The following is a 60,094-nucleotide window of genomic DNA, read 5'->3' as shown; positions in this document are numbered from 1 at the left end:
TTATACTATCTTCTTGCGCTGCCTCCTGCAATGATTTAATGGCAACCATTTGGAAAATTAGCACCACCAACTTTTTATGCAAATATTTGCATACCAGTCAGTAGTGGATGAAACACACACATTATTTTACATTTTGCTGATTTCTTGGACATCTGGTTAAGATTTGAGCAAAAATTGGATAGACAGTAGTTCCATTTTAAAACATGCGGATACAATTGAAATGTGGACCTTATACATGTTGGGTGGAAATGTTCTTTTGCTTTATATATTGGTGCTCACCTTATATATCCTATTTATTTAAGTGTTTTTTAGTTAACAGATATATTCATAAAAGTCAGAGACAATTAGCTATTTGCTTAATGGGTGCAGTTGTCATTTAATACTGTTGTGTTGGAAGTTGCTGTAAAGGCTACTGTTGATGATGTAAATCATCATCGATGTTATGATCTTGATGATCATATTACAGAAAAGTAAATTAAGTAGCAGACTTTAGTTGTGACATTGAATGCTTCGGTCTTAAACATTTCTTGGTACCAAATAAAACTACATGTAAACAGGTAATTGTGGCGTGGGGATTTTGCATATCACATACAAATAAATGTTAAACGGCTACTAAGGTCAATAAAATCAATAGTTGTTAAATTAGCTACTACTGCCAAGAAAAGCAGAGAATAATTTGAAAAACAAACACTGAAATGATATCATTTTCCGACATTTTGAAACTTGAAAAAGGGGTGTACAAACCATTTCACTTTACACTGTAGGTAAAGTCACACTTATGCACTTCCATTGATTCCTTAAGCCAAACGAATACATGTAAACTTGATGTTAAGCAATGAATGTTAGATGATTAAATTCCAACTGATTTCTGAGATCAAAAGAAAGCGTATAGTGTTCTGTTTCTGCCTGAGGGGAGATTGCATCCTTGAATAAAAACCTCTGAGTGGTTTTAGCTATGAGGTGATGATTGCTCAACATTGCTGTGCAGTATGTAAAATGTTTCTGTTTCCATTATTACGATGAGGAGAATGAAGGTAGACATTAAAAAAAAGTTTTCAAGTTCATATTTATAAACTACAAAGCCACTTCAGATGAAGCCATCTAAAATTTCTGCTCCCTCTGTGCTGGAGCCCCAGCAGGTCTGTGACAGGTGCCTGGCTGAGCCGTGGCTGGAAAAAAATCCCCCCGGATGACGTGGTGAGCTCGGGGCCGACTGGTATCGCCTGTAAGCGCTGTGTGAAAAACCAGTTGCCATAGTTTATCTATCCACCAGGGGAAGCACTGATATGGATGCTGATGTTTTTTTTTTTATTATTGTTCATTTATACAGAACATAGAAATATAAACAAACAAGGCATAATCACAAATACATCTCAATAATAGAGCTATTGCCTCGGGTTGAGCATATAAAACAAAACTTAGGAGCTTATACCTTACAAAACAACATAAAGAATGATATAAAAGACAATAAATAAAAAATAAATAAATAAAGAGAAGGGGCTATCTCAAATTAAAGTAAATTAAGAGTTTCAAGTAAATAAATCAAATCAAGGACTTTTTTTTATCTTTAACCCGTTTCAATGACTTGCACAAAAGGGAGGGTTTGGTCTTAAAATATCTACATTTATGTATAAAATGTTTTCCTAAAAGCACCAAGTTGTTGAGAACAAAATCTACTTTCTTATCTTCAACAAAAACACCAAACTTTATATTCTTCACTGTCAGAGGTGATATCTCAATTTCCCTGGACTGTAACCAGCTCTGCAGATCTCTCCAGAAAGATTGCACTGACTCACACAGAAAAAAAACATGTTCTTAATTCTCAATTTCTTTTTCACAAAAAACACAGTTATTAGTATCAAAATTGAATCTCAGTCTTAAAAATTCGTTTGTTGGGTAGATTTCATTTAAAATTTTAAAGTTGACCTCTTTTACCTTCGGCAGAAGAGGAAATGAAGTATAACTTTTCCTTATTTTCTTAACCTCTCCATCCCCAAATTTTTTCATCATATATTGTCTTTTAACTGGATTGGGATAATATTCCTTCAATAGAAAATTTCTAATAACTTTGTTGGTACATTTATAGTCACAGAAATCAATTCCTTGGATGCAGAGCTGCCTCAGACCAGGAGAAACTTTGGAGTACCTGATGTCTTCTCTCACCATGGATTTCAGAGACATTGGTATAACTTTCAACCATCTGTCATAACGCTTGACATTGCATTGAAGTTGATATTTCTCACAAAACTCCTCGTGCTGTAACAAAAGTCCATTACTGTCCATAAAATGAGCAATTGCCCAGATTCCCTTGGATTTCCATTCCTCCATGTACACAGATTTTCTGCTTATCAATATGTATCTATTATTCCAAACTGGAGTATGCCTACCTCATATGCCTACCAAATTTCATGTCTCTACGCGAAAGTTAAAGGAGGTAGCTTTAACTTTGAAAACTGATAGGGGGCGTTATCGAGCCAATTTGCCATGCCCAAGCCCCAGACCCATATCAGATAGCACTTTTCACCAAGTCTGACAGGCATACCAATTTTCGTAAATTTTCAAGTAGCCCAAGCACCTCAAAACTGTCCTCAAACACAGAATAAAAATAAGAAGAAAGAAAGAAAGAAGAAAAAACATTAGAAGAGCAATAGGCCCTTTGCCCCCAATGATGTCAGTGCTCAGGCCCTAATAATAGAAAGAAGAAGAAGAAGAAACATTTGAATTTCATGCGATGCCTATGTAAGTCAATGACAGGCATGGTCTACGCACAGATTCCCTGATCACAGCACATTTCTTTCTGCTAGTTGGGCTGCGGCAGAGAAGCTGTATAGCTTTGCTATTATTGGTATGTTTAGCCCAATAACAGCTGTTTTAATCAACAGATCGTATCATGGTTTATTTCTATATTTCTATATATTATGGTTTAATTTCTTTTAATGTTATTATTTTGGTCTATTTCGGCCAGGGAAGCTGGATTGCTTTTTAACGCTACATCTAGCAACATTTACTTAGATGTTATCATAGTATACATTTCTTTATTTTAATAATATTATTTCGGTCTTATTACCTGTGAAATATTACAGTATGCTGTAATACAGAACATTACGATATGATCCGAGCTACTGACACGCATTCAAAGCCGATATCCCACAATGCAATGCGGGCATTCATTCACAGAATCAGACAGCGATCAGCAGGTTTGTAACGCCAGTATCGCTTCAATGTACATATATACAATCAGTGGTTTAGTCACCAGCAACAACACGTTGCTCAGCTTTGTTCCAGTAAGTTATGCACCGTAATAATGTTGTAAAATGACGTGGTACCTGCCGCTCGGCGGATAAGAAGACAAAAAATACATAATATTCGTAATATTGATGTTTTTGTCTAACGTTGTATTTGAGGATGTAAACAATGAAGATATTAATAATAATAAAATACAGTTTCATGTATCTGTCTCATGTATTGTTTGCTCGGCCGGCCGGCGGGCAGGGGGTTAGGGTTTTCAATCTGCAATGGAATGGAGCCAGCAGCCACAGCAGGCTGTCAGTACCATTGACATATATATAATGGACCAACAGATCCCGTTGCTCAGGACGGAGACCACTGAAGGCCATTAGAAGCACTTTTCCGGTGATGGCTAGCGTTACTGCGCAGCCTCCAACTGAGAGAGACGATGTAAATGTGCCGTGAGCAACGTGTCTGAAAGTTGTAAGTCTTCTGGTAGCTGTGCCAAGAGAAATCTCAATCATTCCGAATATTGCAGAGACGGAGAGCGTAGGTATATGTAATGAGATAACATAGACACAGGCTAATTATTGCTAACTAAAATGCTAGTTAACATTAGTAATTATACTTAAACAGCTAATGTGAGGCGAAACTGCCTGCGCGCTTCTCCTGTACTATACGGTAATTCCTCTACTCTGTGACAGTAAGTTGCGTGGTTATGACACAATCGTTAGCCTATTTTTACAAAATCGTCTGCTACGGAGCCATAACGTGAGGTACAAGGTAATGGAGCCTTTTATACATTGTTGTGTTTCTTTAGAAATAAACAGTGGACAAATAGAGTCTTTTTAAACGCTTCAGATGTAAATTTATTCGCTGTCAAAGTGACGTCAAAATGAATGGCAGTCAATGGAATGCTAACGGGAGGTGATGGCTTATTAGCATCAAAATGGCGTCATAGGAGGTTTGCGGTCCGAGGAGAAGCTTACCCCCTTGGTCAGTACCCGATCCGTAACGCCTGTAAGATCCGTTCTGCGCATGCGCACAATTCAGCGCATGCGCAGACACTCAATGTGTTTTACGACTCTCCCTGATCAGTTCTACACTTGCTCGAACACCGGCAAACTTCACAGCTCTATGCACGCTGTCAGTACCCGATCCGTAACGCCTGTAAGATCTGTTCTGTGCATGCGCACAATTCAGCGCATGCGCAGAAACTCATCGTGTTTTACAACACTGCCTGATCAGTTCTACGCTTGCGCGAACACCGGCAAACTTCACAGCTCTATGCACGCGTTGGCGTAAGGATGTTTGGACATTTCTGGTTACCAGAAGAAAACATTAGACAGTGACAGTAGACCGTTATGATGGCAGAGATGAAGTTTAGAAGGTGTTTGCTGGAGTTGCCTAAAGTATCTGTTAATGATATACGGAGGGTTGTCTGGCCATCCAGTACAACACCATGTAGCAAACTCCGTCCTGCTTCAGGTTAATCATGCTTTAAATAAAGTTTAAGCATGTGTATACCTCTCACTTCATGTGTTTGTACTTTGATGAAAGTATCAGGTAAAAACAGGGCTACAAATGAGATCTCTGTGAGAGACCAGCAAACTCCTAGCAAACTATTATGTAGCTCAATGCTGGACATTTCACCCCAAATTCCGGTCACTTTACTGTATTTGTTTAGTATTTGGTTTAGAAGCCTTTATTGGTGATTTTTTACAGTACAAAGTCCTGCTACATATGTACATATATAGCTAGCTATATATGCTCCGCTATGTCGCGTTAGCATGCAGCTACAATAGTTAGCTATGAGTATGCTAACGTTAGATTGTAGTGGAACGAATCAGCACTTTCTAACGTCAGAAATCACAGATAAAGGTTCTGAACCAAACACTACACAATCGGACATGTTTTAGCAGTAATGTGACCCGGAATTGGGGAGAATTTAACAACATTGCCAGCTAAGATGACATGTTTACTGCCGTTAGCATGTAGCTACTATAGTGGTATACAGCAGTGGCTGGAAGAGCTGTCATCCCGTCTTCAAAAGGACACTTATGTACGTTTACACTTCATCGCATTAATAATAGACAGTCTATGGTTATTAGTCAAGACTAAGTATTAAAAGTAAAAACATTAACATTAAACAACACAACAACGACGTCGCTACACGGTTTTGGATCAGTGATAAGTCTCGATTGTTTGTAGCTATGACGGTTGTAGCAACGTCGTTGTTGTTTATGTTAATGTTTTTACTTTTAATACTTCGTAAATTTTATTTGCAAAACTTTACAAACGTAGTATAGTGTTTGAACAGTTCGGCATCATATACACAAAAATAATCATTTCCAAACATTACAACCTTACTTAATAAAATAAAATAAAAAAAATATAATAATAATAAACAATAATAATAAAATTGAAATATATATATATAAAATTTAAAAAAGGGCATTTAATACATAATTAGAAAAAAAAACATAAAATATAATACAAAGGCAATATGAAATGGAATGAAGGCTATATAATCACATTTCCTTGAAATACGCTTGCAGTAGATCAGCTAAATAAATAGTTTTCTTATTATTAAAGTGCCCATATTATGAAAAAAACACTTTTTCTGGGATTTGGGGTGTTCTTTTGTGTCTCTGGTGCTTCCACACGCATACAAACTTTGAAAAAAATCCATCCATGCTGTTTTGAGTGAGATACGGTTTCTGAATGTATCCTGCCTTCAGTCTCCGGGTGAGCTGTTCAAAATCGGCACGGCTTGTGACGAGCTAGCTAACTGCAACCGTTAGCTCGTAGCGTTAGCGTTAGCATGCTAACGCTAGCATGCTACCTCGTTCTCAATAGCAAAGCACTGCTACAACACACACAAGTTCACCATAATCTCCAAAAGAACTACTTACATGTAAACCTATTCTGGTACAACCTTAAAATACAATTATGAACCTGAAAATGAGCATAATATGGGCGCTTTAATAGTTTGGATTGACTCAAAAAAGTTCCAAAATTCAATTCTGAAGTGAGTAAAAGCTGGCCGAGATTTAGAACATTTCGCTTTATGGATATGAAATTTCCCTAGTAGAATTAATAAGTTGACAATTCTATGTATTGTTTTGTTTTTGTTATCGTAATTAAGAATAACATATTTTGCTTCCAATTTAATTTCATGGTTCTTTTGAATATTTAAATAATTTTAAATTTTTTTCCGGAACTCCACAGAATACCGACACTCCCAGAATAGATGTATAATAGTTTCTTCTTCAATCTTACAAAATTCACATTTATTTTCCACAGCCGCAAATCTTGAAACAAATTTGTTAGTAGGATGAATACTGTGCAGTATTTTAAAATGTAATTTCAGTTTCAGTTTATTAGGGATAACAAATTTGTACGGTAGAAGCCACGTTGATTCCCAGTGAATCCCAGTTAAAGAGTCCCAAACAAATTTCCCCCGTGGAGTGATTTTCCTTTTATTGTAGAAGTAATTCCTTATATGTTTATTTGTACATTTATTACTTTTAATATTGATTCCATTAGAAGGTCGGATCCAATTCTTGCAATTCTTGTCTCACAGAGTGACATTTAATTAGTTGAAGAATTCCACTAGGTATAGCATTTATTACCAATTGTTATTCTTTGTGGGTGATAGGAAAGACTTTAGATCTAAGAAATTCCACATAACTAAGAAGTTGAGCTTCATCATTTTGTAAGTCTGCAAGAAAGATTATATTCCTATCAACCCAGTGTTGTAGATATAAAGACTTATTTTTTCTGGTTATAAACTCATTGTTCCATGTAATAGTTCTGTGTGGAGAAAAATTATGTATAAAGCATAATTTTGTAGCGTTAAGTGCCTGCTGATGAAATTTAGATAACTTTTGCGGTAATTTAATTTCATTATAACTGCATTGTAATACAAATTGAAGGCCTCCCATTTTTTCAAAAATGGACTGTGGAATAAAGTACCAAAGGGATTCTGGAGCTTTTAAACATTCTTTTATCCATTTAATTCTAAAGGTATTGTTCACATCCATGAAGTCTATTATTTCCATGCCACCTGCATTTCTCGGGGCTTTTTTAAACAATGGCATTTATTTTTCCAAATAAAATTAATTAAAATATTATTTATTTCTTTACAGAGGGATTGATGGATAAATAGAGATTGAGTAGGGTAAATAAATCTAGAGATGCCCTCCGCTTTACTCAGAAGAACTCTACCTAACATGGACAGATCTCTCTGAAGCCACATATTGAATATATTTTTAGTTTTTTGTATTTTGGGCTTAACATTCTTTTCTTGTCATTCCTTTAGATCTTTAGAGATATGAATTCCAAGGTATTTAATTTTAGTTTTCACTGGTATATCACACATAAGAGTTTCATCAGTGTTATACAGACACAGAATAATTCAATGAAGCTTCCACTGATTTACAAAAGGCTTCATCATTCAATAGATTACAGTTAAATTTCTAGAAACCACGAGATTTCCTGGTTTGTTCTTGTGGATTAGCAAAAGTGACGACTATCAATTTGTGATCTGAAAAAGGGGCATAGCTATGTAATGTTTCAGAAACAAAATGTAAAGTAGAGGAGGATAATAACCATAGATTAATTCGAGATTGTAGCGAGCCACTAGCATTACTCCATGTATATTCTTTTTGATAAGGATGCAAATAACGCCAGACATCAATAACATTAAGTTGGTCACACACAAATGTGATATAGGTTTAAATTTTGAGTTATAGGGAAATTCTTGCTGGTAATATATCCATTTGGTCATCTGCTGCGTCATTTAGGTCACCACCAATAATTAAATGAGTATCTTTGTATTTCTCCTTCAACTTTTTTAACTCTTCTGCTAGTTAGGTAAACATGTTTTTTTTGCCAAAACATTGTTATTATGTCCATAAATATTGTTTAACACCAGAATTACATTATTCACTCTAAGAACCCAAATAATCCATCTACCCTCTTTAGAAAGGTGGGATTCTAACACATCTCCTTTAAATTTATTGAACAAAATAGCTTGACTTAAGTAAATCTGATCCCCCCATTGACTTCTCCAGAATTTCCCATCATCATCACATGAGTGAGTCTCTTGTAAAAAAAATTAAATCTGCATTAGAGCGTCTACAGAATAGAAAAATAGCCTTCCTTTTAGATATGTTTCGTATGCCTTTGACATTGAGAGAAATCACTTTAAGGTTAATGAAAGAAGTATTTGCCATACAATCAGTAAATTATATAAAAATAAAAAAGGTAAAAACACAGGTTTGAACACTGGGAGTACCAAAAAACAAGATGTTGAACTGTCGTAAGGCCTTATTAACATCAGCCTACTTAATTGTCCACTTGTCCACTGCCATCATAACGGTCTACTGTCACTGTCTAATGTTTTCTTCTGGTAACCAGAAATGTCCAAACATCCTTATGCCAAAGCATGCATAGAGCTGTGAAGTTTGCACAAGTGAGTTCGCGCAAGTGTAGAACTGATCAGGCAGTGTCGTAAAACACATTGAGTTTCTGCGCATGCGCTGAATTGTGCGCATGCGCAGAACGGATCTTACAGGCGTTACGGATCGGGTACTGACCAAGGGGGTAAGCTTCTCCTCGGACCGCAAACCTCCTATGGCGCCATTTTGATGCTAATAAGCCATCACCTCCCGTTAGCATTCCATTAACTGCCATTCATTTTGACGTCACTTTGACAGTGAATAAATTTACATCTGAAGCGTTTAAAGACTCTATTTGTCCACTGTTTATTTCTAAAGAAACACGACAATGTATAAAAGGCTCCATTACCTTGTACCTCACGTTATGGCTCCGTAGCAGACGTTTTTGTAAAAATAGGCTAACGATTGTGTCATAACCACGCGACTTACTGTCGCATAGTAGAGGAATTACCGTATAGTACAGGAGAAGCGCGCAGGCAGTTTCGCCTCACATTAGCTGTTTAAGTGTAATTACTAATGTTAACTAGCATTTTAGTTAGCAATAATTAGCCTGTGTCTATGTTATCTCATTACATATACCTATGCTCTCCGTCTCTGCAATATTCGGAATGATTGAGATTTCTCTTGGCACAGCTACCAGAAGACTTACAACTTTCAGACACGTTGCTCTTGCCATTTACGTCGTCTCTCTCAGTTGGAGGCTTCGCAGTAACGCTAGCCATCACCGGAATAGTGCTTCTAATGGCCTTCACTAGTCTCCGTCCAGAGCAACGGGATCTGTTGGTCCATTATATATATGTCAATGGTACTGACAGCCTGCAGTGGCTGCTGGCTCCATTCCATTTCAGATTGCTGCCGCCCGCCGGCTGGCCGAGCAAACAATACATGAGACAAATACATGAAACTGTATTTTATTATTATTAATATCTTCATTGTTTACATCCTCAAATACAACGTTAGACAAAAACATCAATATTACGAATAGTATGTATTTTTTATCTTCTTATCCGCCGAGCGGCACGTACCACGTCACTTCCGGAGTATTGCGTGGATTCTTTACAACGTTATTATGGTGCATAACTTACTGGAACAAAGCTGAGCAACGTGTTGTTGCTGGTGACTAAACCACTGATTGTATATATGTACATTGAAGCGATACTGGCGTTACAAACCCGCTGATCGCTGTCTGATTCTGTGAATGAATGCCCGCATTGCATTGTGGGATATCGGCTTTGAATGCGTGTCAGTAGTTCGGATCATATCGTAATGTTCTGTATTACAGCATACTGTAATATTTCACAGGTAATAAGACCGAAATAATATTATTAAAATAAAGAAATGTATACTATGATAACATCTAAATATATGTTGCTAGATGTAGCATTATAGTTTTAAAAATATAAATAAACAAAAAGCAATCCAGCTTCCCTGGCCGAAATAGACCGAAATAATAACATTAAAAGAAATACAAATAAACCATGATACGATCTGTTGAATAAATGTTGATTAAAACAGCTGTTATTGGGCTAAAAATACCAATATTTTTAAAGCTATACAGCTTCTCTGCCGCAGCCCAACTGCACTGTCAGAAAAAGAGGTACAAATGTTAGCAAATGTTCCCTTAAAAGTACAAAAATGGATCTTTAAGGTACAATTATGCACCTTTAAGGTACAATTATGCACCTTCCATTGTACATTGTGGACTTTCCGAGGTGTAAGGTACATATTTGTCCCTTACATATTTGTACCTTAATGTTTAAATGTAAAACGGCAGGAATTAGTGGATGCTCATCACAGCAGAAAATGTCATCTCTCAATATAGAAACACAAGTTAACCTATACTATCAAACTCAATAACTCAATAATTGTCAAACTAAATTAACTGTAATTTTTTGGTGAAGTGTCCCTTTGAATCATTTTTAATCATGTTAATGAGGAGTATGTAATAATTTATATTCACAAACAGTATTGAAGAATTTAATTTTCAAACCCTTTACCCTATTTATATTAGAATGAAACTGACAAATAATTGTTAACGCTTTAAGTTGTGTTCTATTGAAAGGATCTAGCTACAGGCTAACGAGAGCTCGACTCGGCGGAAGCATAGATATTGCAGCGCGGAAGGATACATGAGTGAATCGACAGTGATCCAACACTGTCAGTCTGTCAGTTGGTCCTCCTCCACAGCCTCTTCCAGCTCATCCCCAACACCAACACAAATGTTGTGTAAAATTACACACTGTCACCACCTGTGCACAAGGCAGAGCAAAGAAGACAAGACTTTGTTGACATATGAAAAAACATGAACACAGAAGATGTAGTGTGACTTTAGCAGTTGTTAAGCATTAACTGTTGTTTTGAGTAGGATATTATGATTTGATTAAGAAATTCACTACAGAAATATTGCAGTGATTTATTACCTTGGGGACAAACAGTGGATGTACTTCAAGTGCTTCTAAAAAGATGCACCTGAAGCGGGTTTTCATCATTCCAAAGGCACGCTCAGTGATTGAGCGACCTCTGGAATGATGGTAATTAAACCTTTGCTCTGCCATGCCTCTCACTGGCCTCTTATATGGTGTGATAAGGGCCAGGAGTTCCTGTAGACATGGGTAGCCACCATCAGCTAGGAGGAAATACCCAGGTGAAGGGTAAGTCCCCCTAGTGTAAATGGGGCTGTTCTTCAGGATGCACACTTCCTGGGTAACCCACAAATATGTCCATAAAGCGACCCTGATGGTCACAGACTGCCTGGAGCACCACAGACGGGAAGAGTTTCCTGTCGTGACCATCAGGGCCGCCAGGACATTTAATTCTGATGTGGCAGCCATCTACTGCCCCTGCTGCCTTGGCAAATGCTCGGTGATGAGCCAACCGGGCAAATCCATCCCCGACCACCTGGAGCTCCTCCTGTGTGCGGGGGAAGCGGAAAAACTGAGGCAGCACAACCACCACCTCATCCACCATCCTGTGGACAACTCTGTGGACGGTGGGTAGAGGCATTCCAAAGACCCTGGAGACAACTCGGTAGGCTGAACCGGTTGCCAGCCAGAACAGGAACACGAGTGTCTCCAGGGTCGGGCCCCATCCGTGCTGCCTGTCCGTGTTCAGGGCCACCATCATCTGCTGCATGGCCTCTCTGCCCAGCCTGAAGTCAGGGCGGGTGTCCTTCCCTCCGTAGTACCTCTGCAGCACTGGTACTGTGGCATTAATGGCACAGTAATGCCGAGCCTGTGCAACATGAAGAATAGAGGAAGGTTTATGTATGATTTCAGTTTTTTTGTTGTTAAACTATTAAACATATCGGCTCAAAACTGATTTGCCGAGGGGGGGATTTAAACTTCTCCCTTTAACTGGTTCATTATCAGCATCGATTCACCTTATCATTTTTACTTCATATAGCCTTTTTTGTTGATCACATATTTTACCACCGCATTTGTTTTAAATGCTAGAACGTTACCACTCAATAAACTTAATGTTACGTTACAACCATAAAACAGCAAAGCTAATAGTATAATAGTAACCTTAAGTAAAGTAGTAAGTAATAGTAGTTAAGTATAAGCACACGCTACTATGGCATTTAAGATTTTTCTCCATACCGGTGACGACAAATAACGTTAACTCCCATGAGTTTTAAAATGTATTGACATAACATAGCGGTTGTAAAAAAAAAATGCTGAATCAGGAGCTAATAGGCCAGTTATGAAAGACGTCAAGGATGAAGATCTTTCAGTCAACATCACCTCAAAGTGGGACCGACTGGAAAAAGAAATTATAGCCAGTGGCATCTGCGAAGGTTTGTACTACATTTGAAATGGCGACCTAGCAATAAAGAACAAGGAAAAAATGGAAGTAATGACATTATTACATTATGAAACATATATTTCCTTCTGTTTAAGACTTGAAAACCCACAACTCGTATTCAGCGGAGTTAACACACTCTTTTGTGCCGTGGATGGGACCAGCTACTAGAGTTGGGGACATAAGACTGAGATCCTGAAAGGTTTCCATAGTAAGCCAACAACAGACCCCAAAACACAGAAAGATCGACGCCTCAATGAGGATGAGCTTCTTCGGTTGATTGAATCAAAGAAGGTGATTTATATTTTTAAATCAGTGGTAATTTATTCTGCTTATTTTCTCTATTACACATTGCTTTGTGCTGCTGAAGGTAGCGTTCATATTCACCTCTGAAATTCTATTGTGCTTCTCTTTCTGTATTATGCCACCTACAGGCAAGCAAGAGTGAGCTAATTAAAGCTTGCTCTGATCTGGGTGTTCCCACTGAGGGATCTGAGACTGATTTGATCAACTGACTTGAGGAAATGCTCCTCTACAAGGATGTTTATCCAAAAATGTTTGCTAAGCTGCAGAAAACAGGGGGTAAGGACATAAATATATAGTATTTTTTTTTTTTTTTTTTTTACATCCACCAGTGTTACTTTATTTAATGGACATGTGGTTATCACTATAACAGATTTTGATAGATATTGCATCTTTATGTACTCTCTTTTTGTGCTTTTCCTTTGACTTCACCTGCAAGTATACAGTTTAGGAACAAATGACTATGACAATGTTTTGCAAATTCAAATACGTCTTCTATTGGTAACATCAGTTATCATCATTTGTCTCCATCTAAGTGGTGTACTGCACATGGGCTGCTCTCACTCAGTTGTTTATTACTGCTCCCCACTTCTGTGGCAGGAAAGTGCGAGGGACCACGCAGATGGCCTGTTAAGCTTTGCAAAGCCACCAACCATTTACATTTCTGACATTGCTGGTCGTGTTGCAAGACACACCAACAACAGGACAAAGCAAAGATTTTTTAATCCAAATGATGGAAGACTTTGCTCGCCTACAAGAGAAAACATACAGGCAGCACAAGATAAAAGTCTAACAGTAAATTTTCCTTGGATGAAAAATCTTCCGTACAGGAGGAATAATACCAACCCCCAAAAGGATATAAATCCTGGAGAACATTTGCAAAGGCCACATCCCATCAGAGGCACTCTTTGTATGACCGCTTCCATCAAAAAAATCAAACGCGGCCGAAGGAAGTACTCTGCAGCCTCAACCTTGTCCCTGATTTGTGCAGTTTTGTCAATTCCTCAGAGGCAGAACAAAAAAACCGAGAGCTGTGCTTTGACCGATACTTCCTCTGTCAAATGAAGGAGACACATTTCTTGTTTTGTACAAGGTTGGTCTTCCATTTGCACAACGACAACATAAATCAGACATTCATCAAAAAAATGGAGACACAAACCAAGGAAATTCTTCAAATTGGGCCAGATGGACGGTTGAGGCTTACAAGTACAGGTAATTGAGTGACAAATTGTCATAAAGCACATATGTGTCATGGTGTGCATCTCTTGTATCATTTATTTCCTCTTTTATTTTGTAGTCCTTGTCTTTCCCCTGTCTTCCTGTCAAGTCCCCCCCATTGTTTTAATAGATAGTATACTTAGGTTATTACATAGATTAACTTCATGTTGTACAAACATTGGTTGTTTTTTATGTCGCTCACTTCAGGCAGCTGAGCTTGATATCAAAGGGACAGACATGACGAATGAACCCTTGAACCAAGTCCAGTTGGGGCATCTCAGGATGTATCACGCAGCCTGCTTAATTGCCGATTCTGTTCCTAAGGTGATGTAAAAATCACAAGACACTAGGCGACTGATAATATAGGCAGGCTATGAAATAAGTTGCATGTATATGTTGCTTTGTCACTCAACTCTACATCTTTTCCTCCACTACATTTATTTGACATTAGTTTCTAGATCAAGATTTGATACAAAGGGTAATGTGACAAACACATTGGTAAAGTTTAAAGAGTCAGGAAGACACAGACCTGCATAGTCTATAGTATTACTTATACAACTACGACTAATAATAATAATTTAATCATTGTTATTATGATTTCTATTAATAATAGTGATCAATAACATTGGATAGACAAACAATTAAGGCTTCTCACATTAGGCGATTCTGCTAACACAGTGAGAAACGCGAAAAGTTGTATTAAAAATAAATACAAACAAACACTCCACAGATCACTCAACTGGTATAATAATAATAACAATAATCATAATATATCTGATATATTGTATTTTATAGACAAAAGATTATGATCTCTGACATTTATCCAGCTAACAGTGCTGCCAAAACGACAGGAAAGGGGAGAAAATACTAAAGCCGCTTCACAGACCACAGGGACCACAGGGCACACCACTGAGGAGCTGGTCGCGACCAGTGTCTCTAGCGCCCCTAGTGGCAGTAACCACTGGTCCCTGCCAGAGACCATGGTCCCGGGACAGACCACGGAATTGGCTACAACCCCTGCTGGCTTAACGTTTAACGTTAGCTAGCTGCTGTTTTCAAAATAACCCGATTACTATCATTAATAAAAAAAGTAAGATAGGCCTAACGTTACGTTATATTAATATATTCTGTGTGTGTGAGAGAGAGTGAGAGAGAGTGTGTGTGTGTGTGTGTGTGTGTGTGTGTGTGTGTGTGTGTGTGTGTGTGTGTGTGTGTGTGTGTGTGTGTGTGTGTGTGTGTGTGTGTGTGTGTGTGTGTGTGTGTGTGTGTGTGTGAGAGAGACATTTCCAGCGTCTCCAATGAGGTAGCTACGCCTAAATACTTTCTGTGTTTTTATATGGATATTAGTTCCGGACCAAACGGAGGATGATAGAGAAGCGTGATTTAGGCATCAGCATAATGTGCCTTTTAAATTGTGTAACGGTACATTATGCTGTTACCACAGTGGTGGTTAACATTGCTGTTTTTCTTTTCTGTATTGTACGTTAGATAATGAAGTTGACGGAGAAGCAGTGGACTATGGATTGACTGAGAGGATGGTTTCATACCTCTTTGAAGGATCGTTTAAGAAGCAAGCCAAATTCAACCGATTTGTTCAGCAGTGGAAAGAAACTGTGACACTAACCCTTGAGCCTATCCCGGTACATTCAGAGAAGGCTACAGTGGAATCAAGGTACCTGTAACAGTAATGTTATGTGATTGTTATAACATTAGGCCTAAGTAGAACCATGGAAAATAACTCTATAATTTCATAGACATAAATAATATAAAATAAAATGTAAAGGTTACTACTGAAGAAGTTTTTATCTGGATCTGAATTCACCTGGCTCCGGTAGTTTATGTAGTGTAACATTATGCATTAGGGTGTACACACTGTAATGCATAATCTTAAACAGTCTTTGTAGTCCGAACACAGGGGTAGAATGTAACTAAGTACATTTACTCCAGTACTGTGCTTCAGTCTAAATGTTGAGGTACTTTACTTGAGTCTTTTCTTTTCATGCCACTTTCTACTTCTACTCTGCTACACTTCAGAGAGAGATATTACTAGTTACTTTAGTTACTCCACTACAGTCATCTGTTACAGCTTTAGTTACTAGATACTTTAGTTACTCCACTACATTCATCTGTTACAGCTTTAGTTACTAGTTACTTTGGTTACTCCACTACATTCATCTGTTACAGCTTTAGTTACTAGTTACTTTGGTTACTCCACTACATTCATCTGTTACAGCTTTAGTTACTAGATACTTTAGTTACTCCGCTACATTCATCTGTTACAGCTTTAGTTACTAGTTACTTTGGTTACTCCACTACATTCATCTGTTACAGCTTTAGTTACTAGTTACATGTAGTTTATAAATCTGATGTTTGATTCTAAAGTAAACTAGCCAACAATATAATGGCTACAAGCCCAGCTGAGATGATGAGACCATTACACACACAACTGGTTGGATCCTTTACACTTTCTACAATGTTTTAATACTTTAACTACATTTTCCTGATGATACTTACAGATTTCTGCTTAAGTAACATTTTCACTGCAGGACTTTATTTACTGTAACAGTATTGTTACAGTATGGTTAATTTGCCATACATTTTAAGACTATTGTTTTATTTAAGAGTCCATGCGGGGTTTGTCAACATGTTTTATTTCCCTATATTCGTGTTGGGGTTCATATTAAATTACTAAAGGCTCTCTTTGAAATTTAATTTTAAAATCCTATGATAATGTTGTGACATGTTTCCCGTTTGTGCTATGTTGCAGCTATTTCAGGAAATGGGCCAGCTTCACGATGAAATGAATATGTGCCGAAGATTTGAAGATGGCTTTAAGATCCTAGTACCCACAGTGCTTAGAGTGACTCAAAGGAAATCTCCCCTTGCAGATCTGGCTTCCCTCCCAGAAGATGTCCCTGGTAAGTGACTCACTGATCAGCCATGGTCACCCCTAGTGTTGTGGAGCCATTTAAGCTTAATTTCTTTTCTATTTGTCTTCAGACAAGATAAGGCCTAACCAACCAAAATACACTGTACATTCACATAATACACTTTCTTCTTTTTTTTTTTAACTTATTTTTCAGGGATTTATTTCAGAGCTGCAATCCTGCTGTTGCCGATCCTGTTCAGGGAGAAAAATGACATTCTCGTCATACTTGGGGAGGTGTGTAATTTGCGTATAATTATTTTTTGTTTACATTACTTCACGCAGAGACTGGGAGAATTATATGCAACAACACGTCCCTTGGACATACCTGCAAACGTCGCTTTTCGGCGAAAATCGCCGCTTTGAATGGGAAAATGTCATCCACGTGAATCGTGTAGATCAGAAGAGTTTTTATTTGGGGGAGGGTCCGAACCGGTGCTAATACGGCACGGTGTGTAAAATGTGGCACCTTTTTCAGCTTTTCTGAGTTTGCAGGTATGCTTGGATGTCTTATTTCATAATACAAAGTTTGTAGCTATCAATACTGTGCCTTGGTGTGGACATGGGGGGCCGCAAAGCTAAATATGGCTAAAAAAAATGCATGCACCGTAAGAAAGATCTCTGATTTCACAAAAAAATGTTTTAGTCTTTTGATAGGCCATTTAAATGATGGTTAAGGTCTTTACTTACCGGAGACGTTTTTTTGATATATATATTTATTTATTAGGGCTGTCAATAGATTAAACAATTTAATCTAATTAATTACATACTCTGTGATTAATTAATCGAAATTAATCGCATACATAATTAACGGTACCTGAACCGATACTTTTTAAGAAAATAAAAGAAAAGAAAAAAAAGGGTGCTAAACAACAGTTGGTGACATTAAAGAACGACTTGTTTATTGCTAAGGCCATATGGTCAAAATGAAATGATTTAATGATAATGTACAACAATAACAATAACTTATTTCACTAGTAAATTGCTGTTGAACGACAAAAACAACAACCAGATATGAAATGGAAATTTACAATAACTTCAAATGCACCACGAGGCTGTAGTTTACCAGTTTCATGAACTGTGTCTGTGTTGTTTCTCCGACGGCAGCTGCAGATTGTTACATCCCGGTGTTGAATCCTCTACAATAAAACACAGTCAAACTTTACACCGTTTAGCGTTAGCTGTCAGCATTTTAACCATGTTTAATCCAGCTACTAGCTAGCGGTAGGCTAACGTTAGCTGCTGTTGAGTATTGTGTTAACTAGCGTCACATGCAGCGGGGTTTGTGTTTCCAGAGCATCAGAGAGAAGTGCAGGCATATCAATGGCACCAGATTATCGTCTGTATGCAAACGTCAATATGGAATGGATTAATCTGCATTCATTTTTTTAACGCGTTATTTTTTATATATATATATATATATATATCGGGAACCATCACCTTATGGTGGTGGAGAGGTTTGTGTGTCCCTATGAACCTGAGGGCTGTGTTGTCTGGAGCTTTGTGCTCCTGGTAGGGTCTCCCAAGGCAAAGTGGTCTCAGGTGAGGGGCCAGACAAAGAATGGTTCAAAAATCCTATGAAAAATCGAGGAAGGGATGAAGTGACCCTGCCCGGAGGAAGCCCGGGGCCCCCGTCTGGAGCCAGGCCCAGATGGAGGGCTCGTCAGCGAGCGTCTGGTGGCCGGGTTTGCCACGGAGCCCGGTCGGGCACAGCCCGAAAAAGCTACGTGGCGGACATCCCTCCATCCCATGGGCCCACCACCTGTGGGAGGAACCGCTGGGGTCGGGTGCGCTGCCACATGGGTGGCAGTGAAGGTCAGGGGCCTCGACGGACCAGACCCGGGCAGCAGAGGCTGGCTCTGGGGGACGTGGAATGTCACCTCTCTGTGGGGGAAGGAGCCGGAACTTGTGCGGGAGGTGGAGCGCTACCGGTTAGATCTGGTGGGGCTTACCTCTACGCACAGTCTTGGTTCTGGAACCATACTCCTGGATAGGGGTTGGACTCTTTTCTTCTCCGGAGTTGCCCAGGGTGTGAGGCGCCGGGCGGGTGTGGGGATACTCACAAGCCCCCGGCTGGCGCCGCTACGTTGGAGTTTAACCCGGTGGGCGAGAGGAGTCGCCTCCCTACGCCTGCGGGTTGTGGGGGGGAAAAACTCTGACTGTTGTTTGTGCATATGCACCAAACAAGAGTTCAGAGTATTCGGCCTTCTTGGAGACCTTGAGTGGAGTCCTGCATGGGGGCTCCAGTCGGGGAACTCCATAGTTCTGCTGGGGGGACTTCAACGCGCACGTGGGTAATGATGGAGACACATGGAGAGGCGTGATTGGGAGGAACGGCCTCCTGATCTAAACCAGAGTGGTTGTTTGTTGTTGGACTTCTGTGCTAGTCATGGATTGTCTATAACGAACACCATGTTCGAACATAGGGATGCTCATAAGTGTACTTGGTACCAGAGCACCCTAGGCCAAAGGTCAATGATCGATTTTATAATCGTTTCATCTGATCTGAGGCCATATGTTTTGGACACTCGGGTGAAGAGAGGGGCGGAGCTGTCAACCGATCACCATCTGGTGGTGAGTTGGGTCAGGGGGTGGGGAAGACTCTGGACAGACCTGGTAAGCCCAAGCGGGTAGTGCGGGTAAGTGGGAACGTCTGGAGGAGGCCCCTGTCCGACAGACTTTCAACTCACACCTCCGGCGGAGCTTTTCGTGCATCCCTGTGGAGGCTGGGGGGCATTGAACCCGAGTGGACAATGTTCAAAGTTTCCATTGCTGAAGCTGCGGTGAGGAGCTGTGGTCTTAGGGTCTTAGGTGCCTCAAGGGGCGGTAACCCACGAACACCGTGGTGGACACCGGTGGTCAGGGAAGCCGTCCGACTGAAGAAGGAGTCTTTCCGGGATATGTTATCCCAGACGACTCCGGAGGCAGTTGCAAGGTACCGAAGGGCCCGAAGGGCTGCAGCCTCTGCCGTGAAAGAGGCAAAGCAGCGTGTGTGGGAGAAGTTCGGAGAAGACATGGAGAAGGACTTTCGGTCGGCACCAAGGTACTTCTGGAAAACCGTTCGCCACCTCAGGAGGGAAGCGGGGGAACCATCCAAGCTGTGTACAGTAAGGATGGGGACGCTGTTGACCTCAACTGAGGAGGTAATAGAGGCGGTGGAAGGAGCACTTTGAGGAACTCCTAAATCCGACTAATCGCCCTCTATGGTAGAGGCAGAGCTGGAGGATGAGGGGGGATTGGCATCAATTTCCCTGGTGGAGGTTGCTGAGGTAGTTAAACAACTCCACAGTGGCAAAGCCCCAGGAATTGATGAGATCCGTCCAGAAATGCTTAAAGCTCTGGGTGTGGAGGGGTTGTCTTGGTTGACACGCCTCTTCAACATTGCGTGGAAGTCTGGGACGGTGCCTAAGGAGTGGCAGACCGGGGTGGTGGTTCCCCTTTTTTAAAAAGGGGGGACCAGAGGGTGTGTGCCAATTACAGGGGTATCACACTTCTCAGCCTCCCGGTAAAGTCTACTCCAAGGTGCTGGAAAGGAGGGTTCGGTCGATAGTCGAATCTCAGGTTGAAGAGGAACAATGCGGATTCCGTCCTGGTCGTGGAACAACGGACCAGATCTTTACTCTCGCAAGGATCCTGGAGGGAGCCTGGGAGTATGCCCAACCAGTCTACATGTGTTTTGTGGATCTGGAGAAGGCGTATGACCGGGTGCCCGGGAGATACTGTGGGAGGTGCTGCGGGAGTACAGGGGTGAGGGGGTCCCTTCTCAGGGCCATCCAATCTCTGTACGACCAAAGCGAGAGCTGTGTCCGGGTTCTCGGCAGTAAGTCGGACTCGTTTCAGGTGAGAGTTGGCCTCCGCCAGGGCTGCGCTTTGTCACCAATCCTGTTTGTAGTATTTATGGACAGGATATCGAGGCGTAGTCGGGGGTGGAGAGGGGGTTGCAGTTCGGTGGGCTGGGGATCTCATCGCTGCTTTTTGCAGATGATGTGGTCCTGATGGCATCATCGGCCTGTGACCTTCAGCACTCACTGGATCGGTTCGCAGCCGAGTGTGAAGCGGCTGGGATGAGGATCAGCACCTCTAAATCGGAGGCCATGGTTCTCAGCAGGAAACCGATGGAGTGCCTTCTCCAGGTAGGGAATGAGTCCTTACCCCAAGTGAAGGAGTTCAAGTACCTTGGGGTCTTGTTCGCGAGTGAGGGGACAATGGAGCGGGAGATTGGTCGGAGAATCGGCACAGCAGGTGCGGTATTACATTCAATTTATCGCACCGTTGTGACGAAAAGAGAGCTGAGCCAGAAGGCAAAGCTCTCAATCTACCGGTCAGTTTTTGTTCCTACCCTCACCTATGGTCATGAAGGCTGGGTCATGACCGAAAGAACAAGATCCAGGGTACAAGCGGCCGAAATGGGTTTCCTCAGGAGGGTAGCTGGCGTCTCCCTTAGAGATAGGGTGAGAAGCTCAGTTATCCGTGAGGAGCTCGGAGTAGAGCCGCTGCTCCTCTGCGTCGAAAGGAGCCAGTTGAGGTGGTTCGGGCATCTGGTAAGGATGCCCCCTGAGCGCCTCCCTAGGGAGGTGTTCCAGGCACGTCCAGCTGGGAGGAGGCCTCGGGGGAGACCCAGGACTAGGTGGAGGGATTATATCTCTAACCTGGCCTGGGAACGCCTCGGGATCCCCCAGTCGGAGCTGGTTAATGTGGCCCGGGAAAGGGAAGTTTGGGGGTCCCCTGCTGGAGCTGCTAACCCCGCGACCCGACCCCGGATAAGCGGATGAAGATGGATGGATGGAGAGATATATATATATACACAGTCAGGTCCATAAATATTGGGACATCGACACAATTCTAATCTTTTTGGCTCTATACACCACCACAATGGAGTTGAAATGAAACGAACAAGATGTGCTTTAACTGCAGACTTTCAGCTTTAATTTGAGGGTATTTACATCCAAATCAGGTGAACGGTGTAGGAATTACAACAGTTTGTATATGTGCCTCCCACTTTTTAAGGGACCAAAAGTAATGGGACAGATTAACAATCATAAATCAAACTTTCACGTTTTTAATACTTGGTTGCAAATCCTTTGCATTCAATTACAGCCTGAAGTCTGGAGCATAGACATCACCAGACGCTGGGTTTCATCCCTGGTGATGCTCTGCCAGGCCTCTACTGCAACTGTCTTCAGTTCCTGCTTGTTCTTGGGGCATTTTCCCTTCAGTTTTGTCTTCAGCAAGTGAAATGCATGCTCAATCGGATTCAGGTCAGGTGATTGACTTGGCCATTGCATAACATTCCACTTCTTTCCCTTAAAAAAACTCTTTGGTTGCTTTCGCAGTATGCTTGGTCATTGTCCATCTGCACTGTGAGCGCCGTCCAATGAGTTCTGAAGCATTTGGCTGAATATGAGCAGATAATATTGCCCGAAACACTTCAGAATTCATCCTGCTGCTTTGTCAGCAGTCACATCATCAATAAATACAAGAGAAGCAGTTCCATTGGCAGCCATACATGCCCACGCCATGACACTACCACCACCATACTTCACTGATGAGGTGGTATGCTTTGGATCATGAGCAGTTCCTTTCCTTCTCCATACTCTTCTCTTCCCATCACTCTGGTACAAGTTGATCTTTGTCTCATCTGTCCATAGGATGTTGTTCCAGAAATGTGAAGGCTTTTTTAGATGTTGTTTGGCAAACTCTAATCTGGCCTTCCTGTTTTTGAGGCTCACCAATGGTTTACATCTTGTAGTGAACCCTCTGTATTCACTCTGGTGAAGTCTTCTCTTGATTGTTGACTTTGACACACATACACCTACCTCCTGGAGAGTGTTCTTGATCTGGCCAACTGTTGTGAAGGGTGTTTTCTTCACCAGGGAAAGTATTCTTCGGTCATCCACCACAGTTGTTTTCCCGTGGTCTTCCGGGTCTTTTGGTGTTGCTGAGCTCACCGGTGCGTTCTTTCTTTTTAAGAATGTTCCAAACAGTTGATTTGGCCACACCTAATGTTTTTGCTATCTCTCTGATGGGTTTGTTTAGATTTTTCAGCCTAATGATGGCTTGCTTCACTGATAGTGACAGCTCTTTGGATCTCATATTGAGAGTTGACAGCAACAGATTCCAAATGCAAATAGCACACTTGAAATGAACTCTGGACCTTTTATCTGCTCCTTGTAAATGGGATAATGAGGGAATAACACACACCTGGCCATGGAACAGCTGAGCAGCCAATTGTCCCATTACTTTTGATCCCTTAAAAAGTGGGAGGCACATATACAAACTGTTGTAATTCCTACACCGTTCACCTGATTTGGATGTAAATACCCTTAAATTAAAGCTGAAAGTCTGCAGTTAAAGCACATCTTGTTCGTTTCATTTCAACTCCATTGTGGTGGTGTATAGAGCCAAAAAGATTAGAATTGTGTCGATGTCCCAATATTTATGGACCTGACTGTAGAAAAGTTGTTTTTTTATGAATGTTTGTGGTAGATTTCTGCAATTTAACTGAATGAATACTACTTTATGATCTGATATCTCTTGCAGGATCAGCCACCGTCGCCATATCCTACTGTACAACTCCACGATGTCGAGGACTGTGCTCACTCAAAGGGTCCCTGCAGTGGTCAAACTGGATGGGCAGCCAGTCTGCTGATGTTTCCTTTCGAATCTCATGCACCGTAAAGGACCGTAATGACAAACTCTTTTTCCATACCACACAAAAACTCAGAAACTAATTGGTCAAGAAGAGGAAGAGACTTCTTTTACAACCGGTGCCATTACAATGTCAACAATTTCACGACACAATAAATAGATCCGCCAGTAACTGCAGCCTTTAGGTACCCTGTGTGCCATCAAGAAGGGAAGTAGGCAAAATAAACACCACTTCTGTGAAGCAGATCCAACAACACTGGAGCCCTGTAAAATTTTTATATTTTCTGAGAAAGGCACAGGCTTATTTGTCCTATCATTTTGTCCAATGGACATCTTTCTTAGCTCCTCATTTAGTTCTTGTATGGTTATATGTTTTTCTTGATGAGCTTTACATACAACAAGCCTCAATACCAACGGTGCGACACCCTCCAAGAAATCATGCATGCCATCTGGAGGAAGAGATGTTGTGACGTCAAAGTAATCTAACTGGTCAAATACACATCCACAACGAATTCCATACATTCTTTTGTTTTCTGGATTTTGTTTTACACATTCTAAATGGTATCTGTGTACTTCAACATTTCTTAAAACAAAATCTGATTCTGAAGTTCTTTTTCATCTCAGAGTGAGTAGCAATGGAGTATCTACAGATTCCACCAGCAGCAAAAGACATGGTAAATCCACCTGTCATGTGAGATGACAGATTGTCTCCCAATATTGCAGCTACAGCTCCAAAAACATGCTTCTCCATGCCATGAACAAGGATAATAAGTCCCTCTGATGATAGTTTCTTATGGTCATCCAGTAATGGTTTCAAATTACATCTAAACCAAACTTTGACGTGGACAAGCAAAGCTAGATGGATATGTTTTAGCTGTGAGCAGTACTTTGAACCTACGTTTCCAACAGGGTTGTAGAGCGTTGTGGATGAGCTCAGTTTTTTTTTAATGCAGAACACAGACATCATTCAGTGTCATGTAGTTTATCCTTTAAGTGACTCATGATTTTATTGTTTTTATTACCTATTTTTACTTTGGTGTGTTTTGCTTGGTCTTTGATAAAAGACTGTTTTTATATTGTGTTTTTCTGCACTATAGTGCACTATTAGTGATGTTCATGAAATTGAAAGAAGGAAAAGATAAATGGTGCCATTGTATTTATTCCCATGCAGCTATTCTCTGATATCACTGTTCCTTTGTTTTTGGAGTGCCAGTATGAAGTTGTCAGTTGGTCAATGAAATGCTTCTTAAAAAAAATTATTAAATTTTTTTAAATGGTTTTTATATTGGACATGACATCCTAAAACATTGTGGCATTTTATTTTGGGATGTTACATCGTATGGTTGTGAGATGAATTATTGAATCTGTGTTTTGCATTTTAAGGACTAAAATAAATGTCTAAAATTCAGTTAGTTGTTGTTGTTTGCCTTTTTTATTTCACTTCTTAACGAATAAATAGGAACGTTTTTGCCACTTAAAGGTACAAAATGGCTTTGTCACTGGGGCGGTCCCTTAATGGGACAAAATTGTACCTTTTCCAGAGGTACTTTGTTGTACCTTTGTTTAAGGTACATTATTGATCCTCAAAGGTACAATATTGCCCATTTAGAAGGTACAAGTAAGGTACAAATTTGCTCCTCTGAATCAAGGTACAACAATGTACCTTTGAGGGTACCACCCCAGTGACAAGCTTTTGTTCCTTAAAGGTACCGTTTTGTACAGTTTTTTTTCTTTTCTGAGTGTGGCAGAAAGAAATGTGCTGTGATCAGGGAATCTGTGCGTAGACCACGGATGATGCCTGTCATTGACTTACATAGTCATCGCATCCGTGGGCCCGTCACGGAATTTTTGGTGATTCTGTGAAACTGTCACAGATTTTGAGTTAAGGGACCGTGTTCATTTCACGGAATTCTGTGAAATCAGGTTGTCCGATGCTGTCGGTGCTCGGGTCCTAATAAGAAGAAGGAAAGAAGAAGAAAAAACATTAGCAGAGGTGTCAAGTAACAAAGTACAAATACTTAAGTAGAAATTTTGGGTATCTATACTTTACTGGTGTAATTATTTTACAGCAAACTTTTTACTTTTACTCCTTACATTTTCACACAATTATCTGTACTTTCTACTCTTTACATTTTAAAAATGTAAGCCTCGTTACTCCTATTTCAGTTGGGCTTATTTTCATTCCGGCTTGTAATCGTTAAAAAAAATCCAGATAAATCGTGCCATCCAGATAGAGAGAATTTGATCCGACACCCTATTGGTTTGTACGCGATCCATCGCACCTGCACCTAACACAAATCACGTCACACTCCAGCAAGGAAATAGCAGACGTATGTAGCTTAGTACTAGTACGAAGATGTCCGTGGCAGAGACTCAAGAGAACTTGAGTGAAATGTCCCGACCAAGCACGAGCGAGGAGGTTGGTAGCCAGGAAGACCAGCCAACCCTTCTGGCCGTACCTGGAAGAATTTTTAGAAATGAACAACTCCTTTTGAATGGGCTGCAAGCTCTGCGCACCCAAGTACCACAACCTAATTGTTTCCAAAACTCGCCATCTAATTTGAAGAAGCATATTGATATTTTTTTTCCCTTACATTACTTTTACTTTTATACTTTAAGTACTTTTGAAACCAGTACTTTTATACTTTTACTTGAGTAAAAAGCTTGAGTTGATACTTCAACTTCTACAGAAGTCTTTTTAAACCCTAGTATACTTTCCCGGGCCACATTAACCAGCTCCGACTGGGGGATCCCGAGGCGTTCCCAGGCCAGGTTAGAGATATAATCCCTCCACCTAGTCCTGGGTCTTCCCCGAGGCCTCCTCCCAGCTGGACGTGCCTGGAACACCTCCCTAGGGAGGCGCCCAGGGGGCATCCTTACCAGATGCCCGAACCACCTCAACTGGCTCCTTTCGACGCAAAGGAGCAGCGGCTCTACTCCGAGCTCCTCACGGATAACTGAGCTTCTCACCCTATCTCTAAGGGAGACGCCAGCTACCCTCCTGAGGAAACCCATTTCGGCCGCTTGTACCCTGGATCTTGTTCTTTCGGTCATGACCCAGCCTTCATGACCATAGGTGAGGGTAGGAACAAAAACTGACCGGTAGATTGAGAGCTTTGCCTTCTGGCTCAGCTCTCTTTTCGTCATAACGGTGCGATAAATTGAATGTAATACCGCACCTGCTGTGCGATTCTCCGACCAATCTCCCGCTCCATTGTCCCCTCACTCGCGAACAAGACCCCAAGGTACTTGAACTCCTTCACTTGGGGGTAAGGACTCATTCCCTACCTGGAGAAGGCACTCCATCGGTTTCCTGCTGAGAACCATGGCCTCAGATTTAGAGTGCTGATCCTCATCCCAGCCGCTTCACACTCGGCTGCGAACCGATCCAGTGAGTGCTGAAGGTCACAGGCCGATGATGCCATCAGGACCACATCATCTGCAAAAAGCAGCGATGAGATCCCCAGCCCACCGAACTGCAACCCCTCTCCACCCCCGACTACGCCTCGATATCCTGTCCATAAATACTACAAACAGGATTGGTGACAAAGCGCAGCCCTGGCGGAGGCCAACTCTCACCTGAAACGAGTCCGACTTACTGCCAAGAACCCGGACACAGCTCTCGCTTTGGTCGTACAGAGATTGGATGGCCCTGAGAAGGGACCCCCTCATCCCGTGCTCCCGCAGCACCTCCCACAGTATCTCCCGGGGCACCCGGTCATACGCCTTTCTCCAGATCCACAAAACACATGTAGACTGGTTGGGCATACTCCCAGGCTCCCTCCAGGATCCTTGCGAGTAAAGATCTGGTCCGTTGTTCCACGACCAGGACGGAATCCGCATTGTTCCTCTTCAACCTGAGATTCGACTATCGACCGAACCCTCCTTTCCAGCACCTTAGAGTAGACTTTACCGGGGAGGCTGAGAAGTGTGATACCCCTGTAATTGGCACACACCCTCTGGTCCCCCTTTTTAAAAAGGGGAACCACCACCCCGGTCTGCCACTCCTTAGGCACCGTCCCAGACTTCCACGCAATGTTGAAGAGGCGTGTCAACCAAGACAACCCCTCCACACCCAGAGCTTTAAGCATTTCTGGACGGATCTCATCAATTCCTGGGGCTTTGCCACTGTGGAGTTGTTTAACTACCTCAGCAACCTCCACCAGGGAAATTGATGCCAATCCCAGAGGGCGTATTAGTCAGATTTAGGAGTTCCTCAAAGTGCTCCTTCCACCGCCCTATTACCTCCTCAGTTGAGGTCAACAGCGTCCCATCCTTACTGTACACAGCTTGGATGATTCCCCGCTTCCCCCTCCTGAGGTGGCGAACGGTTTTCCAGAAGTACCTTGGTGCCGACCGAAAGTCCTTCTCCATGTCTTCTCCGAACTTCTCCCACACACGCTGCTTTGCCTCTTTCACGGCAGAGGCTGCAGCCCTTCGGGCCCTTCGGTACCTTGCAACTGCATTCACCTTCTGAATTAAAGTTTTTCTCATTCACCTAACGAAGACTAGATCACAGGGCTTAAAGTATTCCGGCACCGTGCCGGATCTCTCGGCGTGCGGCCATGTGAAAAATAAAAAACACAATGTTTAACGTTAGTGAATATTACGTTTACCATGGATGTAAGAGACACGAGAGAGAAGCTCATGAACGCGCATGTTGCTACCGGTTGCTACGACAACACAAACAAATTGTTGCTAGTGTGCATGTCCATCGTGAGCCAACCAGCGTTATGGGCCAACAATGCGGAAGAGCCGAGCTCCATGTTTGCTCTGTATCCAGTTCTCAATACATCCATGGATCAAAAGCGCATAAAGCAAACATGGAGCTTGGATCTTCCGCATTGTTGGCCCATGACGTCACGATGGACACGCGCACTAGCAACAATTTGTTTGTGTTGTCTTAGCAACCGGTAGCAACATGCTCGTTCATGAGCTTATCTCTTGTGTCTCTTACAAGTGGCGAACTCATGAACTCGCCGTTTTCATTGTCTAAAATATTCACTAACGTTAAACATTGCGTTTCGTTGTTCCCGATCATGCTTAGCTAAATAAACGATAGATGTATTTAGCTAGACAACCAAGGAGATTTAATAATAATGTCATGCTACTAGCTAGCTAGCTAGCTAGCTACTAACTAGCGCTAGCAGTTAGCCTGCAGTTTCGTGAACAAAGCTCATCCATTCAGCTCTCATTACAAGCTTTACAGCATACGGCCCTCGGATATATCATAAGAGAGAACCAAGGCGATGTAATCACTATGTCTGTAGTAACGTTATGTAGGCATATAGCTAGCTATGTAGCTATAGATCTTAATACAGCCATGCTAGCTACCCCTGATGTTAGCAACTAGCTAGCGAGCCAATAGCCCGCCAGTTTGGGAAATGCTAATGACGTTACATCCACGTAGCTAACACGCTTTACAGCATACATACATCCCTCGGATGTATTATAACTTCATAAGATAATACCATGGACGGAATAGAACACATGGTGAATTACAACCATTGGCTATATCCATTATTATTACAGCTAGCTACATGACCTCGGGAGAACAGTCATGTGAGCGGGCGGGCGCAGTCCCGCGGCTCTGCTCACAGCCATTATGCGCGTTCATCATGCCTAATTTAATAATTCTGGATTCGCTACTAGTGAATGTTAATGTTAAAAACAACGTTTTAAACCAGGACCCTTTAATTGTTCGGGCTGGTTAAGCGCATGTTCAAGGAAGATACTGTACGGCAGCAGCGGTAAGAAAGTGCTTGCTAGTCACAAAGCTTCGGTCCGTGCACTCTGTCATACGAGTACGTTGACATAAAGTTACGTAAAGTTATTCGCTGTCAAAGTGACGTCAAAATGAATGGCAGTCAATGGGATGCTAACGGGGGGTGAGTGCTTGTTAGCATCAAAATGGCGCCACAGGAGGTACACATTGTGAGGAGAAGATTACCCCCTTGGGTAGTACCGGGAGCAGTATGCGCCTGGCCAATACATGCTATTGAAGGGCGGGTCTTGGCGTGGCCATAGTGGGATTCATAATATTGCAAGTGGCACCGGGAGCTGGACGGCCGCTGCTGAAGGCTTCCCTGCGAACTGCAAACGTGTGACGGTCAGGAAGACGTTTTGGCAGGTGGAAAAACTGATCAGAAAATGTAACGGAACATTGTAGAAATGTAGTGGAGTAGAAAGTATAGATAATTGCTGCAAAATTTAACGAAGTAAAAGTAAAAAGTATGCACTATTGATTGTACTTAAGTAAAGTACAGATACGTGAAAAATGTACTTAAGTACGATAACGAAGTATTTGTACTTCGTTACATTCCACCACTGCTGACCGACCATGTTTGTGATACAAACAATACGTGTGTGCACGTTCATAGTGGAACACGATTTGTCATTAACGATGGCCACTGTGTAAAAGCTATCTGAAGCCCAAACTGCCCTGACAAAGCTGTCTGTTTGTAATCAGCATGGCAGGTATTTAAACATAACGGCCTTGTCCCAGAGTTTAGACGTCTAGATGAAAAGCTATACATTGCAACGTTTTTAATAATGTATGTTGAAGAAAACAATGTACATGAAGAAACTAATATCAACATGGACAAAATCATGAATGTACTAATTAGCTTTTTTGATGATGACCTGGCCAAAGTAACAACACAACAAACAACAAATCTAGAAAGTTTTGTTTTCACAACGATTCATTGTAGGATTATGATATTATTGCAATATGTACATTGATTCTTAATTTAACATATGGTTGGAAGAAGTAAAAATGTATCCAAAACTTTTTAGTTCTTAAAAATTATGACTTTTATTATTGTGTAATGTAAGAAGGACTTTAACTGTTTTGCCAGTCAAATTAACTTTAATGAGTGCATATTGAAATATTACACTGTGACACCCCCCCCCCCTCAAAAAAAAGTTTCAGGCTCAGGATTTTTTTTCACTTTAAGCCCTGTAATCACCATAATGCTGTGTTTACTTACCATGTATGTTCCACAATATACCACTAGGTGGTGCTGTGAGTAATTTGACTGTAGTCATTAGACAGGAAGTACCGTAGTTCATGTGTTCTTACTACTTGCTGTCAGTACCCGATCCGTAACGCCTGTAAGATCCGTTCTGCACATGCGCACAATTCAGCGCATGCGCAGAAACTCAACGTGTTTTTACGCCGCGAACACCGGCAAACTTCACAGCTCTATGCACGCATTGGCGTAAGGATGTTGGGACATTTCTGGTTACCAAAAGAAAACATTAGACAGTGACAGTAGACCGTTACTGTCTAAGATGATGAAGTTTGAAGCAGAGATGAAGTTTACAAGGTGTTTGCTGGAGTTGCCTAAAGTATCTGTTAATGATATACGGAGGGTTGTCCGGCCATCCAGTACAACACCATGTAGCAAATTAAATAAAGGCTTCAAATTTTACATTTCATCATTTATTTGCAACTTTGAAGGTAATTTGCTAACGCTAGCTAGCTTGAGCTAGAAGCCTTGCTTTGGTGTTTTAAGTCATGACTCCGTCCTGCTTCAGGTTAATCATGCTTTAAATAAAGTTTAAGCATGGGTATACCTCTCACTTCATGTGTTTGTACTTCGTTGAAAGAATCAGGTAAAAACAGGGCTACAAATGAGATCTCTGTGAGAGACCAGCAAACTCCTAGCAAACTATTATGTAGCTCAATGCTGGACATTTCACCCCAAATTCCGGTCACTTTACTGTATTTGTATTTGTTTAGTATTTGGTTTAGAAGCCTTTATTGGTGATTTGTTTATGGTACAAAGTCCTGCTACATACGTACATATATAGCTAGCTATATATGCTTCGCTATGTCGCGTTAGCATGCAGCTACAATAGTTAGCTATGAGTATGCTAACGTTAGATTGTAGTGGAACGAAGCAGCACTTTCTAACGTCAAAAATCGCAGATAAAGGCTTCTGAACCAAACACTCTTCTGTGACCCGGAATTGGGGAGAATTTAACAACATTGCCAGCTAAGATGACATGTTTACTGCTGTTAGCATGTAGCTACTATAGTGGTATACAGCAGTGGTGGCTGGAAGAGCTGTCATCCCGTCTTCAAAAGGACACTTATGTACGTTTACACTTCATCGCATTAATAATAGACAGTCTATGGTTATTAGTCAAGACGAAGTATTAAAAGTAAAAACATTAACATAAACAACACAACAACGATGTCGCTACACGGTTTTGGATCAGTGACAAGTCTCGATTGTTTGTAGCTATGACTATTGAATAATAAAGATTTAATAAAAAAGTTGTGATGTTTGGTCGTAAAGTGTTTCAACGCATGCGTGGTAGAAATCGCACAGGGACATTGTTAGTTTTCTACTACGTAATTATGCGCATGCGCAGAACAGATGTTACAGGCGGTACAGATAGGGTACTGACACTTGCCATGCTGCTCTGATTAAACATCTATAACCATCCTACCTGATATTCGTCTTTCAAATGGCGATGAGACAACCCAGTGAGCAATTTTAAGTGAGGATGGCTTTGAATATTTCCAGATTTTTTTCTGCCATGCCCGGGGGAGCCGGCAATTCCTTTCAAGACATGGGTGAGGATGTGAACGGTGATCAATGCAACTGGAAACACTTGGCCAGAGGCAAGAAAAAGAGCATTATTACTGCAGTGCTTGGGCTCAGAAGGGCAAAGATTTTTCCATTTTACCAGACTCTGGAAACGATTTAGCAACTGCCATTACTGCACTACAGAATCATTTTACTCCTGCTATTAATGTGGTTGCTGAGCGCCACGCTTTCAGAAAAAGAGTTCAAGGAGCCCAGGAAACAATAGTACAATACATTGCTGCATTAAGACAACTCGCTGCAACATGCAAATTCCCAAATGGAGATGATATGATTCGAGATCAGCTTGTTGAGCATGTGGCTAACCCTTGTATTAGAGAGAGACTGTTATTGAAAGAGAAACTATAGCCACTCAAGTTGAATTAGCAACCAAGCAAGCTATGGCAGGTGACCAGCACTTACCTGTACAAGTGGTCCAGACCAAAAGTGCAGAGCGCAGACGAAGACCACAACACCAGGGCACCACTACGAAGTTGCGCCAAGGTTCCACTGCAAGACCAGCTTCAAAACCTAACTCAGCTTCCTCTGCACGTACCTGCTTCCGCTGTGGTTCAGACAAACACCTTGCCAATTCACGTGAATGCCAAGCAGCAAAAGCAACCTGCAGGAATTGCAGTAAAAAAGGACATTTTGCATGCGTTTGCCAGTCTACGCAGACTCATTCAGTGAAAGAGGTTGTGTGCCTGAATATACACTTCTGCTTGTGGAAGGAACAGACACTCCTCATAAGATACAATGTACAGATCGTGAAGACAGTGAAACTAATTGTGGACACTGGTGCTTCAGTTTCAGTCTTACCTAGATGTATCTATGAAGAACATGTCAAGGAAGCTCCTCTACAACAGTCTTCTGTTCGTCTGGTGACATATTCGTGAACACCTATCAACGTGTTGGGCTGTATGCAAGCAACCGTTCATATAGATGACATTAAAGGTCCAGCCAATTTCTATGTTGTGGACTCAGGGACTGCACTGATGGGCATGGATCTAATATCTGCTCTCCACCTACGCATCGAGGGCAATACTGTGTACCCACCATCTACATCAACCTCTCCTCCACCATCCACAGTGTCAGTGGGGCATCTGACCACACATCCAGCCTCACCAACAACTATAGGATGTGATATAGGCTTCATGCATCAGGTGAAGATTTCACCAACTGCTGTTCCTGTGCATCAAAAGCTGAGACGCCTTCCCTTCTCAGTGAGATCTGCTGTGTCAGAAGAGCTGAACCGTCTCCTCTCAGCTGGTGTGATAAAGCGCATTGAGTGAATATCTGCAATGTCTTCTGGACAGACTCCACAACAGTACTCACATGGCTCCAGTCCAACTCCTGTCGGTACAAGGTATTAATGGGAACACGGGTAGCTGAAATCCAGGAGCTGACTGACGTCCGGGCCTGGACATATGTGGATTCTGTCAACGACCTGGCCGATGACATTATGCGGGGGGAAACACTGCTGGAACTGGCTGGTCAGACCAGATGGAGTCAGGGCCCTGCCTTCCTACAACAGTCGCCTGAAGTCTGGACCACATAGCCAGCCACAGAGGAGACAGAGAATTCTGCTGAGCTGCGGAAACCCACTGTCTGCTGTCTCACTACAAGCATACAGACTTCTCTGCTACCAAATGCTGACCAGTTTTCCTCCTTCAGAGTGCTGACAAAGGCTGTTGCACAATCCAGCCCTGGGTCATCAGTGAACCCCGTAAGTCTTTCTGCTGATGACTACCAAGAAGCAGAGAGAGAAGTATTGAGACAAGCCCAGCAGGACAGCTTTGCTGAGGAGCTCAACCTCTTGAGTACCGGTAAGCCAGTAGCTGCCACCAGTAGGCTAAGCTCCCTAGCACCAGAGTATGGTGAGACTGTGAGACTCATCCAGGTTGGAGGAAGGCTCTGCCGCAGCAACCAGCTAGAGCCAGATTCTATTCACCCAGTGGTCCTGGATCATCGACATGAAGTGACCCAGCTCATCATCCAGGACGTGGACAAGGATCAGAGCGCCTTTTTGCAGAGCTGCGGTGCAAATACTGGATTCTGCATGGCCGTGAAGCAGTCTTGCTCAAGATGGCAGACCTCCCACTGCTGAAGCCCCCGTTCTTCTCTACGGGCATGGACTGCTTCGGGCCTTTCACAGTGAAGGTTGGCTGTCACCACGAGAAGAAATGGGACATACTGTTTAAATTCCTGACGATGCACGCTGTGCACGTGGATGTCTAGTCTGACTCGGATTCCTTTCTGATGGCCCTCCGCCGCTTCATCGCACGAAAGGGGTAAGCCAGCAGAGCTCTGGTCCGACCAGGGCACTAATTTTAAGGGAGGTGAAAGAGAGCTCCAGGAGATCTTCAGGTCATTACACCCCACACTGCAGGCTCATCTGGCTAAACACCAGATTCAGTTCAACTCCCTAAGCAGACACTTTGGAGGAGTCTGGGAAAGGGAGGTGAGATCTGTTAAAGCTGCACTGTATGCCACCATCCAGTCACAGACTGTCCCTGAAGAGGTCCTGCGGACACTACTTATTGAAGTGGAGGGGATTTTAAACTCCAAACCACTGGGTTACGTGTCAACAGACAACACCCAACTTGCTCCTCATGCTCGACCCCTCTTTACCACAGGTTGTGTATGCTGTGTATGCTGTGTATGCTGAGTCTGCGCTCCTAGAGACACACTCAGGTGCTGACTGACCAGTTTTGGTCCCACTTTATCCGACACTGCCTCCCGACAATTCAAACTCGCTCCAAGTGGCACAAAGACCCTGCACAGCTGCAAACTGGAACCATAGTCATGGTGGTGGACCCACAGCTGCCAAGAGCGCAGTGGCTTTTAGTTCATGTCACTGAGGTTATTCCAGGAACTGATGGGAGAGTCAGGACTGCAGTGGTCAAGGTCAAGGACAAAATCTACACGAGGCCTGTCGCTCGCCTTGTCGCTCTGCCTGCCATACCAGACACTGATACGGTTACGACATGCTCTGCTGAAGAAGGTGGCTTAAGTTTCAGTTTCGGGAAAGTTTGGAAGAGAGCGCTGGCGTCGAAAGAGATAATAAGATAGTGTTGCTGTACTTGTTTCTAAGTTCCTTGAATTGTGTGCGTGTAACTACCAGTAAGTAATGCTGATGTTTGTTGTTTGTTTTACCTCATAATAATGTTACACTCTGTTTATTGCACTGCAATAATGTTGGGGCACGTTGCTGCTCGTTATTGTATAATGGCGGAGCCTCGCACTGCCCGTGTGTTTAATTGTTTAGAACGCTGTATATTAACAGAGGTGTTGCTTTGCAAGCCTTACGTGTCCCAATTTGAAATATTGTATGTTCTTACACAATGTATAACGTTGTTTATGTTAAGGAGGAATTCTGCAGCTCATAATTATATGTTCAGCTGAATTTAGCATGTTGTGTATTGTTGAAGTAAATGTGCAGCAAATTAATCTTTGAACAGGGATATAGTGTACTACTGTATTTCTAAGTTTTGTATTTGCTTAGTAATAAGCATTTATTATAACAGAACTATAATTGTACCTCTTAATTGTGTTTATGTTTTATTATATACCTGCTAGGCATGTAATAACTATTTGACATTTATAGAGTCTACATTTTACTGATTTATGCCTGTATCTCTGTTTCAGAACCACACACACTTAAACCTTTATTCCAATTAAACACCTAAAAGGAACATCTTGTCTGCATTCTGATCGATGGCCCCTGGTAGCCACAACCTTTTAGGGCGCTGACACACAGAACCGATTATCGGCCGTCGGACCGTCTGGCGAGGTCGTGACTCGAGTCTGTTTGGTGTGTTCTGTGCCGTCGACTGTCTGAGGAGCCGTCGGCCTTCATTTTGGCGGACCCGACATGTTCAGTTGGAGACAGGGCAGACCCGTAAATGGCAAGCGGATGAGCCTCTCAAAATCTGACGAAAATCTTTTAAACTAACCTTTGTCGATCTGAATGAAGACAGATTCAGCAACTGCATGGCCTATTTCTCGCTTAAAATGTTTTCAGAAACACGTTTCGGTGAACTATTTTAGTACAATATGAGATCGTATTCTGAACAAGCCATGACAGGCTGGCTGTGAATTTCTGGAGAAAAAACCCCACGTGATGCATTCGTCCTATCAGCTGCCGGTTTTCATTTTCTGGGAAACAATACAGAGAAGCGCCGCCTGCTGCTATGGAGACGTATTACGTTCCGCGCACGCGCAGAGCGTACGCTCAAGTCGGCATCGCCTCAGCGTGTTTTGAGGCATTTTTTTGGGACCTTGGGGACCCGACTGATCAGTCCGACTGCCTTTTTTGCCGACGGTCGGCCTTCTGGTTGGTGTGTAAGCACCTTTAAAGACCAGCCAAAATATAGTCCTTCCCAGTCACCAAAACCCTTTTAGATGTGTTGCAATGTCTCACTGAAAATAAAATGTACGCACGTACAGGATTATGGCGCTACTGCGCACTTTATAGATTATGAATGGCAAAATGGTGATGCGTCGCTTTCAATTTTGCTGCCGCAAGGACTTGTGGGACGGCATTATCTTCTTTCCTTTCGTAAAGAATGGTCCAGTGTATCCTATGCTAAAGGAGGAAACAAAGGAAGCAATGAAGCACCTTTCCTTATCACTTAGACAATTCGAACGGCTCTTATCATGGCAGCCACTTAACTACCTAGAGCAAATTGGACTATTTGACCGCAGTGCTGGTGTCTTTATGACACTGGTAATAGGAGATTGAGTGCAGGTGGGTTGGATCATGCAGCTGAGTCCAATCCTCTGGATCCTTACTATTATGGATCCCACGTAACTTCTAGGCAAGTCCTGCCCTACGAAGCAGGCTGATTGGTCGGGGTTAGGCATTGACCTTGAGTGGTTAAGGTTAGGATAGCCGACTGGTCAGGGGATAGTACCTGAACAAATCGGGTTACGTTACCTAGCGTAAGCATGGACGCCTGGCCAATAGTAGTGTGAATGCTATTGAAGGGCGGGTCTTGCCTAGAAGTTGCATGGGTTCCATAATAATGCCATGTAGACATGCACATACTGTACATAATCATGCAGTCAATCCATCAATTTCTTTTTGCACTATTTGTATCGTAACACTTGTTTTGAATATTTATATTATTATTTCAAATTTTATTCTTATTGTTGGTCAGTGCTGTATATTTGTGTGTGTGTGTGTGTGTGTGTGTGTGTGTGTGTGTGTGTGTGTGTGTGTGTATGTATGTATATATATAAATGACATATGGCTTTTGAGAAAACATTCGGGGGTGAAGCCCCAGATGCCATCCCCTCGCTCTGCCCCTGGTTCTCTTGATGATACTTACATGCTTCGTCATCTTTCCGTCCTGGCGCGTCCTGATGATGTAAGCATCGTGCGACAGAGCTGTCCAGGCTCTTTTAACAGCGGCCGGCAGGTAGAGATGGCTGCGCCCGCGGAACGGTGCCGCAGCGGTGCCGGAGGGTTTTCTGGGTGTCTGCGGACTGTGAAGCCTTGGTGGCGGCTCGCGTTGCTCCTGTTCTCCGTGTCTTCCCTGCCGGCGGCCAGCGCGCTGGTGGAGGGCCTTTACTGCGGCACCGAGGTCTGCTACGATGTGCTCGGAGTCACCAGGGAGGCCGCCAAAGTGGAAATCGCTCGAGCTTACCGGCAGCTGGCCCGCCGATACCATCCGGACCGGTTTAGGCCGGGAGAGCCCGGCTCGGAGGGAGAAACCTATGAGTCCGCCCACAAAAAGTTCCTGCTCATCGCGACCGCGTACGAGACGTTAAAGGTCGGTTCAAATTTGTTGCACAGATGTCTGTCTAAGCATCTGTCCCTATTCAAATAAACATGAAATGAAATGAAATGAAAATGAAGTCTTTGTCAAAGTCTCTGTGAAGACTCTGAAGTTTTCATTAAGATAGCCTGCATCCAGCAGCCACTTGTGACTGTCATCTCTTTGTGTTGCATACTGTGTCCAATAACATCCTTATAACTCCTGGAATACTCCTCTACTATTCATGAAATGTTGCCTTATGAGACAAGTAACGTTATAGAACTATTGCCGGCTTTCCCCTTCGCGATACTTCTTTAGTAACGTTACTCCTATGGGGACTGATGTCGCCTTTTGGTATCCTATTTAAGCATATTACTCCTACTGTATCTTTTCTTGTATCCCATGATACGTTTTATTTCATAATCTACTTCATACAACATCTTTACAGTTTTCTTACAATATAGCCTACCTACCGTAAGAGACTGGCCATATTACCTGTAAAACCAATGTAAATGTGTTGCTAATGTTGTAAAGTGTTACTGTAATTTTCCTTTACAGTGCTTAGTACCTGCTATGCTATTTTACCATAGTCATAATAATCATAAAATTACCTCAGCATGTTTACATCTTATGGTGCTTATTTATTGTGATCCATGAAGTGACTGTCTGTTCCTTGTGATACAAGGGATATTCCTCTTATTTTCGTGTTTCTCAATCTGCTATCATTTTCTTTCATAGTTTGTATTTCTATAGTATTCTTATATTAATATATTCAGTTTTCTCTTTTTTGAAAGTGATTTTATATAATATTCCGCTCAGCATGTTGTATCATCCCTGCAGTCATTTTTCAAGCAGTAGTTTCCAACCTTATAGAGTGATTGTTTAAAAAGAAAAGAATATAAAGAAGCTTGCCACACTCATACAAAAACACATCATTTAATACACCATGAAAATGGATAGCCTATAAATTTTCTTTTTTTTTTTTTATAGCATAGACAAATGCACCTACAGCTTTCAACTTTTTGTGGTTAAAATCATTTTGGTTTAATTGTCTTTTATTGTGACATTTACAATACTGCCTCCACACAGTAAGCTCATTTTCATACACAACAAACATAAAACATGACATGTAGCCTATTTTTATTTAAATGAGCACACATTTTAGGTTAGGTGAAATGTACGAGTCAAGAGGAAAATGTTGTTACACTCTGAGGTGGAAGTTCCCTGAATAACTTTAATATTCATCAATATAAATGTTGGATTCATCTTCATGCCATGCTCAAATGTTTGATTAAGTTATTATGTCCAATGGGAAAATGACACATTGACACAATAGATTACTTGTGAAGATATTCCTCAGCAATAGTTGCACCTGAAAACTGAGACAAGACCTTAAGAACGGCTGCTGGTATTAAAGGGTAACTACCGTTTATTCCAACCTGGACCCTATTTTCCTATGTTGTTTTGTCTAACTGACTGATGGGAAAAACAATCTTTGAAACTGGTCCTGTATTAAGCGAGATCGCTGCAGTCGGCAGCTGCGAAACAAGCTACAATGTAAGTTAATAGGGCAATTGTCAAGCTTGTATTTACCTTCACAAAAGTGATCGTTTTGCCACTGACAGGCATAGATTAATATTCTAAGTGTCTGACAACATTATGGAAAGGATCCCTTTAAAACCTATTTGAGACCTTTCTGTTTAACTAGAAACAGCTCTGAAGTTGCTAGCGCTAAACTCACCAGACTCCATTTTAAAAAGCAATACTTTTAGTGTGTATAGAGCCAACATATTTCCACACGAAAATCGCTTAACTATGTGTTTATTTCAACCAAAACTAGAGTTGTGAGTTGTTTTGCGACCCAAAACGGCTTTTCATAGTTTTATTTTGTTTGTCGACTTTGAATTAAGTGTATTTTGCAATGCTAAAATTACTGTTCATTTACATGGAGTCTGGTGGGTTTAGCAAACGCAATTTCGCGGATGTTTAAAAAAATTATCTTAATCTAACAGGTCGACTTTCTTATAAATCCTTCTATAATGTTGTCAGACACTTAGAATATTAATATATGCCTGTCAGTGGCAAAACGATCACTTTTGTGAAGGTAAATACAAGCTGGACAATTGCCCTATTAACTTACATTGTAGCTTGTTTCGCAGCTGCCGACTGCAGCGATCTCGCTTAATACTGGACCAATTTTAAAGATTGTTGTTCCTATCAGTCACTTAGACACAAAAACAGAAAAATAGGGTTGAAAAAAAACGGTTGTTACACTTTAACAGAAATATCCCAACTGAAAAGAGACCAACCAGAAAAAAACAGTGAGATTTAAAATAGTGATTCATGTGTTTTATTAGCAACATTATACAATATAAACATTATTTTGGAACCAATGGTATTTTTGAACCAGTGGCTGAGCTCCTCCTGCAGGTCGTCATAACAGAAACCTTCAAGTAAAAGCAGAAATGATGTTTAACTGTCTGTATGCAGGATGAGGACACTCGACGGGACTATGACTACATGCTTGACCATCCTGAGGAGTACTACCAGCACTACTACACCTATTACCGCCGACAGCTCACCCCCAAAGTGGACGTCAGGATCGTCATCCTAGTCACCATCTGTGCCATCTCCATCTTTCAGGTACGACTGCAGCCTCCAGCAGGGTCAGACTGCCAACAGGGTCTAAACATACCTCTGACCATATTTCCTGGCTCCATATCTAGCTTGTCACAGATGGACCACATTGTTTCTGTTGGGGAGGGTTAGGGTTTAAAATTAGTTGGGATGATGAAAAATATTGTAGTTGTTATGGATCCTGAGCGTGGTCCCATATGAACAAATTAGGCTAAAACAGCTGGAAAAAGTTGTCAACAGTAACGTTACCCAAATCAGTGGTTCCCAAACCTTTTCTGAATTGGAATTTCTCTGTGAAAGGGCAAAAGAGAGAAAAAGAGCCAAAATTCGATTAGACTGGGAGATTGGCAGTCGGCTCCTTAGATTGAATTGTGATCACCACTACGTATTTTTTTTGCCTTTGTTTTGGTAGTTGTGTGTTGTGTTTGGTGTAGCTTCATCCTCTGCTTTACGTTTACCTGGCAGTGCAGCAGAACCTGGCATTATTTATTCATATTTAGCGTCACAGCGTCCCCTCTGTTATAACTCCGGGCCACGCCCCCAGTTTGGGAACCCCTGACCCAAGTGAATACAGCGTGTAATTCCTTTTTAGCAATGGTTTCTCAAAAGCATCATATGTCTTTAAATTACATTCCTTAATATTGTGCCCTTTTTCTCACAGAAAGAGTTCTATTTCAGTCTTTGGATCAGAGTAAAGTCTATTTTACTATTGTGAGTCCATTCAGCTTGAAAGCACACGTCACCGATAATTTCAGACAATTCCAGATACATAACACATTTTGCAATGTGCATTTGTTGCATTGCTCCCACCTATTGGAACTACATTACTATACCATGACAATTCAGTCTGATTATACAATATCTAGGTTATTTTGTAGGTAACATTTAAAAAGAATTCTACTAAACTAATCACAGTCTTAAAGATATGAATTGCGATTCTTACATGGATCAATCTTTTCCAATACCTCTTCTCTCTGTCTCTCCACCAGTACTACAGCTGGCACAGCAGCTACAACGAGGCCATAAACTACCTGGTGACAGTCCCAAAGTACCGAATCCAGGCCATGGAGATCGCCAAGCAGCAGGGCCTCCTCAACCGCACCAAGGAGAAGGGCAAGAACCGCCGCTCCAAAGACGAAATTCGGGAGCAGGAGGAGGAGGTGATCCGTGACATCATAAAAAACAAGATCGACATCAAAGGAGGCTACCAGAAGCCCAACCTTTCAGACATCCTGCTGTGCCAAATCGTGCTCTTCCCCTACTACCTGACCAACTATGTGACCTGGTACATCGCCTGGATTTACCGCTTCACCATCTGCAGGGAGGAGTATGGAGAGGAGGAGAAGTTTTACATCATCAGGTAATTTCTTGAAGAAAATTTTACTTACTAGAGTACTTACTATTTATTTTAGGGCTGTCAGCGTTAACGTGTTAATCGCAATGCGATTAAGGGCCAACGTGACGCGATTAATTTTTTTTAATCGCATGCCGGCATTTATTAATTTATTTTACACTTCACTCGGCTTCGCGTCGTGCCTAACAGGCTACTATTTTGACCCTTTGCAGCACCAATCAATCAATTATCATCAAGCTGCCACTTCCTCCTAACACATCCTGCTGTTGCAGGCTGGAGGCATGATGGAGAAACACAGCAGCAAAAACTCTGAATGGAGCCTTTTATTTTCCAAAACTCCCGGACGGCTCGTAGACAAGTCGAAAGCCATATGCACATTGTGTAAATCCGAAATTAAAATATCACCGAAGCACGTCAAGCTTGAGCTACCACCTACGAGCTAAGCATAGTAGTACAGTTAACGTGATGGTACCCAGTAGTGGGCTAAACAGGTGGCAACTAACTGCAGACCTGTCCGCATCGTAGAGGACTCGGGTCTTAGAGACGTACTACGGTTGACCTGTCTCGTTGCCGTCGAGGGAGACAGTAGTTTCACCATACACATACCACACGGAGAAAGCAGCCACACTGGAACAGCTGCAAGGTGCTGCAAACGCTGTCTCATTAACCGATCACTGGACGTCAGTGAGTAATCAAAATTATTTAGGAGTTACTAAACACTATATTGACTCTGGTAAGGATAGGGTTTTTTAGTTAGGTACTTGGAGGAATTGTGCAATAATGACAGATTCACACATTCTCCTTTTGTTTACAATAAATAATTACAAATCTTAAAATCAAGTTCATAAAGTAACTTTCTTTGCATTCATTTGATTCCCAATCAAGATACATTGGTAACAATTGCTTTCCATTGTTAATATGTACTTAAAAACTGTTCTGAAATGCAAAATAATAATAAAATAATCATGTGATAAAATATGCGATATATATATATATATATATATATATATATATATATATATATATATATATATATATAATTAGGGCTGTCAGCATTAAAGCGTTAATCGCGATGTGATTAAGGGCAGACGCAATGCGATTAATTTTTTTTAATCGCACGCGATTAATTTATTTTACACTTCACTCGGCTTTGCTTCGTGCCTAACGGCTACTATTTTGACCCTTTGGCGCTGCCGTACTTCTTTATAACACATCTGCTGCTGCAGAATGCAGGCAGGCTGCCGGCATGGAGAAAGACAGCAGCAACACACTTCTGAATGGCGCTTTTCTTTTAAAAACAACTCCCGGACGGCTCAGTAGACAAGTCGAAAGCCATATTCACATTGTGTAAAGCCGAATTAAAATATCACCGAAGCATGTCAAGCTTGAGCTACCACCTACGAACTAAGCATATTAACGTGACGCCGTTTGATGCAGGCAAAGCAGTATTTTGGAGAGTGCTACTTGCCGACCTGTGGATGAAACCAAATCCCAAAAAATTACTACAGCTCTTGCAAAATGGGTGGCAACTAACTGCAGACCTGTCAGCATCGTAGAGGACTCGGGTCTTAAAGACGTACTACGGTTGACATGTTCCGACCCGTCTCTTGCCATCGAGGGGGACAGTAGTTTCACCATACACAGCCTGTATGACACGGAGAAAGCAGCTAAACTGGAACTGCTGCAAAGTGCAAACACTGTCTCATTAACCGGTGATCACTGGACGTCAGTGAGTAATCAAAATTATTTATGAGTTACTAAACACTATATTGACTCTGGCTGGACTTTGCACTCGTTTGCCTTAATGGTGGTTGTTATTGTTACATCTCAGTCAATTGTTCTCAATCCTTGTTAAAAATGTAAAGGTTAAATGTCCTGCTGTGACATCTGGTTTTTGGACCATTTTGTTTGTACTGTATAAGCAATGTGTTAGTGTTACATCTCAGTCAATTGCTGTGGTGTTTTAGTTAGGTACTTGGAGGAATTGTGCAATAATGACAGATTCACACATCTCTTTGTTTACAGTAAATAATATAATCTAAAGATCAAGTTCATAAAGTCACTTTCTTTGCATTCATTTGATTCCCAATATCCCCCAAGATACATTGGTAAGAATTGCTTTCCATTGTTATTATGTACTTAAAAACAGTTTCTGAAATGCAAAAATAATAAAATATAATCATGTGATAAAACATGCGATATATATATATATATATATATATATATATATATATATATATATATATATATATATATATATATATATACTATATATATATATATATATATATTGGGCTGTCAGCATTAAAGCGTTAATCGCGATGTGATTAAGGGCAGACGCAATGCGATTAATTTTTTTTAATCGCACGCGATTAATTTATTTTACACTTCACTGCTTTGCTTCGTGCCTAACGGCTACTATTTTGACCCTTTGACGCTGCCGCACTTTCTTTATAACACATCTGCTGCTGCAGAATGCAGGCAGGCTGCCGGCATGGAGAAAGACAGCAGCAACACACTTCTGAATGGCGCTTTTCTTTTAAAAAACAACTCCCGACGGCTCAGTAGACAAGTCGAAAGCCATATTCACATTGTGTAAAGCCGAATTAAAATATCACCGAAGCATGTCAAGCTTGAGCTACCACCTACGAACTAAGCATATTAACGTGACGCCGTTTGATGCAGGCAAAGCAGTATTTTGGAGAGTGCTACTTGCCGACCTGTGGATGAAACCAAATCCCAAAAAATTACTACAGCTCTTGCAAAATGGGTGGCAACTAACTGCAGACCTGTCAGCATCGTAGAGGACTCGGGTCTTAAAGACGTACTACGGTTGACATGTTCCGACCCGTCTCTTGCCATCGAGGGGGACAGTAGTTTCACCATACACAGCCTGTATGACACGGAGAAAGCAGCTAAACTGGAACTGCTGCAAAGTGCAAACACTGTCTCATTAACCGGTGATCACTGGACGTCAGTGAGTAATCAAAATTATTTATGAGTTACTAAACACTATATTGACTCTGGCTGGACTTTGCACTCGTTTGCCTTAATGGTGGTTGTTATTGTTACATCTCAGTCAATTGTTCTCAATCCTTGTTAAAAATGTAAAGGTTAAATGTCCTGCTGTGACATCTGGTTTTTGGACCATTTTGTTTGTACTGTATAAGCAATGTGTTAGTGTTACATCTCAGTCAATTGCTGTGGTGTTTTAGTTAGGTACTTGGAGGAATTGTGCAATAATGACAGATTCACACATTTGTTTACAGTAAATAAATAATAGTCAAGTTCATAAAGTCACTTTCTTTGCATTCATTTGATTCCCAATATCCCCAAGATACACTGGTAAGAATTGCTTTCCATTGTTATTATGTACTTAAAAACAGTTTTGAAATGCAAAATAATAGAATTTTAATTGTGATAAAACATGCGATTAACTATAGAACTTGAGCGATTAATCGCGATTAAAACATTTTAATCGTTTGACAGCCCATATATATATATATATACATACATACATACATACACATATATATATATATATATATATATATATATATATATATATATATATATATATATATATATATACAGTAAAGCGTTGCACTACCTGGATAAATTAATCTATACACATTTGTACCTCAGCCTCCTCTCAGTGTCAGGTTATCTCACAGCAGACTCTGTGTTTTTACTGTCAGGAGAAACATGAAGATGTCTCAGTCTCAGTTTGACAGTCTGGATGAAAACACCAGACAGTCCTTCCTGGAAAAACAGCTCTGGATCAAAGAAAACTATGAGGTTTGTCACTTAAAATTATCTTTGTAGAGTTCTTTGCATCCCTTCTCCCTTCATCTATAATTTAGACCAATTCCTTTTTATTTATGTTTTTATCCTCTCTACTGTCCCTCCTTCCTATTTTTGATTCATCCTTATGGGTTTTCCATTCTTCGCTCTTTACTTTATTCTTTCAAATACCTTAGTTTTAGTGTGTCCTCCCTTTTTCCTCCATCCACTTCCTCATCCTATAAACAGTCAAAAATGTTTTTTTTAGTAGGGGTTTTATTGAGGACTACTTTTAGAGCATGTGATCCATTGCACTCAATGACAATACTAACATGCTGATGTTAGTTTAGCTTGGCTAATATAAGTATTGATGAGTGCAGCTTTAAAAACGTCAGCCAAACCTATGAACTTAAAAAAGATAAGCATTACTAAACCAATGCCAGGCACCCCTTGTTTTGTTGCATCACTCAATGTGAAACAGCTACTTCTACAGTATTTCCTGTCATTTCTGTTTGCCATTTGTTTCAATCTAAAAGACAGTGAAACACTTTGGCCCTCATTTATGAAACGTGTGTACGACCTAAAACAGGCGTAGGACGGGCGTACGCTGATTCCTACGCAAAGCAAGGCATTTATCAATTTGAACGTGAGCGTAGGCTGTGATAAAATCTCACGTCTGGTCTGAACTCGTGTAGGCAAGTTTTCGAGTCAGCATGGACTTATGGTGCAGCATATTATCAGTTTAACAGGAGAAGGAGAAGTCATCAGTTGATCACTTATCAGCAATGGCAGATCTGGCTCTTTTAGAAGACCTTTATGCGCCGGTACAATAGTGCACACATACACGCACGGGCCACGGTGGAGCGCTCCATCGGATTGATTAAGGGCAGATGGCTTGCATCAGCGGGGGGGGGGGGACCCTACTATACACGGCAGAAAAAGTCTGAATCAGAAATACTTCAATAATCCCAGGGGGAAATTATTATTGTTACAAACTCCAGATATACAAACAACATATACAGACAACATATATATTAGGAGATATATATATATATATATATTAGGAGATATATATATATATATATATATATATATATATATATATATATATATATATATATATATATATATATATATATATATATATATATATATATGTGTGTGTGTGTATATATATATATATATATATATATATTTATGTGTATATATATATATTTATGTATATATATATATGTATATGCGTGATATTTAAATTACCATTGTTTCCAGCCGCTGCATTTATCAATGTACGACCATCCTTACGCTCTGATTGGTATGATACGGACGTTTCATGAATCACACGTGAAGCCTGTTGTAAGATGATTTCTGCGCTGGTTTTTACATTAGGTTGATAAATAAGGGCCTTTGTGTAGATGATACAAGTCTTTCTCAACAGCTCAATTACACAAATACTATCCATTTCCGTTAGGGAAGTTTTGAATTTTATTGACAGCAGCATATTTAAATTAAAACAGTATTTGGTTAAAAAGACAAACTAAGAGCAGCAGAGTATGAGATGACTGTTGTACTGATTGCATTGGTGGTTTGAAAATGTATGTTGTACTAAATTGACCATGTGAGCTAGAACTGAACTGTTAGCTGAAAGAGTCTTCCAGCCGCAGTTGCAGCACTGTACATTTTAGAATTTGCAAGTAATTGTTCCTGATGTGTCTGTCAGGTGTACAGAAAAGAACAGGAGGAAGAGATGAAGGTGAAGATGGCAACCGACCCGAGGATGAAGAGGTACCGCCGATGGATGAAGAATGAGGGGCCGGGTCGGCTGACGTTTGTTGACGACTGACGGCCCAGAGCTCCGTCTGTAACATACACATTTGCCTCAGTGCCAACATACACAGACAACACACCATGCTGTGTGAAGAAATACCTGTACAGAAAGATTAACTATACCTGTTTATATAGTGAGAGATATTTTCATAGCAATTAGGCCAAGTGGAAAAAACTGTGAGCTGGGGCTTCAGATTTTTTAGTCATTTTTTTCACATCATGCCATTTTTGTTTAAACCAAAACCAAACTAATGATGTAATTATTATCTGTAATGTTTTTCTAGCAATTTTTTTGGCTCTCTTCTGCTGGTAAAAGCAGATGGGTAAAAATGAGTTTTGGTGCCTGAGTTTTTGTGAAATGATTTTCTGTTGGATAACTGACATCATCCAGGTGCAAGGTGTTTAACATCCCGCCTAGTAACTTCGTCCTGCAACAGCCAACATTACTGTCAGTGTCTTTAGGCAAGGCATTGGACTGCCACCTGCTCACTGTATGCTACCCCAGAGAGGCAGCTAAAAGTCTGAAATGTTAAATTAGTGAAAAGAGTATTAGCATGTATTGCTTTATGATGAATAAACCAGAGCCAGAACGTATTTTGTAATAAAAGTGACATTTGGTTGCATTTCTTCCCCAAAGTCAGGCGAGAAGGATAAGAGATATAATAAACAGTTAGCCTAGCCCTATCTAAAGTAAGAGTGTGATCTTGTTTTTTGAACAGGTGTAGAAATAGAAATGTATAAAGGAGACATTTGGTGACTAGCTTGCTAGCTAACAAGATACAAGAAGGAAGTGGTAAAGAGATGAAACCGATATCCATGTTTTCATCTGACTCTGGGGAAGTCGACAAACGGCAGGTTACTTTTTTGACCAGAAGAACATGTATGTTGTACAAACAAAGGGAAGTGCAAATCGAGGGTGTTGATAAACTTTTTGGTACTTCTGTCTTTTCTGATCTTGGTTGTTAAGGCTCATCAGGGAAAAAAAACTAGCAAAAAGAGATCAGCACATTTCAAATGGTTGTCTTATCGTGTAAATGGAAGCCAAAGTCTCAGCTGCAAGTGTCTGTAAATTGTGCAACGACAGATTAACGTGGTTTCTGCTCTTTTCCTTCAGATGTCCACTTAACTTTTTACTGCATTTAAATAGGTTGATTTTAATTATATTTATTGGTTTACATTTCGCAGTTTTTTTGTTGATATTTTGGTGTTGAGGTAGCATTAAACTCATAATGTAACTACAGTCATACAGTCAGAACACAACAAAATATTGTTTTTAATAAATACATTTTAAAATAAATTTTTTGAATAAGTTTGATTCTGTTTGCTTAGTCGAACATGTGAAGACGACATGCAAGGGACAAAAACAGCCTCAGGGACTTACGGAGGCGGCCAGAGGCCTGTACTACGAAGCAAGATTTGGCGTTAACGAGTTCAGGTTCAACCCAGGGTTTTGTGTATCACAACGGTGGATTAAATCGCCGTGGTAATTTATGCTGAACACCTAACCTGGTCGGGAGCAGGTTATGTTGGAGATTAGAGATCAACCGGTGTAAAAGCACCGCCTACTGACCAATCAATACTCGGTTGATAATGGCGTCACTGTTCATAGAAGATCCGGGGCTCGGTGGGTGGAGAGAGAGCGGTACGCTCATAAAAGTTAAAACATTTAGAGACCGACAACCCCTGATTGGTATTTTTATGAAAGATATAGATTTTCAGCGTAGGTAAATAATGTATAGGCTATGTCGGCTTCTTGAGCCGTGTGTTAGCAATGCGCACATTGGTTTGAATTATATTTTATTTTTTTATTTGCTCTCACGATCGTATACCACTGCCAGGGTTGCAACTGGAATAATAGGCTATAGGAACGACAGTTTATGGAAAGCACAAGTGTAATTATGGTCAGATCTTGTGCCTGACTGATGGGAAAGTGATATTGATAAGATAAGCATTGTGATTCACGCATTTACAGCGTTGGCTATTTTTTTGCCAGCTTTCCTTCCTGGGTTAGGAAACAGCGACTGTATTGCGTTTTGCCTGTAAAACCGTGTCTGTGTTCTTCATATTTATGCAGAATTATAGTTTTCTTATGTAAAATATGCGGCTCTGGTAGATGTTTGCGATTGGTCATGCTGTGCAAACACTGCCTCTTTTGGGAAACCCTGGGTTGATTGAACTAGTTGTTAACCACCATCCTGACACAGCTTATGCGGGACCGCGGTTGTTAGGTTAGGTGAAGCCGGGTAACTGAAATAAATCCAGGGCATGTTGTTCTTGATTCATATTACAGGCCTCAGTTTTACAACAGGGGATACACTACTGTGATGGTTTTCTGGACAACTGTACAGCTAACCAAGTTTTACAACTGGTTCCGCTAAAACAGTAATATCGGCTGAGATCGCCTAACGATTTGTGCTAAATAACATTTCAGACTGCCAATTTCATACAAAGACCAGGCAAACCCTATGTTATAGGTCTGCTAAGTTAGCCCCGCTGTTCAAACTGTACAAAAACGTTAACGCTAGCATGCTCCAAAAAGTAACTGTGACTGCCGACATAACACAAAGCAAATTGCAAATACACTGCAACAGTGATGCTGAAAACAAAATGTAATTTATTTGACATCAAAGTCATAATAATATCAACTTACTCAGGGGCACGTCAAGCAGATTCTAGGCCAACTGTCTCTGATGCTTTATTATGCAGGGTGTCCGCGGGTTTTAAAAAGTATTAAAAGGTAGTAAATCAAATTAGTAAAAAATAAGGGCATTAAAAGGTATTAATTAACCATTTTACAAGGTATTCATTTTTTGAATTATTTTTTTGCAAACTGAGTTGTCCATTTGTTTTATTATGTCTATTTAAGTTGATCTTGTAAAGTTTGCGTGATATTATATCCATCGCTGCATGCACATTTAAGAATCCCACGCGAAGACCCGCCCTACGAAGCAGCTCGAGTGGTTAAGGTTAGGATAGCCGATTGGTCAGGGGATAGGACCTGTACCAATGGAGTTACGTTACCTTGCATAAGCATGGACGCCTGGCCAATAAATGCTGTTGAAGGGCGGGACTGATGGCGTAGATTACAAAATGAAGCGAAGACAGTGAATTGAGGGGTTAAGAGAAGAGACAGGCAAGAGAAAACGACAGAAAGTTTGGGATCATTTTAAGCTGCAAACATGCTGCTATCATCTCAGTAGAAAACATCCAGTCTACTCATCCATTCCACGGAACGAACCCGACACAAGGTAGCTAACTAACGTCTGTTGCTCTCGTCCACTGCGCTCTTTTACACAACTAGCCTACAGCATGCTACTCTGCAAATGGTGATGACAAACAAGCTAAAACTAAAGTTTCCGGTTTGTAATCTGTTTAATAGTTTGCTACTAATCTTGAAATTTCTGTAAACTTAGCTGCTGCTGGAGACAAACCAGCCCCTCCCCCCACCATGGCTACTTAATATGCACGTGAATGACATCACCGGACCATGCCAGTGTCTGCATTTTTTATTCTTTCTCCTTTTTAGCAAACTTAATTCATAAAATAAGAATAAATACATGAATAAAAGCATAAAACAAAAGATTTGTATTCATTGTCTTTTATCTAGGTTTCTATTTCATGGCTGCATTGAACATATTCTAATTTAAAATGTGTCCCCCTGAATAGCGTAGTTTAATGGACCTGCTGTAAGCTTTGTACAGTCACATTTACCTGGGCTTAGTGAACAGTTTTTTGCATATCTTTTGCATAGCCAGTGCCAAGAGCCAGAGGCAAGAAGGGGAAGGGGGTGAAAAGATTTACATTTGAGCCACCAAAAATATACTTTTGCCAACAGAATAAGGGGCTTGGTGGCCCGTGCTTAAAAATATTAGCATCCCTGTTATTGTATGCAATTTAGGCAATAAAAAAGGTTGCTTTTTCGAAAAGAGGAAACCTCTCGTTTGTATATTTGCTATTGCTGTTTACTGTAAAGCAAAATAATAAGTTACGAGGATTTACCATAGGATTTACGGCACTGCACGATCTTTTCCACGCTTCCAGTTGTAGTTGTAGCGGTCTGCTGTTAGCCTCCACTGGGAAGCTAACGTTAGTTTAGCTAACAGCTAATTCGGCTAACCGCTAGCTGACAGCTTGATTCAGTCTAAAATAACGTTAACTCAAACTAAACACTGGGAAAAGCAAGACTTTACAGTATAACAATAAAGACAAGTATTGATTAATTGTATTTTAAATGACCACAAGTAAAGTAGAACTGACGTAACAGTTGTTATATATTTTAACGGTTATTTCCAAGTTTTATTTTGAGGGTCTTTTAAAGTTATTACATGCTGTCTCAGCTAACGCTTAGCTGAATTAACTGTTAGCTAAACTAACGTTAGCTTCCCGGTGGAGGCTAATGGCAGACCGCTACAACTACGACCGGAAGCGTGGAACAGATCGTGCAGTGCCGTAAATCCCATGGTAAATCCTCGTAAACCAGGATTATGATCTGCGCATGCGCGAACATATTGCGCATGCGCAGGACGGATCGTGCAGGCAGCACAGATCGGGTACCGACACCCCCGGCGTTTGACGCTTGTTAGTTATACTACATCACCTGACTTCCAAAGCACTTGCTCCGTTTAATATTGACGCAGACGTATGGTACTAAAACAGTCTCATAAGTATTTGCAACTTGTAAAACACAACGCACAAACGAATGCAGAGTGATTTGTATCCGTAAATCTGTGTTGTATCTGTGCCTCTAATTTGTGACTTGTGAAACACCATGCAGAAATGAATGCAGAGCGATTTGTAAATTTACAAAATTCGCAAATGTGTATTTGTGTCTGTGCGTCTAATTTGTAACTCGTATTTCATCATTAGTATTTTTCAATGTAAATATATTTGTAAATCTCCTATTTGCATGGATACTTTTGACTGTTTTTCCGTTGCCGTTATTGTCACAAACAACTCGTGTCTCAAGAGTTTTAGCAGAAATGTACAATGCCAAAAAAAAGTATCATCATGAAGGACATTATCAGTCAAATTATGCTTTTCTTTTACAGTATTATGATCAGCTGTAGAAAACTCAACAATACAAGATTTTAACAGTATTCTTTTGCTATATATATTTTTATTGAAGGAAAATGTAATACATAAAGAGTAATCCCTCAAGAAATTTCCCCCCTATCTATCTATCTATCTATCTATCTATCTATCTATCTATCTATCTATCTTACATTCCTTTGAACTGCTGCATGATGGACAGAAGATGTTCGCTGCGTTTCTGGATGCTTTCATGCTCCTCCTTCAGCCTTTCCTGCTCATGTGACAACTCCTCCTGAGGACCCATCAGACAGACAGACAGACAGACAGACAGACAGACAGAGTTCATTTAAATGTAATGCTCCCATATTGGTGATAGGGGCCACTGCTAGTACAGCTCTGCCAGAGCTGACGTGAGGAGAGGCATCATAGCTGCCAAGGAGGCCTACAAATGAAAAATTGAGGACTACTCGAACAGGAACACAATGTGTTCAGGTAGGTGAAACAGAGGAAGGCTGCTGGTCCTGATGGACTACTCGGAAAAGTACTTAAAGCACATGCTGACCAGCTCTAGGGGGTCTTCGCCAAAATCTTTAAGCCATCACCATCCCTGGGTCCAAAAAGCCAACCATTGCTAGTCTGAACGACTACATAGTGCGTTTCGTTTGTACTCGGAAGTAGGATTTTCTGAGGTCAAAGTCGGAAACGCCCCCTGACCTCGGATTTTTGAGCTATATATATATATATATATTTATTAGGGCTGTCAATCAATTGTTAAAAAATTTTAATCTAATTAATTAGATACTCTGATTAATTAATCGAAATTAATCGCATACATAATTAACGGTGCCGTCCCGTTGTTGTGGTGTTTCATGATCCTGTTGTTGCGTGCCACAGAGACCGCGGATCGTGTCCCTGCGCCTGGGGATTGCTTCCCCGTGTGGTGGTCCGTCCCGTTGTTGTCGCCGGCGTGTGGCGTTGAATTTCCCCGTTGTGGCCGCGTGTGGCGGTCCGTCCTGTTGTTGTCGCCGACGTGTGGCGTTTATTTTCCCCGTTGTGGCGTTTAATTTCCCCGTTGTTCCCCCCCAGAGCAGCCCAGTGTCATGGCAGTTTGTGAAATGGTAACGTTCGAAAATCGTGACCTGTACACGAAATAAACGAGAAAATTGTGACCTGTACATGAATCAATAAATCAAAATAACGTGACTATTTCACAAACTGGCGTCAGAACAGGTTGTTTAGCACTAGCAAAGGAAAACTGGGGTTGGCTGGGGGATGTGGTGGGCAGGTTACCTTAAGAAATCTTCCTAAGGACCTTTGTGTACAGCAAGGAAAAAAGCTAGTGTGAATTTTTTTGAATTTGTGTGTGTTTACTGACTCTGAGTCTGCAGAGCTCCCTCCTCTCTTGGTCGTTCTCCTCGGCTCTCGCTCGCAACCACGCCTCATTTTGAGAGCGATGTCTGTCCAGCATCTCCCGTAGCTCCTAACACACGCACGCGTGCGCACGCACGCACGCACGCACACACACACGCCCAAAAGCATTTTACAATGCTAACTTGTAAGCATTAGCATGATAACATTCTTAAGATAGTGTCAGAATTACAGTTAATTGATTAAATTATTTGATTTGATTGGAGGACCTGTTGCTGTTGTTCTCTAAAGGCTTTATGAGCTTCTTTCTCTCTTAGCAGAGCAGCAGCAGCTTGAGAAACCTCTGACTTTTCTCTGTAAAAAAGAAATTCAGCCATAAAATAATCCATACATTATTCAGATATTCAGTGTCAATAATGAGTCAACCAGATGATCTCCTCAAAGTGAGCCCAACTGTATCAGTTTTCTACTGTTTACATCTGTGTGAAACATTTTTCAATCAATCAATCAATGTGGTGTGGGTATTAAACCCTTTAGTCAATTAAAACCAAGCCAGTCAACACGGGCTGATCACTGGTCCTGAAAATCCAGATACGATCTGGGTCACAACCCAGGAGCGATTCATACTAACACCTCACAAGCTGGAAATGTGCGGAGGGTCATATTCAGCGAACAGGTAACATTGTCGCATATTTCAGTCCAGCACCACTAAAACTAGTGTTTTGTATTATATAGGAGGCTGTTGCGCTGCAAATTTGAGCAGGACAGCGTGGCGATGCTGTGGATGACACAATTAAATGAAACGTATTTTCATGCTTTAATGTTCTAACGGTGGGTTTTCACAGAAAGCTTTTTTCAACTGCATTGGCTCTGCAAAAGATGACTTGGAGTCAACTTTGGAGAACGGGCAGAGCGTTGAACATATAGGCATTTTTGCCAATGTTAACGGACTTTGATCATACCGCTGTTCAACCCCATAGGGAATGAATTGAACCGCTCAGCTCTGCCATTAATAAAGTTCCCTGTGAAAACCCACCGTAAAGACACAACCTAAATGTATGTATGTTGACCTGTGCTTTTCTTACCCGCAATTTCCACCAACTGCAGAACGGCTGCGGATCGGCTCCGCTGCATGTCAGCTCCGTGCTCCACCATCCTTCAATACCCTCCAGGTCCGGATTTGTTGCGGAACGGCTGCGGCCATGAAGTCACGAGGACCCACGAGATCTTGCGAATTCACGTATGATCGCGCAATATAACAGGATGTAGTTTCTATAAACGGAACCACAAAACTAACAGTTTGTTTCCATCCAGAGGAGTAGAGGGGAAACAACTTTGTGCTGCTGAAATATGATCTGCCGTGAGCACGGTATATTTAGGGGTCCAAGCCCGAGTCTGCAAGAACGGGCAATAGCAAAGCTATGTCGTTCGCACAGCAGGGCTGTAGAACCCTATTGTTTTTCTACTGATTAATCTTCTTATTCTTCTTCTTCTTCTTCATTATTCTTCTCCGCCTAAAACTCCGACTACAGCCTAAACCGTACATGGTGGGGGGTTGGCATTTTCAGGACTGGTCCCAAACTCCGCAAGGACCTCAGGCGCAACAATTCACCCACTTCCACCACTAGGTGGCACTATAGCAGAAAAAATGCGTTTGGCCCTATAACTCACCAAACCATACACCGTACATTCAAAAACCATACATGCTCTCGTTCCCTGGATCCAACTGAATCACGTGATATATATATATATATATAAAAAATATAATAGAAATTATTTTGATAGGATAAAAATTGCGCATAGCACACAAACAAATTTGTGTAGCTAACTATGAAAACACCAACTTGCCATATCTCGGCCAAAATAAATGCCATCAACGCCAAACTTTAGATTGTTGTTTGACATGACCCTCTGAAGGTCCCCCATGCGTTTTACGAAAAAGTTTATATCTCATGAACCGCTCATCCGATTTTTACAGAATTTGTTGGGTACCATTTAGGGACACTCCTGAGGCCAACCCTAGAGTGGGATACTGAGGGGTCAAAGTGAGCGTGGCCTATGGGACCCACGTCTAAATTTACTACTTACACTAACGTGAACAACTTTAAATGTACAGGGTAGATAGACAATGGGTCATGGACCACACCTACCAAAAATTACACATGTGGACCATTAGGTGGCGCTATAATTTTTTTTGCCTTTAACTCCCACATTACACATCGCACATTAGAAAACCATACATCCACGTGTTCCTTGAATCAAGCTGAATCACATGATATAGGCCATGCCCATTTCCGCTCCAAAGTTTTTTTGCAATATCGCGCAATGCGCAAAACCAACTTTTTCGAACTCGTCCTAGGCCATGCGACGGATCAGCACAAAACCTGATAGGTAGCATCGCCAGATGGCCCTGACCAAAAGTTGTGAATGAAAACTTTTGCTACGTTCACGTATGCGCATTTTACAACCTAACACATTTTCCTAGCTAGCTACCACACATATCATATCTCGGCCAAATTAAATGTCATCAGCAAAGGACTTGGGATCCTTGTTCACCATCCCACTACGATGCTCCGTACCAAATTTGGCTAAGATCGGCCTTTAGGGGGGCGCTATAAGCAACGTTTATTTGTTTTGGCCAATAACTCAATGCATTTAAATGGGACATTTGCAATTGCAATATCTCTGCAACAGTAAATGCAATCAACACAAAACGTATGGTGCTCGTTCGGCATGCCGCTCTGAGGATCTGTACCAAAGTTGGTGAAGATCGGCCATTAGGGGGCGCTATAATCAACGTAGACGAGTTTTGGCCCTTTTACTCAATGTTAATGGGATATTTGCAATGGAAATGTACCACAGACCTTGCAGCTCACACTTCTCAATATTTACTGATATTTGCCTCCTACCGTTAGGTTTTGGTTGTTGCTTTTGCTTGCTCCCCTGGTTTTTTACAATAAACAAACTTCTTAACCCACCTGACAAAGTTTCTACAACCAAAATCAACACCATTCATAGGCGCCGATACGGTGCAATTAAACATTGCAGTTGGTGCTAAGTGGAGCGTCTGTCATAGTGTGATTGGTTATGTCGGAGGCATTGATTCTTAATTTCCCACGAAGCACCCACGGAGGAAAACATAAATCGGCCTATGACACCATTTGCAACAACTTGACCACCTCCCCTGCTCCTTCAACCACCACACCTGCCTCCCCCCCTCCACCCTCTCGGTCACTCTCTCATTTCTCTCTGCTGTCCCCTGTGGTCAGGGGGGTTAAGAAGTTTGTTTATTGTAGAGAATTCTTAAAGGTAGTCTGTATATGCATGGAAGTGAACTGTTGACCGCTACGTTTGCAACGGCGACGTACCGCAGACGTCGCGGCTCGCTCCTCTCGATATTTACCGCTGTTAACCTCCCTGCCGCCCGGCTTCAGGGTTCTGCTTTCACGCGCTCCCCGGGGTGTCGGGGGCGACTGGCGTGGGTGGCTTGGGCTCCGTCATAACTGCTTGCAGTTCTAGTTTATTTTGAAAATTAACTGGATGTTTTATTTTGTTCTGTGCTCGACTCCCTGTCCCACACAATCTGCCCTGTGCTGAATTGCTGTAGAGCTCTCCGGCATCCGGCAAAAATAGAAGCTCTGCGTATCTGCTCCGGAGCTGGGACGCAGCCGTTCCGCAGCTGTTCCGCAGCCATTCCGCAGCCGTTCCGCAGCCGTTCCGCAGTCAGTGAGATTGCGGGTAAAAAACCTGCCATTTTTAGCATGTAGGTTGCTGTTATTTTCCGTAGCGAAGGGATTTTGAGAACGGCAACAGACAGAGAGCGGACTTCCTGCAATTAAGCCACATGCCGGATGTCAGGCTTTATCCTGGAAACACTTCCGTTGATTCAGACTAACTACCTCAACATGGAGAAAAGGCTGTTACCCGTGGTTCGGCTCTTAAATGATTATTATTTTTACTTGTATTATTATGTATTATGTATTGTGTATGATGTAAATGTAAAACAAACTAAACAACCGTACCGATCCAGTTTCTGAAACTCCTGGTCCAGCAGATTAAAGGCTGTCTGGATCGTTTTCATGGCCTGATCTCGAACTGCACTGAAGTCTCTGTGGACAAACACCTGCAAGAGGAAAAATCATATTATGCTACCTGTGTTACAATTAGTATAAGCAGACAGTATATTAACTATTAAGACCACTGCCACAACTACTACTTCAACAACGACTACTGCTACAACTGCTACAGTTACTATACTGCTACAGCTACTGCTACATTTACTACTGCAATTACCCCAAGTAGCGCTACTATTGCTGCTGGTAATACTGCTGCTATTGCTTCAACTACTACTAATACTCCTACTACTACTGTCCCAAGTACCACTGCTACTTCTGCTAGTACTGCTGCCACTGCTCCACATACTGCTACTACTATAGTAGTAGTAGTTACTACAACTACCAAAACTATTTCTGCTAGAACTCAGTGTTGCCAACTCTTTTTCAATGAAAGTAGCTAGCACTAGCTCCAAAAGTTGCTAGATGACAGCATACGTTAATTTGCATAATGGTGACATCCTCATGCATAATTTGTATTAGCTTAGTGGCTGTGTTGGCTGACTGTCTGCTAAACGAAGTAACAGTAGAGGGAGAGGGTTAGTTACTGCTACTACTGTGCTGCTGCTACAACTGTGTGTGTGTGTGTGTGTGTGTGTGTGTGTGTGTGTGTGTGTGTGTGTGTGTGTGTGTCGTCCTTACCCGTGCATAAGCTGCTGTGTTCCTGGACGGTATTAACGGATCAGACTCGCTCAGCTCATAGCGGACATTGGGAACCTTTGTGGGAGTGAAGCTGTTAAGGGTCAAAACCAAAATGAAACCACATTGTTAAAACTGAGAGACGAGACTCAAACAGAGCATGATATTAGGCTGGAACTGCAGGCAGACAGACACTGCACACACAAATATGAAACAGAAACACAGCAGCTGCTGACCTGTGGCTGACAACCTGTAGACCAAACTCTGACAGGATCTCCTTCATCACTGTGGAGAAAAAGTCCTGTTTTTGTAACTACTTCAACACCATGAATGGCTTTAAGGTGAGGACTGTCTGAAAGTGTGTGCCGTTCTCCTCATTTGTACTAGTCTAGTACACAAAATCTATTGAAAAGATTAACATGACACTTTACATCTGTAAAGTGTCCTGAGATAACTTCAGTTGAGATGAGACTATAAATAAATTAAATTAAAGATATGCGGCAGGTCTATATTCATGCGAGCCGCGGGGGGTTGAACAGCTGAGCAGGAAGTGAAACCGCGATAACATCCTGTCAACTTACCAAAAGACACCCCCCTATATCGTATATGTCTCCTCTATAACACCATGGACGATGAGAGATTAATCTTGGAGGTGAAAAAACATAATAGACGACATAAATCCTTTTTATAAGGACAGCGTAACAAAAGAGAAGGCATGGAGTTTAATTGCGGTACGTGCTTAGAGTGGAAGGTAGCTTAATACTAGTTTAATACTACTATTACTAGCTTAAAAAACACGTGATTGTTCTTTCAAGTACTTGTACTGACAATAAAATCTGCGAATCGGGCAGTTGAGTCCGAGACGCTCCCGGTGTGATATGGCGCTTGACGGAGGATGGAACAAAACCGCAGTGCAGCCGGAACGCAGCTCAGACGCATTCTCGCTGGCGTACTCGCTTGGATCTGCGGGTCTCGCTGCACTCCTCATGTGACAGGCAGACAACGCTCTGTGAGTAAACGCCAGGAGCTCAATGCGTGGTAACCATAGGGATTCTGTGCACTACTGTATCCCTGCCTGTACAACTGTATTATATTAGTTGACTGCAGTGCTTAGGGGGGGTGGATCCGGCGACTTGAAACGGGGGTTGGAGAAAAAAAAAATTACACTGCCTACGTAGCTTCTCTGAATAAAAAAACCTAAACAACGCTGTGTGTACATCAGGGCAATGTTTATTTTGCATGGGTGCGAAATGTCAAAAAAAAAAATACATTGCAACAATCGTTTTCACAAGCAAACCTCCATCATGTGATCGTGACCATGTAAACAGCAACAGGCTACTTGTGGGACTTAACCTTTGCGTTTTCTTCCCGTTGACCATGCACTTGTCCTCCCGTGTC

At 41.5% G+C, this 60,094-nt stretch overlaps 2 protein-coding genes across 4 annotated transcripts; one reads left to right on the top strand and one right to left on the bottom strand.

The window, feature by feature from the left end:
* The first annotated feature begins 37,459 nt into the window (after positions 1 to 37,459).
* dnajc25 (DnaJ (Hsp40) homolog, subfamily C, member 25) lies at positions 37,460 to 48,843 on the top strand. Of its 2 annotated transcripts, none has more exons than XM_078271649.1 (5): positions 37,460 to 37,963; positions 40,439 to 40,591; positions 41,575 to 41,945; positions 45,638 to 45,737; positions 47,448 to 48,843. In XM_078271649.1, the coding sequence occupies exons 1-5, from the start codon at positions 37,475 to 37,477 to the stop codon at positions 47,526 to 47,528; spliced, it is 1,194 nt and encodes a 397-aa protein (XP_078127775.1). In that variant the 5' UTR covers positions 37,460 to 37,474; the 3' UTR covers positions 47,529 to 48,843. The 2 variants fall into 2 exon arrangements, with proteins under 2 accessions (XP_078127775.1, XP_078127774.1); XM_078271648.1 differs by having other exon boundaries at positions 47,440 to 48,843.
* A 3,116-nt stretch (positions 48,844 to 51,959) lies between these two features.
* Positions 51,960 to 59,725, bottom strand: LOC144531752 (uncharacterized). 2 transcript variants are annotated; one of them, XM_078272025.1, is made up of 7 exons: positions 59,525 to 59,725; positions 58,933 to 58,981; positions 58,700 to 58,790; positions 57,968 to 58,068; positions 54,215 to 54,299; positions 53,953 to 54,057; positions 51,960 to 52,869 (listed from the first exon to the last, which is right to left on the bottom strand). In XM_078272025.1, the coding sequence occupies exons 1-7, from the start codon at positions 59,682 to 59,684 to the stop codon at positions 52,765 to 52,767; spliced, it is 696 nt and encodes a 231-aa protein (XP_078128151.1). In that variant the 5' UTR covers positions 59,685 to 59,725; the 3' UTR covers positions 51,960 to 52,764. The 2 variants fall into 2 exon arrangements, with proteins under 2 accessions (XP_078128151.1, XP_078128152.1); XM_078272026.1 differs by lacking the exon at positions 59,525 to 59,725 and adding an exon at positions 59,278 to 59,495 and having other exon boundaries at positions 51,963 to 52,869.
* Between the last annotated feature and the right edge of the window lie 369 nt (positions 59,726 to 60,094).

This window comes from Sander vitreus, chromosome 16, assembly GCF_031162955.1.
Source record: "Sander vitreus isolate 19-12246 chromosome 16, sanVit1, whole genome shotgun sequence".
In the NCBI taxonomy this organism is placed as follows: domain Eukaryota; kingdom Metazoa; phylum Chordata; class Actinopteri; order Perciformes; family Percidae; genus Sander; species Sander vitreus.
This window is presented reverse-complemented; position numbering and strand designations above follow the sequence as displayed.

Bases quoted from the DNA above. Each gene is read 5' to 3' on its own strand.
- LOC144531752 (XM_078272025.1), bottom strand. From the start codon at position 59,684: ATGAGGAGTGCAGCGAGACCCGCAGATCCAAGCGAGTACGCCAGCGAG. The intron at 58,791-58,932 runs GTCAGCAGCTGC...GACCCTTAACAG, and splicing joins CTACAGGTTGTCAGCCACAG to CTTCACTCCCACAAAGGTTC. The intron at 58,069-58,699 runs GTAAGGACGACA...TTCCTCTTGCAG, and splicing joins ACACAGCAGCTTATGCACGG to GTGTTTGTCCACAGAGACTT.
- dnajc25 (XM_078271648.1), top strand. From the start codon at position 37,475: ATGCCATCCCCTCGCTCTGCCCCTGGTTCTCTTGATGATACTTACATG. The intron at 40,592-41,574 runs GTACGACTGCAG...TCTCTCCACCAG, and splicing joins GTGCCATCTCCATCTTTCAG to TACTACAGCTGGCACAGCAG. The intron at 41,946-45,637 runs GTAATTTCTTGA...TTTTACTGTCAG, and splicing joins GAGAAGTTTTACATCATCAG to GAGAAACATGAAGATGTCTC.